We start from the raw sequence: 71868 nt of genomic DNA on the forward strand, positions 1-71868 counted from the left end.
TGCCAAACAGGCACAATAAAACCACACAGCATTTAGGCAATTAGCAGTTTTATTTTGAGTAAAATTAAAGAAGAAAAAGAATGTACTGGTAATTAATGTTGGCATGTTTGGAACCGTAAACATACACACAAATATAAGAGGAATTTATAAAAACTATATGAAAAGAACAAGGCAATCATCATTAAATAAATGAGCAACGTGGTGTCTTTGAAGGAATCATCACACACCAATGGTCTGACAGAAGACAAAGGCATCATCACACACCAATGGTCTGACAGAAGACAAAGGCATGGTCACACACCAATGGTCTGACAGAAGACAAAGGCATCATCACACACCAATGGTCTGACAGAAGACAAAGGCATGGTCACACACCAATGGTCTGACAGTGGAATCATTGGTCAAACCAATGGTCTGACAGAAGACAAAGGCATGGTCACAAGGGTGGAATACAAATAAAAAAGGAAAACAACTGAGAATACTAAAGATGATACCGACGACCCAGATAACATGCATATGGAGTCTGTTTGGCCATATGGTTTAGGATGTTCGTTTGGTCATTAGGGTTGTGTTGCTATGCCAGACTGAGGATTGTAAAGGATGGGTGTTCGGTGCCAAACCAGTCTGAACAGGAGAGATAGGAATACTAGGGTGGAAATGGCAACTCACAAAGTTTCACTGAAAAATCACTGAAAATAAGTACTTATCAATGAAATACAGTATGGTCAGATTACAAGCAGAGTAAATATAACTGATATCGAGACATAAAAGAACACTAAGCTGAATAATGGAAACAGTGGTAGTCATTGGAGTATTATGAGAAAGGAAGAGGAACAATATACTGTGTTAAGCACAAAAAACATGATTAAAACTTGAAGTGAATTCCACAAAAACAAAGGCAGTGAATTTAAAGTGTGATGCGTTTGAGTGACGTGTTACCATCACCTTGAACTGTATTGGTTTGATCTACATGCTACTGCTACAGTCAATGACTTACTACACTCTACTGGAAAACAGACTGGCCATTTGATCTGTCGCATGTTTATAATACTTAAAACCCTGATTCAGAATCAGATTTATTATGTTATTCAGAGAGCTGCAAATGCCCACAATACTAAGCATTTGTAAATGCAGATGTATAGTGCAAAAATCCATGAGTTAACCTTTAGGTGAATTGAATTAATGAGAGGTAATATCTCTATGTTACTCATTAGATATCTTAACTCGCCTGCACACTACATAAAAAGGCGTTCAAGAGCGCTTCATTGAGGATGATAAGATTATACTGTACTGTAGGTCCTGGAAGTAGCCCCTAACTACTGATGCAGGATCCGATGTTTTCCCTCCATCCCCTTTAAATTAAGATGAGGGATGATGTAGGATAATCTGATCCTAGAGGTTAAGAGCAACTTCTGCCTGTAGCGTATGTTCTGTTCTAAGCCATGTGGTCCTCTTTAAACTACAGCACTCTATTTAACATGAGGAGATCATAGGAATGGAATCTGTGCTTGGCTAACTGTTGACCTTTGTTCTAGGTAGTGTCTCTAATCATGATCTTAAATCTTCTATTCTTTTGACAAAGAAATAAATGGTAATTTTGATCGTATTGTACCCTCAATCTGTGTTTGATAAAATGGTGAGAGTAACTGACAGTGATCTGTAGCTATGCATGCCCATAAAGCAACAAACGAACAACAACAAAAACAAACAAGAGCGACATTCACATATTTGTTCGTTTTTTTGCACTGTTTTTAGCCCAAGAGGAACTACATTTCCCACAGCACACTGCTCTGCTACATCATGTCTGATGGGATATGTAGTTCTGTAGAAAGCACTCTCTAAAGGCAGTTAAGCAACTTGTATGTTTGCAGGCACTACAACTCCCAAAGTACTTCCGGTGCCACCAGCCCACCAGAGCTCAGCCCTATGGGAGGTGCAGGGGAACATGAATTAGTCCACCTTAAACTTTTGTTCAACTCCTCGTGCACTGGGGTCAGGGGGTTACACTAAACTACTGTTACTATGTCTCAAATACACTGAAATACTTCCACTCTTTTCCTTCTGTACCACTGAAAAGTGAAAGACAAATCAAAGTTGTATGGCTGAAACCTTCTCAACATGTTTTCCAATCAGTGGAGAGAGAAGAGGAGAGGAAGCCACCTTTGACTGTTGGGACACAGCCCATGACTAAGCTATACTTGTGCAAGACATGCTGGGAATTTTAGCGTAAACAAAAAATGGCCTTGATAAGACTGGCATTAATACAAAGGGAGAAGGCGGGGAGAGGAGGAGGAAGTCTATCTCAGTGCAGTACATTACCTCTGGACTGAGAGGGAATAAGCAGAAAGAGGAGAGAGACATAACGACAACTGCATGCAAACATACTCCCTTTCACTCATGAACTCTCACACACACACACACAGAGCGCACAAGTAAAGCCCTGTTGCAAAGACAGAACGGTGGAAGCTGAATGGATCCTGTGCCTTGGATTTGGTTCAAAGTTCGACTTGAATAACAGATGTGTCCACCAATCACTGCATAGCCTTGGCACGTTGGGTGTGGCACTTCATGCACAGGATCCTGCCATCCAATGGGTAGCAGCCGTCTGCGTCTGCCTCTATGGAGAGGGGGCGGGAACAATCCTGCAACCAGGAAGAGAGACTTCAGGATGTGCAGAAGGTCCCTGGAAAACATTTACATCCAAAACACTCGGGGGGACACCATTCAAACTGTTTCGACATTTAACCAGCTCTTTATAATACATCTTCAGGAGTTTATCTTTACATCTGGCACAAGATGTAGCAGGTCTGTTGTCTTTACCTCACAGCGGTAGTACTTTAGATGTAGCAGGTCTGTTGTCCTTATCTCACAGCGGTAGTACTTTAGATGTAGCAGGTCTGTTGTCCTTACCTCACAGCGGTAGTACTTTAGATGTAGCAGGTCTGTTGTCCTTACCTCACAGCGGTAGTACTTTAGATGTAGCAGGTCTGTTGTCTTTACCTCACAGCGGTAGTACTTTAGATGTAGCAGGTCTGTTGTCTTTACCTCACAGCGATAGTACTTTAGATGTAGCAGGTCTGTTGTCCTTATCTCACAGCGGTAGTACTTTAGATGTAGCAGGTCTGTTGTCCTTACCTCACAGCGGTAGTAATTTAGATGTAGCATGTCTGTTGTCTTTACCTCACAGCAGTATTACTTTAGATGCAGCAGGTCTGATGTCCTTACCTCACAGCGGTAGTAATTTAGATGTAGCATGTCTGTTGTCTTTACCTCACAGCAGTATTACTTTAGATGCAGCAGGTCTGATGTCCTTACCTCACAGCGGTAGTACTTTAGATGTAGCAGGTCTGATGTCCTTACCTCACAGCGGTAGTACTTTAGATGTAGCAGGTCTGATGTCCTTACCTCACAGCGGTAGTACTTTAGATGTAGCAGGTCTGTTGTCCTTACCTCACAGCGGTACTACTTTAGATGTAGCAGGTCTGATGTCCTTACCTCACAGCGGTACTACTTTAGATGTAGCAGGTCTGTTGTCCTTACCTCACAGCGGTAGTACTTTAGATGTAGCAGGTCTGTTGTCCTTACCTCACAGCGGTAGTACTTTAGATGTAGCAGGTCTGATGTCCTTACCTCACAGCGGTAGCACTTGAGGTGGAAGTTCTTCTCGAGGGCCACGACTCTGACGGTCTCTTGACTGCCGGCGTCAGGAACTATGGGCTCATTACAGCTCACACACAGGGGAGAGAAACGCCTATAGGCAGGGGGACAGAGAGGACATTAGACTGTACCACACACACACACACACACACACACACACACACACACACACACACACACACACACACACACACACACACACACACACACACACACACACACACACACACACACACACACACACAGGGGAGAGAAACGCCTACAGGCAGGGGGACAGAGAGGACATTAGACTGTACCACACACACACACACACACACACACACACACACACACACACACACACACACACACACAGGGGAGAGAAACGCCTACAGGCAGGGGGACAGAGAGGACATTAGACTGTACCACACACACACAGGGGAGAGAAACGCCTACAGGCAAGGGGACAGAGAGGACATTAGACTGTACCACACACACACAGGGGAGAGAAACGCCTACAGGCAAGGGGACAGAGAGGACATTAGACTGTACCAGACACACACAGGGGAGAGAAATGCCTACAGGCAGGGGGACAGAGGACAATACCTGAGAGAGATAGAGAGAAAGACAAGGAGATGAGAGGCCGTACCTGTGGTAGTCTGGGACACAGTATGGGTTGTTGTTGTCGTCGGTGATGAAGGGCGCCCCCTCCAGGCTGCAGGCGCAGGTGCAGCAGCGGAAACAATGGGCATGGAAACACTGGCCCACCGCCTTCAACACACGGTCTGTAATACGCTCCCCACACCGAGAACACACCGCCAGAGAACTCTGTAGAGACACACAGACAGGTGGGTGGTAGAGAGAGCAAACACGTTACATGTCTGTGTGTGTGAGAGAGTGAATTAATTACTGTAAGCTGTTTGTGCATGTAATTGCTGTGTGTGTGTGTACATGTGTGTACTCACAGTGTAACAGTCATCACACTGTGGCGTCCCGTCCTTGTCGTAGAACTGCATGCCCTGCAGGGGGCGATGGCAGCTCATACAGCAGAAACAGTCAGAGTGGAAGAGTTTGTTCATGGCTCTCACTGCAGGCTGGGAACGAGACAGAGCCTCACCACACTTACCACATACCTCTGAAAGAGAGAGATGAGGAGAGAGAGAGAGAGAGAGAGAGAGAGAGAGAGAGAGAGGGGAAAGAGAGAGAGAGAGCGGGGAGAGAGAGAGAGAGCGACGGAGAGAGAGCGAGAGCGACGGAGAGAGAGCGAGAGCGACGGAGAGAGAGCGAGAGCGACGGAGAGAGAGAGAGAGCGACGGAGAGAGAGAGAGCGACGGAGAGAGAGAGAGAGCGACGGAGAGAGAGAGAGAGCGAAAGAGAGAGAGAAAGAGAGAAAGAGAGAGAGAAAGAGAGAGCGACGGAGAGAGAGAGAGAGCGACGGAGAGAGAGAGAGAGCGACGGAGAGAGAGAGAGCGACGGAGAGAGAGAGAGAGCGACGGAGAGAGAGAGAGAGAGAGGAGAGAGAGAGAGAGAGAGAGAGAGAGAGAGAGAGAGAGAGCGACGGAGAGAGAGAGAGACAGAGAGCGACGGAGAGAGAGAGAGAGAGCGACGGAGAGAGAGAGAGAGAGCGACGGAGAGAGAGAGAGAGAGAGCGAGAGAGCGACGGAGAGAGAGAGCGAGAGCGACGGAGAGAGAGAGAGAGAGAGAGAGAGCGACGGAGAGAGAGCGACGGAGAGAGAGCGAGAGAGAGCGACGGAGAGAGAGAGAGAGCGAGAGAGAGCGACGGAGAGAGAGAGCGAGCGACGGAGAGAGAGAGAGCGACGGAGAGAGAGAGAGCGAGCGACGGAGAGAGAGAGAGAGAGCGAGCGACGGAGAGAGAGAGAGAGAGCGAGCGACGGAGAGAGAGAGAGAGAGCGACGGAGAGAGAGAGAGAGCGAGCGACGGAGAGAGAGAGAGAGAGCGAGCGACGGAGAGAGAGAGAGAGAGCGAGCGACGGAGAGAGAGAGAGCGACGGAGAGAGAGAGAGCGACGGAGAGAGAGCGAGCGACGGAGAGAGAGAGAGCGACGGAGAGAGAGAGAGAGCGACGGAGAGAGAGCGACGGAGAGAGAGAGAGCGACGGAGAGAGAGAGCGACGGAGAGAGCGATGGAGAGAGAGCGACGGAGAGAGCGATGGAGAGAGAGAGAGAGAGAGAGAGCGAGCGACGGAGAGAGAGAGAGCGAGCGAGCGACGGAGAGAGAGAGCGAGCGACGGAGAGAGAGAGAGCGAGCGACGGAGAGAGAGAGAGAGAGAGAGAGAGAGCGACGGGAGAGAGAGAGCGAGAGAGAGCGACGGAGAGAGAGCGACGGAGAGAGAGAGAGCGAGCGAGAGAGAGAGAGAGAGAGCGAGCGGCGGAGAGAGAGAGAGAGAGCGAGCGACGGAGAGAGAGAGAGAGAGATTGGGAGAGAGAGAGAGAGAGCGAGCGACGGAGAGAGAGAGAGAGAGCGAGCGACGGAGAGAGAGAGAGAGAGCGAGCGACGGAGAGAGAGAGAGAGAGCGAGCGACGGAGAGAGAGAGAGCGACGGAGAGAGAGAGAGCGACGGAGAGAGAGCGAGCGACGGAGAGAGAGAGAGAGCGACGGAGAGAGAGAGAGAGCGACGGAGAGAGAGAGACGGAGAGAGAGAGAGCGACGGAGAGAGAGAGAGCGACGGAGAGAGCGATGGAGAGAGAGCGACGGAGAGAGCGACGGAGAGAGAGAGAGAGAGCGAGCGACGGAGAGAGAGAGAGAGAGAGAGCGAGCGACGGAGAGAGAGAGAGCGAGCGAGCGACGGAGAGAGAGAGCGAGCGACGGAGAGAGAGAGAGAGCGAGCGACGGGAGAGAGAGAGAGAGAGAGAGCGAGCGACGGAGAGAGAGAGAGAGAGAGCGAGCGACGGAGAGAGAGAGAGAGAGAGAGAGCGAGCGACGAGAGAGAGAGAGCGAGCAGCGACGGAGAGAGAGAGAGCGAGCGAGCGAGCGGAGAGAGAGAGAGAGAGCGACGGAGAGAGAGAGCGACGGAGAGAGAGCGAGCGACGGAGAGAGAGAGAGCGAGCGACGGAGAGAGAGAGAGCGAGCGACGGAGAGAGAGAGAGCGAGCGACGGAGAGAGAGAGAGAGAGCGACGGAGAGAGAGAGAGAGCGAGCGACGGAGAGAGAGAGAGCGAGCGAGCGACGGAGAGAGAGAGAGCGAGCGAGCGACGGAGAGAGAGAGAGCGAGCGAGCGACGGAGAGAGAGAGCGAGCGACGGAGAGAGAGAGAGAGAGCGAGCGACGGAGAGAGAGAGAGAGCGAGCGACGGAGAGAGAGAGAGAGCGAGCGACGGAGAGAGAGAGCGAGCGACGAGAGAGAGAGCGAGCGACGGAGAGAGAGAGAGAGAGCGAGCGACGGAGAGAGAGAGAGAGAGCGAGCGACGGAGAGAGAGAGAGAGAGCGAGCGACGGAGAGAGAGAGAGAGAGCGAGCGACGGAGAGAGAGAGAGAGAGCGAGCGACGGAGAGAGAGAGAGAGCGAGCGACGGAGAGAGAGAGAGAGCGAGCGACGAGAGAGAGAGAGAGCGAGCGACGGAGAGAGAGAGAGAGCGAGCGACGGAGAGAGAGAGAGCGAGCGACGGAGAGAGAGAGAGAGAGCGAGCGACGGAGAGAGAGAGCGAGCGACGGAGAGAGAGAGAGAGCGAGCGACGGAGAGAGAGAGAGAGAGCGAGCGACGGAGAGAGAGAGAGAGCGAGCGAGCGACGGAGAGAGAGAGAGCGAGCGAGCGAGAGAAGAGAGAGAGAGAGCGAGCGACGAGAGAGAGAGAGAGCAGCACGGAGAGAGAGAGAGCGAGCGACGGAGAGAGAGAGAGCGAGCGACGGAGAGAGAGAGAGCGAGCGACGGAGAGAGAGAGAGCGAGCGACGGAGAGAGAGAGAGCGAGCGACGGAGAGAGAGAGAGCGAGCGACGGAGAGAGAGAGAGCGAGCGACGGAGAGAGAGAGAGCGAGCGACGGAGAGAGAGAGAGCGAGCGACGGAGAGAGAGAGAGAGCGACGGAGAGAGAGAGAGAGAGCGAGAGAGAGAGAGAGAGAGAGAGAGAGAGAGAGAGAGAGAGAGAGAGAGAGAGAGAGAGAGAGAGAGAGAGAGAGCGACGGAGAGAGAGAGCGACGGAGAGAGAGAGCGATGGAGGTAGAAAGGGAGGTAGAAAGGGAGAGGACAAAGAGAGAGGGGATAAGAGTTGGTTGATGCTGACAGAGGCAGAGCCCAGCCAGTCCTATTCCACACAGTCATAGGTGCTGAGGTGCTGAACGAAGGTCATTACCACAGACACACTGGTCTAGCACCAATGAGAGAGAGTAGGGAGGAGGCTCCTTACTACCTAATTACACTGATCAATCATTTTGATGAAAGGTCAAGCAGCACCCCAGCCATATGCACCCCAGCCCAGCCCATCAGCACCCCAGCCCATCAGCACCCCAGCCCATCAGCACCCCAGCCCAACAGCACCCCAGCCCAACAGCACCCCAGCCCAACAGCACCTCAGCCCAACAGCACCCCAGCCCAACAGCACCCCAGCCCAACAGCACCCCAGCCCATCAGCACGCCAGCCCAGCCCATCAGCACCCCAGCCCAGACCATCAGAACCAATAGCATAATGAGAAAGAGTGTTGTCAGGCAGGAACTGGACAAGATAATGACACTCTGATAATAGTGTTCATTCTGATACATTGGGTATGGTAGTATGAAACAATGAACTAGTGTAGGTGATGAGCGGAGAGTGTGTGTGTACCTGTAGGTGCTGAACGGAGGGTGTGTGTGTACCTGTAGGTGCTGAGGTGATGAGCGGAGGGTGTGTGTGTACCTGTAGGTGCTGAGGTGATGTGCGGAGGGTGTGTGTGTGTACCTGTAGGTGCTGAGGTGATGAGCGCAGGGTGTGTGTGTACCTGTAGGTGCTGAGGTGATGAGCGCAGGGTGTGTGTGTACCTGTAGGTGCTGAGGTGATGAACGGAGGGTGTGTGTGTACCTGTAGGTGCTGAGGTGATGAGCGCAGGGTGTGTGTGTACCTGTAGGTGCTGAGGTGATGAACGGAGGGTGTGTGTGTACCTGTAGGTGCTGAGGTGATGAGCGCAGGGTGTGTGTGTGTACCTGTAGGTGCTGAGGTGATGAGCGGAGGGTGTGTGTGTGTACCTGTAGGTGCTGAGGTGATGAGCGGAGGGTGTGTGTGTGTACCTGTAGGTGCTGAGGTGATGAGCGCAGGGTGTGTGTGTACCTGTAGGTGCTGAGGTGATGAGCGGAGGGTGTGTGTGTGTACCTGTAGGTGCTGAGGTGATGAGCGCAGGGTGTGTGTGTGTACCTGTAGGTGCTGAACGGAGGGTGTGTGTGTACCTGTAGGTGCTGAGGTGATGAGCGCAGGGTGTGTGTGTGTACCTGTAGGTGCTGAGGTGATGAGCGCAGGGTGTGTGTGTGTACCTGTTGGTGCTGAGGTGATGAGCGGAGGGTGTGTGTGTACCTGTAGGTGCTGAGGTGATGACGGGAGCGTGTGTGTCCATGTCTTTGATGAATGCATTGGTCATTCTCTCCAGCTCCTCCACCTCCCTCATGGAGAGAGGAACACCTCCACCTGGGACAGAGACAGGCCCAGGAGGCGAGGGCTGGGGGACAGAAAACACACATCTAACAGGGGGAGTACTAAACACACACACACACACCCCAAAGGGTCTCCTAACATACCTTTGATGAAGGGGGAGATTTCATTGGCTGGCTATAAGAAGAGGGTGGTGATGTCATCGATTTGGGCTGAGGAGGGGGCACGGGAGCAGGAGGGGGCGGGCTCACAGTCATCTGAGAGTCAATGGAAGAGGGCTTTGAGTGATTGAAGGCTGGGGGAGTCACTTTGTTGGCTGGTGGGGCAGGAGGAGCGGCAGGAGGAGCGGCAGGAGGAGCGGCAGGAGGAGCGGCAGGAGGAGGAGGAAAGGAGCTGGCTACAGGGGAAGGTTTAGGAGCAACACCAAATGGAGCCGGGGCGTGGTTCTGGTTCTTCAGCCCCACAGGAGGCACGGACGTCCCCGTTTTCATGCCCCCAAGAGCCTTAGAAGCCCCGACTGGTGCCTTAGCAAATGGCTGTGGGGCAGGAGCAGGAGCTGGGGCAGATGTAGCGTTATTGGCTTGTCGGTGTGTCGTCCGGAGTTTGAGCTCCTCGGCCCAGGGAGCGGGAGGGGGCTTGTCTCCCATCTCTGGAGGGGGGAGGAAGGAGAGGTTGGGCTTGGGAGCAGTGGGGGGAGGACCTGCAGGCTTGGGGGCAGGAGGAGGAGGAGCTGAGTACTGACTGGGCAACTGGGGAGACAAGATCAGACAAGAAAACATTACAGGCTATATGTACTGAAGAGTTGAAGAGAACTATGAGACAACACACAACAAAAAGCTGTTGTATGGAACTCAAATCTACTTTTAGACTAAAAGCATTAGGAACTGAGTGCCCCTTCAGCTATTTTGGAAGTTTCCAGGTGAAAATAAAATCTTCTATACAGTACTATTTCAAACATTCTAAACAATCCACCCTCCTTAACAAGCCGGTTGTGTTTTTAGGAACAGTGAAAATGGCTATTAGCATCATTCAAGTACAGAATTAAAAAACACAAAAAGTTTGCAGTTAGCGATTTTCAATCGTATCAAATGTTCAACTTCCACAAAGCACAGGCTCTGAGTCATACAGGGGAACTTGAGCTCATCAAGTGTCTCTGACATTTTTATCAAGAACTTGTGCCAACATTTCCCTGTTCTGATCCAGTTCCTCCCAGGAGGATAAAAACACTCTCCATTTATGGCTGTTTCCCCAGACCGCTGGCTTGGCCCCACACACACAGGCCTGATCACAATGGAGTATGCATTGTGTACCACGTCTCTCTCTCTCTCTCTCTCTCTCTTGCTTGGTCCCGCTTTCTATTTGCATCGCCATCTTTCTTTATAAACATCATTCAGTGTGAGTTTCTCTGCATCACTCACTTCCTGTTTTTGTACATCACTCTCTCATTGTCTGTCTGTGTACAGTAACGAACAGCTTACTCATCCTAGAGCCATCAGCCTGAACAGACACAAAACAGCCTGGCATCTGGCCAAACGGTTTCTCCTGACCTGCTCTCTCCCCCTCTTTCTCTCTACTTTGGAGACCCCTTTATTCAAACTTCTGAGTCAATCTTTTTTCCTCTGATCTTTTATTCCCCTCCCCACTCCTACATTCACTCCCCTCCCCACTCCTACATTCACTCCCCTCCCCACGCCTACATTCACTCCCCTCCCCACGCCTACATTTCCCTCCCCTCCCCACTCCTCCCCACATTCACTCCCCTCCCCACGCCTACATTCACATTCCCCTCCCCACGCCTACATTCACTCCCCTCCCCACGCCTACATTCACTCCCCTCCCCACGCCTACATTCACTCCCCTCCCCACTCCTACATTCACTCCCCCCACGCCTACATTCACTCCCCTCCCCACGCCTACATTCACTCCCCTCCCCACGCCTACATTCACTCCCCTCCCCACGCCTACATTCACTCCCCTCCCCATTCACTCCCCTCCCCACGCCTACATTCACTCCCCTCCCCACGCCTACATTCCCCACGCCCCCTCCCCACTCCTACATTCACTCCCCTCCCCACTCCTACATTCACTCCCCTCCCCACTCCTACATTCACTCCCCTCCCCACTCCTACATTCACTCCCCTCCCCACTCCTACATTCATTCCCCTCCCCACTCCTACATTCATTCCCCTCCCCACTCCTACATTCATTCCCCTCCCCACTCCTACATTTATTCCCCTCCCCCCTACATTTATTCCCCTACTCCATTTATTCCCTACATTTATTCCCCACTCCTACATTTATTCCCCTTCCCATTTATTCCCCTCCCCACTCCTACATTTATTTCCCCTCCCCTCCCCACTCCTACATTTATTCCCCTCCCCACTCCTACATTTATTCCCCTCCCCACTCCTACATTTATTCCCCTCCCCACTCCTACATTTATTCCCCTCCCCACTCCTACATTTATTCCCCTCCCCACTCCTACATTTATTCCCCTCCCCACTCCTACATTTATTCCCCTCCCCACTCCTACATTTACTTCCCTCCCCATCTTATCTTTATTTCCCTCCATCTTCTTAGTCCCAAGTATTTCCTACTCTCTCTGTGTAATGCTGTGTCTACTGCAGTCTTCTGTTACAGTCAGTTTCCCCTGTTGGTTTACTGACGTTGTGTGCTTCTACGACGCTCTACAGTATACGACGCTCTACAGTATACGACGCTCTACAGTATACGACGCTCTACAGTATACTTGTCCTTCTCTGTACCTTGGGGTTGAAGGGTCCTCTGGTCTCCATCTCAGACAGCAGGTCAGTCAGAGAGCCCAGCTGTTTGTCAAAACTAGTCTGCTTTTCCAGACGCTGTGGGAGTAAGAAGGGGGGGAGGGGAAATTGACAGACACACAGAGTGAGGGATTGTGAAAGAGTGAGAAATAATGGGAGAGAGAGAGGATGATTGTTTATCAACAGGCTGAATCTTGACTTGAAATATGTAGCAAACTCCAACTGCCACCTAAATCATACACTTGTGTCAATGGGGAATGTGCACAGAAGTGTACTGAGAACAGAATGTAACTGATTTGCATGGATCAGAACTTAAGCACTCACATCACATTAGGCAATAGACTTTCACATCTGTTTACTGGGGACATCCACCATGGTAGTAGATGTGTGGATGAGAGTTCTGGCCGTCATCCAACACAACTACACCAATACAATGACAAGTGCTTTGGGACCTTATGGAAAGTTCTATATTTAAGCAATAAGGCACGAAGGGGTGTGGTATATGGCCAATATACCACGGTCAAGGGATGTTCTTGGTCACGACACAACGCGGAGTGTCCGGACACAGCCCTTAGTCGTGGTACATTGGCCATATATCACAAACCCCCGAGGTGCCTTATTGCTATTATAAACTGGTTACCAATGTAATTAGAGCAGTAAAAATAAATGTTCTGTCATACCCGTGGTATATGGTCTGATATACCACAGCTGTCAGCCAATCAGCATTCAGGGCTCAAACCACCCAATTTATAATACAAAATGTATTCCATTCTTATGATTAGTGACCCAGACTCACCTGAGAGTTCTCCCCAGCACTGGGGACACTGCTGGGACCAGAGACTGGGAGAGGGGGAGGGGGTGGTGGAGGAGGGGAGACGGGGAACGGGGGAGACAGGCATTCTCCTCAGGCGGGGCGGGGGGAGGGGCAGGTCATCCACTGCGGGAGGGGGAGGGAAGGCAGGGGGAGGGGCATCAGAGGCTGGAGGTGTGGTTGCACAATTGGGGGGAGGGGCTGGCAGCTCATCATCCATTGGAGGAGGAGGGGGCGGGAAGTCTAATAGAAATGGGGAGGGGTGATTGATTAAAACAAAGGCATGGCAATCAAATGGTTTCTAAACATTCTATAATTCATTCAAAACCTGTCATCTATTCACTGCACCCACCCAGACATTCATTCAAGGGAACTCCATGACAATACAGTTTCTACACATAGAGACAGTGAAATGTTACGGTCAAGAAAATAGGTGGTTAAGTAGAAAACAATGGCTTAATTGCCAGAATCTCGCAGTATCCCTTTAAATGCAGTGATTAGAGTTTGTGAGAAACAGGAAGGGTGAGTTTCATTGATGGGATAAGGCCCATGTTGCAGTCTACCAATCTGTTGGGTTGCCAACACCAGGCTCAAACTCTGTTTCTGATAAAACAAGGATGTTGGATCCCAAAGATAAATACTTGTAACTAAATAATAACATGCTTGATGCTTCTGTTGCGAGATAAGTCTGGTCCTAAAACATCCCCTAGTCACTTCCCCTGACCTCTAATACCATATTTTTCGTACACCTATCCAGTTACTTCACATCTGCACTGTGAAGGGAAAGAGTTCAAGTGAAGGAGTTAGGGGTCACAACCAGACAATGCATGGGATAAATGTTTACAAAATGACAAACAAAAACGGCCAATCACCTTCGCATAGCGATGGTGGGGGTGGAGGCATCACTCCAACTCGACCAATGACAGCTGTGCCGACACCGCGTGTTGAGGAGACCAAACTGGGGGGAGGAGAGGGACCTGCGGGAGGAGTTGAGCCCGGGGGAGGCGACGGGTCGGACTGGCTTTTGGGGCGTGGCGGGTTGACCGAGGCAAACTTCTTTGGCTGGTTGTAGAAGGAGGGGGTGGTGACTTTGAGGTTGATGGAGGAAGTCACCATGAAGGGTTTACTGCCGCTGGAGTCAGCCATGTTGTCTTTTTACTGTCTGAGGAGAGAAGAAGAGGACAGCTGTTGTTTATGACAATATTGGTTTATTACGACGGTTTAGAAGAGGACAAACACAATCCATCCAAATCAACACAAACTCAAATGAGCGGTAGGGAGGCTGCCAACTGTTAAAGAGATGGCTGTGTTACAGAGGAGGTCTAGCAAACCTGGAGGCCAGCTGTAGAAACAATAACAGAGAAGATAAAATAAACCTTTGATATAGAAATGAACCATCGAGCATTAGCTTATCTGAGGAGAGCACACAGAGCTTTTGAAACAGTAGGGGAATATTTCTCCTTGGTGAATTAGTGGGGACACATCAACAAAGGATCTAACAACCCTGTAGCTTAACTACAGGAGGGAACATCCAAAGCATTCATGCACACGCACACACACGCACCTCTGAAAGATCTTGGCTGCTTTACACAGTACCTCGCCCTAGATTGTAAATACACACTAGCCACTCCTTAGGCTCAGTAAGGAGGCATACCGTAACCATAGCAGCACTTACAGCTGCTTCAAGGTCCACTCTCAGTATGAAACCGTTCATTGTAATAAAAGCAGTTGAGAACTACAGCATGGTTTACTATAGGGCTGACCGGGTCGGACCAGAGTCGGGTAAAACCACCATAACATGTTCATGTGAGCTACGTCAAGGAGAGGGTCATTCAACGTTAGCTCAAATATTTACCTCACGTGTTTCTGGTTACAAATGTTGATGTTACCACAGCGGCTCCATCTCAGATTCCCCAAACACCTGTGGCCCTGTTGGTGACCCCTGGTTAAAGAGACGTGGCCCTCTTTCTCTCTCAGTACCTCTTGGTTTCTTCCTCTTTCTCAGTACCTGTCTAACGTTACTATCAGCTAGACGCTAGGCTGTTATATATATCTATAGTGCCCTACAGAGTATACATTGCTTTAGGACTCATTCCCCTTTTACACATTTTGTTATGTTACAATACCCCATAATTACAAAGGAAAACAGTTCATTTTTACATTTTTGCAAATGTTTAAAACAAACAAACAAACATACCTTTTGTAAATGTAAATGTAATGTAAATAAGTATTCAGACCCTTTGCTTTGAGACTAGAAATTGAGCTCAGGTGCATCCTGTTTCCATTGATCATCCTTGAGATGTTTCTACAACTTTACCGGCGTCCACCTGTGGTAAATTCAAATCGATTGGACATGATTTGGAAAGGTACACACCTGTCTACATAAGGACTCACAGTTGACAGTGCATGTCAGAGCAAAAACCAAGCCATGAGGTCGAAGGAATTGTCCAAAGAGCTCCGAGACAGGATTGCGTCGAGGTACAGATCAGGGGAACAGTACCAAAACATTCCTGTAGCATTGAAGGTCTCCAAGAACACAGTGGCATCCATCATTCTTAAAATGGAAGAAGTTTGGAACAACCAAGACTCTTCCTAGAGCTGGCCGCCCGGCCAAACTGAGCAATCAGGGGAGAAGGGCCTTGGTCAGGGAGGTGACCAAGAACCCGATGGTCACTCTGACAGAGCTCCAGAGTTCCTCTGGGGAGACGGGAGAACCATCAGAAGGACAACTTTACGGTAGAGAGGCCAGACGGAAGCCACTCCTCAGTAAAACGGACGTGACAGCCCGTTTGGAGTTTGCCAAAAAGCACCTAAAGGACTCTCAGACCATGAGAAACAAGATTCTCTCGTCTGATAAAACCAAGACTGAAATCTTTGGCATGAATGCCAAGTGTCACATCTGGAGGAAACCTGGCACCATCCCTTTGGTTAAGCATGGGTGGTGGCAGCATCCTGCTGTGAAGATGTATTTCAGTGGCAGAGACTGGGAGACTAGTCAGGATTGAGGGAAAGATGAACAAAGTACTGAGAGATCCTTGATGAAAACCTGCTCAAGAGCGCTCAGGACCTCAGACTGGGGTGAAAGGTCAACTTCCAACAGGACAACGACCCTAAGCACCCAGCCAAGACAATTTTCTAAATGTCTTTGAGTGGCCCAGCCAGAGTCCGGACTTGAACCCAATCGAACATCTCTGGAGAGACCTGAAAATAGCTGTGCAGCAACGCTCCCCATCCAACCTGACATAGCTTGAGTGGATCTGCAGAGAAGAATGGGGGAAACTCCCCAAATACAGGTGTGCCAAGCTTGTTGCATCACCCAAGAAGATTCAAGGCTGTCATCGCTGCCAAAGGTGTTTCAACAAAGTACTGAGTAAAGGGTCTGATTACTTATGTAAATGTGATATTTCAGATTTTTATTTTGAATAAATTAGCAAACATTTCTAAAAACCTCCTTTACCTTTGTCATTATGGGTTATTGTGTGTAGATTGATGGGTAAAAAAATATTTAATACATTTTAGAACAAGGCTGTAACATAACAAAATGTGGAAAAAGTCATGGTGTCTGAATACTTTCCGAATGCACTGTACTCGGGCTTGAGAGTGGCGCAGCGGTCTAAGGTACTGCATCTCAGTGCTAGATGAGTCACTACAGACACCCTGGTTCAAATCCAGGCTGATTGGGAGTCCCATAGGGCGGCACACATTGGGCCAGCGTTGTCCAGGTTTGGCCTGAGTAGGCCGTCATGATAAATAAGAATTTGTTCTTAAAAGACATGCCTAGTTAAATCAAAGGTTCAATCAAATAAAAATATATAATGGCAATGATGGGTCGGAGTCAGTGCCTCATCGCTGGATCATAAATAAGGGGTTGTCTAGAAAAATTATTTTGTCCATAATGGGAAATGCTTTTAGATCACAGAGCAACAACATATTTAGGAACCATTACCATGGTGATAATATACATGGGTTTCTTCACGCCTTGTTTGTTTTGGAAGGAAAAGCAATGCCCAAGAACTAGCCTAGTAAATGCGATGTGGGTTTGTGATGCGGGTGACTGATTTCTTTCCTCCATGATCAGAATCAGCCTGTAGACGGGGAATGATTTACCACCCAGGCATCACTATAATGTTACGCCATGTCAGTTTCATGAGAAACTTAACCTAACTTCCTTCCCAGTGTTACCAGATTTCTATGAAATATTACCTATAATTAATTATAATATGAGTGAAATTGTTATTTAATTTGTATTAAGTAGGTTAAAAAGCAGCTTTTCTGTGTTGGAATGGTGTGGGTGTACCCCAACCACGGAATGGTGTGGGTGTACCCCAACCACGGAATGGTGTGGGTGTACCCCAACCACAGAATGGTGTGGGTGTACCCCAACCACGGAATGGTGTGGGTGTACCCCAACCACAGAATGGTGTGGGTGTACCCCAACCACGGAATGGTGTGGGTGTACCCCAACCAGAATGGTGTGGGTGTACCCCAACCACAGAATGGTGTGGGTGTACCCCAACCACGGAATGGTGTGGGTGTACCCCAACCACGGAATGGTGTGGGTGTACCCCAACCACAGAATGGTGTGGGTGTACCCCAACCACAGAATGGTGTGGGTGTACCCCAACCACGGAATGGTGTGGGTGTACCCCAACCACAGAATGGTGTGGGTGTCAACCACAGAATGGTGTGGGTGTACCCCAACCACAGAATGGTGTGGGTGTACCCCAACCACAGAATGGTGTGGGTGTACCCCAACCACAGAATGGTGTGGGTGTACCCCAACCACAGAATGGTGTGGGTGTACCCCAACCACAGAATGGTGTGGGTGTACCCCAACCACAGAATGGTGTGGGTGTACCCCAACCACAGAATGGTGTGGATGGTGTCATTCAAAATATTAACGCAAGTCGACTGCCGACTCTCAAGCTCAGCCAATCAGCCAACATGACATCATTTTCTAGAGTAAATAGCAGGCACCTTTATAAAGGGTCTGTGAGATACATGTTGGATTTGGGATTTTGAAAGAGTTCTCTCTCCAATTTATGCTTTGGTCACAATTCCGAGTATAGGACGAGGTAACAGAATATAAACGTTAAAAAGCGAGATTTTCACTGAACAGTTACAAATAGTTTTTCAGTTTGAAATTGAGGTTTCCACATTGCATGTAGCTGTGACTTGGGGGCTTGGACAAGTTCTGACAAGATAAAGACATCAACCGTGGGTGAAAGTGTTCCTGAAATGCTGACTCAGGCCTCAACACAGTATGAAGAAAAAAACAGCGTAAGTAAGCTAACTTTGTTTGTTAAGATCCTCTGGAAAACACCGCGTTTTCTACATGTCACTCATAACTTCTTACTTTAACAGTTAAAATACTGACAAGAATCCAAAGAGAGAAGTTATCATATTTGCACTCAAGCCCCTTCAAATTGAGCAACAAAAAGCCACAAACTGCAAAATCTTCACTTTTCTATTTGCAAAATGGACTTACTGTTAAATAATGCAGAGAAGAGCAGGATGAAATATTAAAGGCAAATGACCAAAGGGGACATCAACCACTCTGGTTGCCCGCCCTAGCACAGCTAGGCTGGATATCGGTCTTATTTAGAAAACACCAGTGGGACCAGAACAGATGGAAAGGGGGGGAAACAGACACACAAAGTGGTCTTGGAAACTGTCTGTAAAAGTCCAACCTAGTAAGAGTCCAACGCTCCACTGACAAAGCGTTGGCTCCTCTCTGTGATGAAAAAGCCTGCATCAAGCAGAGCAGACCTCCCCTGTAATATCCTCAGTCAGACAGAAACCTGCTCTCCTTGGCTAATAGAACCCTGTTGAAACCTCTGCTAATGAGGGCCAGTGCATTGGATACCAGCAGACTGTTCAATTGTGAGGGAAATATTACGAAGCTTTGATCTAAAGGCTTTATATATTCTAGAGAGCCAGCGCTCTACACTAAGTGGAGGCAGAGAGCTAGGCTTATTGGTTCTAGTGCTCATTTAAAAAAGTGTCTCATTATATTAGCCTACTGTAGAAAAGCTCTGGGGATAATGCACGAGACGGTCACGGAACTGAGACATGCTAGGGGCAAACGTTCCTCATGGTGCCCCTGGAAATAGACCAACCTATTTGAGGAATTAAAAAACCAAATACCACTATAAACGTCATCCTTTATTATGTATTATTTAATTCACTACTCAACCAACTGGAAAGGCATTGACAATAAACATTCCCCACAGATTCCATGTGGCTGTAGACCTGGCTAATGGTTTTATATGGTGAGGTCAGCTGCAGGCTCCTCCCAGACAGTCCCCTAAGCCTAACTAAAGTAAACCATTGTGAAATTGGATCCAGAGATGATGAGACCCATGGTGAGAACGCTTGGCACTTCAGTTGAATGACATCATCAACACCATGGTCTGCTTTTTCCTTTCCCTTAGTCTCCAATCTGCCCCCCCCCCAAAAAAAAGCTCCCTCCTCTCATTTCAGTTGGATGACATCACCACGGTCTGTATTTTATCATCTTAACTAGTTTTACAGCTTGGCTATGAGGCGACATCATGTGTGCAGAGAGCGCTAAACTCATGCAAACCGTCTACTGTAAATAATAGCTCATAGCTTATCGAGTACGTTATGATTTCCACATGGTCGGTTGGTCGTCGGTCTACAAAGGAGGGTTAGAAGACAATTCATTTGGTAGAGATGATATTTGAGATGGCTTGCAAGGCCCAGACATCGATCGAAGCATCGTTCTGTGTTGGATGGGACTATAACACACTGTTGTTTTACCACTGGCTGCTGGTCTGTAAGTGTTTACCTGAGAGAAACAACACCAACAATAGATACTGTGCCAGACCAATAAGAACACTAGTGACAAGCCAACACACTGCTTGAGGGTGATCGCTTTGGAATCCAGATGGGGAGTAGAAAACAGGCAGAAGCACTTGATTCTGAAAGCCACTCTTGAACTAGGCCTGAGAATTGCCAGGGACGTCACGATACGATATTATCCCGATACTTAGGTGATGATACAATATGTTTTGCAATTCTCACGATTCTATATGCATCAGAGATGGGATACTGTGATTTTATTGCGACTCAATGTTCCAAACATACTGCTCACCATATGTCTGCTGCAGAAGGACAAGAGAGAGTCATGAGAAAACAAGTTTTGATCAATAATGGAAATAAAAGTGTTGAAAACAAATTGTCTCCCTATTTAAAAAAAAGACGGAGAACAAGCTATGATGGAAATACTTCCTTACTTGCTCAACAGCTCTGACGCCAGTGTTGTCCTCTCTACCATGGCTAGTGACTACCCTACAGTTGCTAAAGCTCCATCGTTGTCCCCGAGTTTCATGCACAGACACGCCCAGCTCTTGCTGGGAAGCCTGTCTGTCTGTGACTGTGTCTGGGGGAGTTACTCATGCACTGACAATGCTCCTAATTGAGTCTGATCTTACAGGTCACTAGCCTTTCAAAGGGGACTGGGATCTCCATCACAGCATGGCAGTAGTACTAGGTTAGGCTATACTGACAGTGAATGGATGACATATGACATGAATTGTATCACAGTAGAGGTCGACCGATTATGATTTTTCAACGGCAATACAGATTATTGAAGGACCAAAAAAACCACTACCGATTAAATCGGACAATTTTTATTTATTCATTTGTAAAATAAATAATGAAACAATATGTGCGACGTAAAAAAAGCCAACATTTATGTTCCTTGCTCAGAACATGAGAACATATGAAAGTTGGTGGTTACTTTTAACATGAGTCTTCAATATTCCAAGGTAAGAGGTTTTAGGTTGTAGTTAATATAGTATTTATAGGACTATTTCTCTCTATACCATTAGTATTTCATATACCTTTGACTATTGGATGTTCTTATAGGCACTATAGTATTGCCAGTTAACAGTATAGCTTCTGTCCCTCTCCTCGCCCCTACCTGGGCTCAAACCAGGAACACATTGACAACCGCCACACTCGAAGCAGCGTTACCCATCGCTCCACAAAAGCCACGGCCCTTGCAGAGCAAAGGGAACAACTACTCCAAGTATCAGAGCGAGTGACGTTTGAAACGCTATTAGCGTGCACCCCGCTAACTAGCTAGCCATTTCACATCGGTTACACCAGCCATTAGGCTGATAGGCTTGAAGTCATAAACAGCGCTGCGCTTGTGAAGAGCTGCTGGCAAAACGCACGAAAGTTCTGTTTGAATGAATGCTTACGAGCCTGCTGCTGCCTACCATCGCTCAGTCAGACTGCTCTATCAAATCATAGACTTAGTTATAACATAATAACACACAGAAATATGAGCCTTTGGTCATTAATATGGTCTAATCCGGAAACTATCATTTCGAAAACAAAACATTTTTTATTTCAGTGAAATACGGAACCGTTCGGTATTTTATCTAACGGGTGACATCCATAAGTATAAATATTCTTGTTACATTGCACAACCTTCAATGTTATGTCATAATTATGTCAAATTCTGGCAAATTAGTTCGCAATGAGCCAGGCTGCCCAAACTGTTGCATATACCCTGACTCTACGTGCAATGAACGCAAGAAAAGTGACACAATTTCACCTGGTTAATATTGCCTGCTAACCTGGATTTAAAAATATATACTTCTGTGTATTGATTTTAAGAAAGGCATTGGTGTTTATGGTTAGGTAGAGTCGTCCAATGATTGTGCTTTTTTCGCAAATGTGCTTTCGTTAAATCATCCCCCAGCGTTGCATCGATTATATGCAACGCAAGACACGCTAGATAAACTAGTAATATCATCAACCATGTGTAGTTATAACTAGTCATTATGATTGATTGATTTTTATAAGATAAGTTTAATGCTAGCTAGCAACTTACCTTGGGTTACTGCATTCGCGTAACAGGCAGTCTTCTCGTGGAGTGCAATGAGAGGCAGGTGGTTATAGCGTTGGACTAGTTAACTGTAAGGTTGCAAGGTATGATCCCCCGAGCTGACAAGGTGAAAATCTGTCGTTCTGCCCCTGAACAAAGCAGTTATCCCACTGTTCCTAGGCCGTCATTGAAAATAAGAATGTGTTCTTAACTGACTTGCCTAGTTAAAAAGGTATAAAAAAATCATAAATAAATACAAATTGGTGCCCAAAAATACCAATTTGCGATTGTTATGAAAACTTGAAATCTGTTTCATGACAAATTACAAGGGGAGAGAGATTTGGGGACATGCTATGCATGAAGTATTATGAGGATAGCCTGGGTACCAGTCGGTTTCTGCCATCATGCCACTCAGGGCTCTAAAGTGCGACTGATGAGACTGTGTGACTGAGAAAAAAATAATTGGAAAGCCCAAAAAAACGGTCAAAGACTCCAGCCTCCCAAGTCAGACTGTTCTCTCTACTACCACATGGCAAGCGGTACCGATGCACCAAATCTGCAACCAGCAGGACCCCGAACAGCTTCTACCCTCAAGCCAGAAGACTGTTAAATAGTTCACCAAATAGCTACCCAGACTATCTGCATCGACCCTTTCTTGACTCATCACATAGACTGCTGCTACTGTTTATTATCTATCCTGTTGCCTAGTCACTTTATTCCTAGTTATATGTACATATCTACGTCAATTACCTCGTACCCTGCACATGGAATCGGTACCACTTTGTAAATAGCCAAGTTACCATTACTCATTGTGTATTATTACTTTTCTATATTTTCTCTGTATTGTTGGGAAGGGCCGGTAAGCATTTCACTGGGGTGGGTATAACTTGTGGAACGTTCCAACAGGAATCTGTCCCAAAAACGTTGTAAAATAACAAGGTTGCCAGCAAACAACGCATACAAAATTGTATAGCGGCAGAATAAGATACCGGGTAGGGAGTGAGCTATTTCATTACGTTTTCCACTCACCACATTTATTCCGAAAAATGTCTGTCCTCACTCTGGTAGCCTATGGACAAACATGAAGAATAAACTACGGGGTGAGCTGATGCCTATTCGGCAGCTAGTTAGTTTAGTGAATTGATCATGCTACTTTGTATGCATTCTGTTGGCAACCTTCAACTTCACGAAGTTTTTGTAACAGATTCCAGTTGTAACGTTCCACAAATTATACCCACCCCTTCTTGAAAGTCCAATATCTTGAAAACTTGACTGCTGACATGCAAAACATTTGGATTAATGACAATACCAAAAGAGTTTGAGCTGATTTTCCCTTTAATTGCATTTGTGTCTATGGGACTGGAAAACTATCACAGCACTCAACGTTTTAAATCTATATTCTCTCTTTACATTTTAGTCAGTGGGTTTGCGTGAGAACAACCATCTTGTGAAACAATGGAATCCCATTTTGGATGAAATAACAGCTGGTAGGAACTTGATGGATAACCAAGATCCACTGGATTACATTAGCGCCCCACCCACCTTTTAACATGCCTATGATTAGCTATGGTAGGTCTGCTAAGCTCAAGACAGCTAAGAACACATAATATACAAAATATCCGACGATCATCAATGAATCATCCATGTAGTCATAGCTAGGTAAAGTCTATCTAACCCTGATTCAAGAGAATTTCAGTGTGTGTCAATCCGTATTGATAGCCCTGGTCTAGCATTCACCTGCATACAACCCAGAGTTGAAATAACTTCAAAACCAAAACGGTAAATGTATAGAAAAGCGCAATCAATCTAGAAATACTGTCTAGTTAGTTTGTACACTCACCTATTTTTTTTTGCTGGCTAGCAGCCTCCCTACAGTTGGTAGCTAGCCAGAGGTTGTAGAGGGCTAACGTTACTTCCTCGCTTCTCTCTACGTCGATGACACGGTTTATCGTCCTCAACCGGCCCCTTCCTATTTATTATTTAACGGTAGGTCTATCTGTACCCTAAATGGATGTTGCCATCACCCTTTCCCTGTCTATTTTCCAAGGAATGTGAGATGTCTGTCTGGCTAACCAGCCAGCTAACTTTTCCTCCAAAACTGTACTTCCGGTTACAGCTTCCGCATTTTTCTTTGTTGTGAGCGAGTGCGTATCTATCAAAAGCTGTAAACTTGTAAATGCGTCCTTTGCACAAGGACTGCTCAGTGGCTAAAAAGCGGAACAACCGCCCCGGTAGATGAGTAATAATCGTATCAGGCACTTTGCTACGGTTCTTTCATACATTTTCTTAAATGTTGAAACTCTGCAATGCACCAAAACTATATATCACACAATCTGATTATTGCTTAGATCGATCATAGAGATAACTTGTCAGATGTCAAACAGTTGTGCTGCCACTATTAAATGGAAAAAACTGTAACTTGTTACCTATCAATAACTCATATAATCAGTATAAAATCTGTTCTTACCTATGTGTGCAGTTGGGAGAGCAAATTATTACCCTCCCTTACAGTATCTATCTCTTCCTTCTCCTTTTCCCTAGTTGTAGATCCAAACCGAGACAAAAAGTGTGCTTGTTAACTTTCCTCTACCCCTCTCTTTCAGTTCCCCTACAGCTGTTAGACCCCCCCCTCTCCCTTCCCCCTTTCTCTCTCTCTCTCCTCCCCCTTTCCATGGAAAATAAATGACACCATCCTTCCTAACAAGTTCTTTCTCGTTGGACTTTCTCTCATGATGTGTATATTACTATGTCAACACCACATCTCTCTCTCTCTCATCCTGTATGTTCATAAACTGCTGTGAGGCAGTAGCCCCTGTCTTTCCTCTCTGTTTCTCCCTCTCTCTCTCTCTCTCTCTCTCTCTCTCTCTCTCTCTCTCTCTCTCTCTCTCTCTCTCTCTCTCTCTCTCTCATCCTGTATGTTCATAAACTGCTGTGAGGCAGTAGCCCCTGTCTTTCCTCTCTGTTTCTCCCTGTCTCACTCTCTCTCTGGATTCCTGCAACATTCTTCATTCTATGACATCAACGCTGCCTGCCTTTCCTTGTAAGGTCAGAGAGAGAGGGGGAGGGAGGGAGGGGAGAGGGAACGAGGGAGGGAGGGAGGGGAGAGATACTGGAGTTGGAGGCTTGATTAGGTACAGACACTCAAATGGTTGGGGGACACAAGGGAAAGAGAAAGGCCACATCACATAGTGCTGTTGCACTCACTGTAAGCCCTGTTTCTGTCCAGGTGTGAAAGGCATTTCCATGCAGTTTGGTTCAGATATCTTATACATGCATAACCATTATTTCCTTGGCACTGAACATACAGGAGTGTAATGAAATATAAAGTAATACATTGCTGTGGCTCTGTTACTCAGTTTGATTGAGTGAAAAAAAAGGACATGGTACCTCATAGACCCTAACTGTTCCTACTGACATGAGGATGTGAGCCTAACCCACAGTAATATCACAACCACGGAGAATGACCCCTCCCATCCTGCACATCTGCTTCCTCTTACACAGCTTCCCTATCACTCACACACACGTTATGTGTTCTATCCCCGTGGGGACCTAAAATGAATTTGTATTCAAAATCCTATTTTCCCTAACCATAAACCTTAACCCAAAACCCAAAACCCTAAACCTAACATCTAACTCCTTACCCAAACCCTAAACTTCACATCTAACCCCTTACCCAAACCCTAAACCTAACCTCTAACCTCTTACCCAAACCCTAAACCTAATTCCTAAACTTAACCACCAACCCCTTACCCAAACCCTAAACCTAACTCCTAAACTTAACTACTAACCCCTTACCCAAACCCTAAACCTAACCGCTAACCTCTTACCCAAAGCCTAAACCTAACTCCTTAACTTAAAATAGCCTTTGTCCTCATGGGGACATGGGAAATGTCCCCATAAGGGAGACTTGTCCTTGTTTTACTCTCCAGCATGGCTAGATAGAGATATCCTGGTCTCATGTGTAGGGTGTTTCTTTCTTACCATGTGACCTGACCAGGAACAATTCCTATTGCCTATAACTAGGCCCCAGTTTCTCTAAGTCAGACATATCGCTGGGCTTACAAGGAGGTTGTAGTTGGAGTCAGGCAGTGGTAGGGCAGCTGTGGGGTCCTGCGGCCTGCATGGAGGTGAGGCTAAAACCACAGAAGAGTGTCAGAATCATAGCCAGACAGGCTGGAATGTCGCCAAACCCCGGAATGAACAGTCTGCCCCTCCCCCTTATTTTTCTCCCTCTCTTTTTCTCCCTCCTCTCTCTCCCCCTCCTTCTCCCTCTCTTATTCTCCCTCCTCTCTCTCCCCCTCCTTCTCCCTCTCTTATTCTCCCTCCTCTCTCCCCTCCTTTTTCTCCCTCTCTTATTCTCCCTCCTCTCTCTCCCTCTCTTATTCTCCCTCCTCTCTCCCCCTCCTTTTTCTCCCTCTCTTATTCTCCCTCCTCTCTCTCCCCCTCCTTTTTCTCCCTCTCTTATTCTCCCTCCTCTCTCTCCCCCTCCTTCTCCCTCTCTTATTCTCCCTCCTCTCTCCCCTCCTTTTTCTCCCTCTCTTATTCTCCCTCCTCTCTCTCCCCCTCCTTTTTCTCCCTCTCTTATTCTCCCTCCTCTCTCCCCCTCCTTTTCTCCCTCTCTTATTCTCCCTCCTCTCTCTCCCCCTCCCTTTTCTCCCTCTCTTATTCTCCCTCCTCTCTCTCCCCCTCCTTCTCCCTCTCTTATTCTCCCTCCTCTCTCTCCCCCTCCTTCTCCCTCTCTTATTCTCCCTCCTCTCTCTCCCCCTCCTTCCCCCTCTCTTATTCTCCCTCCTCTCTCTCCCCCTCTTTTTCTCCCTCTCTTTTCTCCCTCCTTTCTCTCCCCCTCCTTCTCCCTCTCTTATTCTCCCTCCTTTCTCTCCCCCTCCTTCTTCTCCCTCTCTTATTCTCCCTCCTCTCTCTCCCCCTCCTTTTTCTCCCTCTCTTTTTCTCCCTCTCTTATTCTCCCTCTTCTTCTCCCTCTCTTATTCTCCCTCCTCTCTCTCCCCCTCCTTCTCCCTCTCTTATTCTCCCTCCTCTCTCTCCCCCTCCTTCTCCCTCTCTTATTCTCCCTCCTCTCTCTCCCCTCCTTCCCCCTCTCTTATTCTCCCTCCTCTCTCTCCCCCTCTTTTTCTCCCTCTCTTATTCTCCCTCCTCTCTCCCCCTCCTTTTTCTCCCTCTCTTATTCTCCCTCCTCTCTCTCCTCCTCTCCTTTTTCTCCCTCTCTTATTCTCCCTCCTCTCTCTCCCCCTCCTTCTTCTCCCTCTCTTTTTCTCCCTCCTTTCTCTCCCCCTCTTTCTCCCTCTCTTATTCTCCCTCCTCTCTCTCCCTCCTTCTCCCTCTCTTATTCTCCCTCCTCTCTCTCCCCTCCTTCCCCCTCTCTTATTCTCCCTCCTCTCTCTCCCCCTCTTTTTCTCCCTCTCTTTTTCTCCCTCCTTTCTCTCCCCCTCCTTCTCCCTCTCTTATTCTCCCTCCTTTCTCTCCCCCTCCTTCTCCCTCTCCCTCCTCCTCTCTCCCCCTCCTTTTTCTCCCTCTCTTTTTCTCCCTCTCTTATTCTCCCTCTTCTTCTCCCTCTCTTATTCTCCCTCCCTCTCTCCCCCTCCTTCTCCCTCTCTTATTCTCCCTCCTCTCTCTCCCCCTCCTTCTCCCTCTCTTATTCTCCCTCCTCTCTCTCCCCCTCCTTCCCCCTCTCTTATTCTCCCTCCTCTCTCTCCCCCTTTTTTCTCCCTCTCTTATTCTCCCTCCTCTCTCCCCCTCCTTTTTCTCCCTCTCTTATTCTCCCTCCTCTCTCTCCTCCTCCTTTTTCTCCCTCTCTTATTCTCCCTCCTCTCTCTCCCCCTCCTTCTTCTCCCTCTCTTTTTCTCCCTCCTTTCTCTCCCCCTCTTTCTCCCTCTCTTATTCTCCCTCCTCTCTCTCCCTCCTTCTCCCTCTCTTATTCTCCCTCCTCTCTCTTCCCCTCCTTCTCCCTCTCTTATTCTCCCTCCTCTCTCTCCCCCTCCTTCTTCTCCCTCTCTTATTCTCCCTCCTCTCTCTCCCCTTCTTTGTCTCACACTTGCTCTTTCTTTCCTTCTGCCTCCTTCTACTTCAATCACTCCTTCTCTCTTCCCCAACTTCTCCCACCCTCTACCTCTCTCTCTGCTCCTCCCTCTGTTGCAGTGAGTCATTACCTGTTTCCTTCTAGGTGCAGGGTTATTATCCTGATCCTGCTCTGCATCCAGGACTGATTCATGAGGTGACGAAAGAGGCACACGCACACACACACGCACGCACGCACACACACACACACACACACACACACACACACACACACACACACACACACACACACACACACACACACACACACACACACACACACACACACACACACACACACACACACACACACACACACACACACACACACACACACACAATGAACTGAGTGAGGGAGCCAACATTCTATATTACTAACACTGTATTTCTACCTCCCTGGCACCAACACAGACCATCTCAAATTCAGCATGTTTATAGAGCCATTTCGACACAATGTTCACTCTCACTCTCTGAACTCTCTGTGATTTAAAAACATCTGTAGTATGTACACTACCTTTCAAAAGTTTGGGGCCACTTAGAAATGTCCTTGTTTTTGAAAGGAAATTAAAGAAAATCGTCCATTAAAATAACATCAAATTGATCAGAAATACAGTGTAGACATTGTTAATGTTGTAAATGACTATTGCAGCTGGAAACGGCTGATTTTTAATGGAATATCTACATAGGTGTACAGAGGCCCATTATCAGCAACCATCACTCCTGTGTTCCAATGGCACGTTTTGTTAGCTAATACAAGTTTATAATTTTAAAAGGCAAATTGATCATTAGAAAACCCTTTTGCAAATATGTTAGCACAGCTGAAAACTGTTGTTCTGATTAAAGAAGCAATAAAACTGGCCTTCTTTAGACTAGTTGAGTCTCTGGAGCATCAGCATTTGTGGGTTTGATTACAGGCTCAAAATGGCCAGAAACAAATAACTTTCTTTTGAAACTCATCAGTCTATTCTTGTTCTGAGAAATGAAGGTTATTCCATACGAGAAATTGCCAAGAAACTGAAGATCTCGTACAAGGCTGTGTACTACTTCCTTCACAGAACAGTGCAAACTGGCTCTAACCAGAATAGAAAGAGGAGTGAGAGGCCCTGGTGCACAACTGAGCAAGAGGACAAGTACATTAGATTGTCTAGTTTGAGAAACAGACGCCTCACAAATCCTCAACTGGCAGCTTCATTAAATAGTACCTGCAAAACACCAGTCTCAACGTCAACAGTGGAGAGGCGAAGGGAGTAGTACCAACTTGTCATTGGAACACAGGAGTGATGGTTACTGATAATGGGCCTCTGTACGCCTATGTAGATATTCCATTAAAAATCAGCCGTTTTCAGCTACAATAATAATTTACAATATTAACAATGTCTACACTGTATTTCTGATCAATTTGATGTTATTTTAATGTACAAACAATGTATTTTCTTTCAAAACAAGGACATTAATAAGTGACCCCAAACATATGAACAGTAGTGTATAATAGTTTCCCAGCACATTAGTGACAGGATAAACACCTGCACATTCTGACAATACACTTTCTCCCAGTCCTCACTGCTCAGAGGAAAAACCCTCCTATTGCCAACTGGCCCCCTGTCGACAGCACTGTCACTGATATGGCTAATTCAGACTAGTTCCCTCTTCTCCCAGCAGGTGTCACTGTGGCACACCTTCATCTACACCAGACTCCCAGACAGACACACTTAGAGACTGACAGACAGACAGACAGACAGACAGACAGACAGACAGACAGACAGACAGACAGACAGACAGACAGACAGACAGACAGACAGACAGACAGACAGACAGACAGACAGACAGACAGACAGACAGACAGACAGACAGACAGACAGACAGACAGAGCCCAGGGGAAGATGACACTAGACTGACTGTCTGAGAGCTCACAGTAAGAGAGAAGGATGGAGATAGGAGGACATGAAGAGAGGGATGTGTTTGGAGGTAAAGCCAGGTACTTATACCAGACAGAGATGAGAGATAGATATGGACTGGACAGATGGAGAGGCTGTGGCGGATGAGTGTAGACTAATACAGGGGAGGGCTGAAGATGAATGATAAACAGTGTGGTGGTCTAGATACCGAGGGGAGTAGAGAGAGAGAATGAAAGGTAAGAGTAGGTAGGGAGGGAGGGAGGGAATGTCAAGTAAGAGTAGAGAGGGAGGGAGAGAGAGAGAATGAGTGGTGTAAGAGTAGAGAGAGAGAATGAGAGTAGGAGTAGAGAGGGAGAGAGAGAATGAGGGGGAGAGAGAGAGATAATAATACTGAATTATAGAAGAGAACTGGGATCTCCTAACACACACACACACACACACACAGAGACCTTGAGACATGACTTATGTGTGCTCTCCACCCACTGCCATGTGTGCTGTCTATTAGAGCTGGCTGGTGTGGGCCAGCCTGTTTAATATATCTCCTCGAAGACCTTTACACACATCACACATACTGCATGCCCTCATTGACATTTACATGAATCACACTCAAACATTGCACATTTACAAGGTGAAAACTAACCCCAAATATTACACATACCAGTACATGATGTAAATTCTAGAAACATTACATAGATTACATTGCACCCAGGCAATCACATATCCATTAGCATGGCCAGGCAAAACAGACAGCTTATCAGACACAAATGGCCTCTTTCCCCAATAACATCTCTCTCTCTCTCTCTCTCTCTCTCTCTCTCTCTCTCTCTCTCTCTCTCTCTCTCTCTCTCTCTCTCTCTCTCTCTCTCTCTCTCTCTCTCTCTCTCTCTCTCTCTCTCTCTGTGCATGCTGGGTGTTTTTGGAGTTTGAGTGTTTGGTGTGGAAAGCTCTATCCTAACTAACTTTCTTGATTCTATTATTTTCTTTACATGTTATTTTCTATGGTGGAGGGTTAATGCAATATTTGTTTTTAGCGTTATCCAAAGTTTTTTTTTTCAAAGTTAGGGTGGAAGAGGACAGAGTAACGTTCCTGGGGGTTGCAAGTTCTAGTGTGCGCAATGGCTTCTCAGCCTAGCGCGCAGGAGACGCTGTCTATACAGCATGGGTTCAGGTGTGTTCCTGAGAACGGAGTTAAGGTGGAGGAGGTTCTGCTCGCGGTCGGTGAACAGATAGGAGCTGAGTTTATACATTCTGCTTCTAGAATGAACAAAGCTGTGGTTGTGTTCATGAAAAGGGCTAATTTGTTCGGTAGGCTAATTGCTAGCGGAATATTTGTAAGGGATGTGTTGGTGTCAATTTCACCTCTCTCTACCCCTTCAACAAGAGTTGTAGTGGCAAATTTGCCTCCGTTTATTACGGATGATCAAATTAGGAAAGAGCTGAGTCGTTTTGGTAAGTTTGCTAGCGGTTTCCGTGTACTGTCAGCAGGTTTTCAGGCAGATGCCGTTAAGCACGTTGTTTCGTTCAGGAGGCAAGTGTTTATGTTTCTGAACAATAATGAGCATTTTAAAGTGAGGCATGGGGAGGGGCTCTATGCAGGTTTTGCCAGCACAGATACTCTATGGTGTTTTGAATGTGGGGATTTGGGGCACAAGAGCTTTGCGTGCCCACATAAAGGCCATAGACAAGGGGAGGGTACGAGCGCAAGGGGGGGAAATCGAGGTCAAAATGCAGGGGGTAAGGAGATGCAGACAGCAGAGGCTGGGCCTAGTCAGTCTAGAGATGGTGGAGAAGCAGAGGCTGGGTCTAGTCAGGCTAGAGATGGTGGAGAAGCAGAGGCTGGGTCTAGTCAGGCTAGAGATGGTGGGGTAGATGATGCTGGGCCGAGTCATGCTATGGAAGGTGGTATAGCTGAGGCTGGCCCTAGTCATGCTATGGAGGGTGGTGTAGCTGAGGCTGGCCCTAGTCATGCTATGGAGGGTGGTATAGCTGAGGCTGGCCCTAGTCATGCTATGGAGGGTGGTGTAGCTGAGGCTGGCCCTAGTCATGCTATGGAAGGTGGTGCAGATGATACTGCGTCTAGTCAGGTTATTCTAGTGGATGAGGAGAGTATAGTGGGGAAGTGTAAGAGATTAGGGGGGAGGAGGAGGGTGTCAAGAGGAAAAAGAAAAAGGGTGTGGACAAAGGCACCATGGAAATGTTGCCTGTTGCTGTGGGTGAGGCCCTAACCAGAGAGAATGGGCAGGTGGTCAGGGTGGGAGATAGAGAAGAGGAGGAAAGTGAGTCTGAGGAAGAGGATGAGGAGTTATTTTTTTCAGACTCCTCTTCAATTGGCCCGGAGTTAACAGCCAGTCAACCAGAGGGGTCTAAGTACACGTTGAGAGAACTGACAAGGTTCCTGAATGAGACTAAGGGGGAAAAAGTTAATCTTGAGGCTTTTTTTCCTGATCCTAGAAAGTTTGTAAGATCAGTACAACATGCTATGAGAAATGAGGGGCATGGTGTCCTCTCACCCAGGAAACGGTTTAGGTTGAGGAAGTGGGTCACAACAGTGCGTAAAGGTTTACCTTCAGACACTGTTTAAATGTTTAATTTCTTACTGACACTGGGGCTTTTTGAGCTTTGCTATTGGTCTATTTCTCTGCTGGCTTTTCTCCCACTTCTTATGGAGACTCTTCGGGTGGGCTCGCTCAATATAAATGGCGCCAGAGATGCGGGAAAGAGGAGTGTGTTGAGTGAATATGTAAAACAAAAAAAAGTACAGGTGTTGTTTCTGCAGGAGACGCATAGTGATGTGGTGAATGAAGTTGATTGGGGGCTCTGGTGGAAAGGGGCAAGTGTGTTGAGCCATGGGACAAATCTTAGTGCAGGGGTGGCAGTCCTTTTTGCACCGGGTCTGGCTGTAAAAATTTGCTCCTCAAAGGAGGTGTGTAGGGGTAGGTTGCTTGTTGTTAAAGCAGAAATTAACAACATGTGTTTTGTCTTTATAAATGTGTATGCGCCTAACACAGGGAGAGAGAGAGGGGTTCTATTTGGGAGTCTTAGACAGGAACTCTCACAAGTAGCGCCTGAGGAGACGCTGGTGATCGGAGGTGACTGGAACTGTACAATGGATTTTACAAAAGACAGAAATGGGGAAGAGCCTCATTCAGTGTCAGTGGGAGTGTTAAGGGACATCTTTAATCAGTTTGACCTAGTGGATGTTTGGAGAACTAAACATCCAAACACAAGACAGTATACGTGGGTGAAGGTTTTTGGGGCTCGGGTGAGTGCAGCTCGACTTGATCGTTTTTACATGTCCAGGAATCAGAGCAATAGGCTGCTGGGTGCTACCATTCTCCCAGTGGGGTTTTCGGATCACCACATAACCATGGCTCGGCTGTCTATTTCACCAGGGCCCCGGCAGGCATCTTATTGGAAGTTCAATGTAAAGCTCTTACAAGATGCCACTTTTTGCTCAGGTTTCCAGACTTTTTGGGAAAGATGGGGGCAGCGAAGAGAGGAGTATGAGTCTCTGAGTCAGTGGTGGGATGTGGGGAAAGTGCAAATTCGGCTTTTCTGTCAACAGTACACAGCTCTCTCATCCTCAGAGGCTAGGAGAGTATTGGGGGAACTAGAGCGGTGTATTAGTGAGATGGAGGTAGAGATGGTGGGGCAAGGCAATGTAGGCCTCCAGGCTAACTTAGCCGAATTACGTAGGGACCTGGGCAGTTTTTTCCAGGTTAAAGCAAAGGGAGCACTTGTAAGAGCTGAATTGTATAGGGCAGAAATGTGTGATCCTATGTGTCCTCAGGTCTTGTTCGCAGGACTCACTAAGCTCTCTCGGGCACAGAGGGATGAAATGGACATTCCTCTGTTGTCACATGAACTGGCAGAGGCAGTAACCCAGATGTCCCCCGGTCGTGCACCCGGGGTCGATGGACTTCCAGTGGAATTTTACAAAAAATTCTGGGGAACAATTGGACAGGATTTCTTTTGCGTGTTGCGAGAATGCGTCGGGGTAGGAGAGTTGCTGATGAGCTGCCGTCGGGCGGCTCTGACTCTCCTGCCCAAAAAAGGGGACTTGTGTGAACTTAAGAACTGGAGGCCTGTGGCATTACTCTGTGCGGACTACAAGATTTTTGCCAAGGTCCTCTCTAACAGACTGAAGTCCCATCTGGACTCTATAATACACAAGGACCAGACATATTGTGTACCGGGACGCTCAATCACGGACAACTTGTTCTTGATTCGGGACATGTTGGACTTGTCGAGAGGTTCTAATGTGAACTTTGGACTGGTCTCCTTAGATCAAGAGAAGGCTTTTGATAGAGTGGATCATGAGTATCTGTTTAATGTGATGTCTGTGTTTGGGTTTGGGAAGAGTTTTGTGACCTGTGTGAAGCTGTTGTATGCTGGGGCGTCATGTATGGTTAAGGTGGGAGGGGGGCTCAGTAGGCCAGTCTGGGTGAGACGGGGCATTAGACAAGGATGCCCTCTATCTGGGCAGCTGTACACACTAGCCATTGAGCCTTTTTTAGGACTGCTACGCAGGAGACTGCGGGGAGTGTGCTGGACAGGCATGGATGTGGTGACAGGAATAGCAGTCTCAGCATATGCAGATGATGTTTCTGTGATGGGCAAGATATGCAGGAACTAGAGACCAGTCCGAAGGTGTACGAGGGAGCTTCATCAGCTAAGGTAAACTGGGGAAAGAGCAAAGCTCTGTTATGTGGGGCATGGGGGGATAGGGCTCCTCCTCTGCTTCCAGGGGGTTTGCAGTGGGGTTGTGAAGGGCTTAAAGTGTTGGGGGTGTACCTGGGCTCGGAGAGGTGGGTCAGCAAGAACTGGGAGGGGCTGACACAGGCAGTGGTGTCAAGACTGGCCAGGTGGAGGTGGCTCCTGTCCCAAGTGTCATATAGAGGGAGGGTGCTGATAATCAACAACCTGGTGGCATCTTCCTTGTGGCATAAACTGGCTGTCCTCAACCCCCCCGCTGGTCTGCTTGCAGACCTGCAACGCAAGCTGGTGGATTTTTTTTGGTCGGGACATCACTGGCTGAAGGCAGCAGTTTTGTACATGACCGTCCACGAAGGAGGACAGGGCCTGGTGGAACTGGAGAGCAGGATGGCTGCTTTCCGACTAAAGGCGGTGAAGAGACTGCTGTACCACACTGATGTTGGCTGGAGGGAACCAGCATGCGCGCTGCTGAGGAGAGATGGCGGATTAGGGTTGGACCGGCAGCTGTTCCTCATGAAGCTGGAGAGGCTGAGTACAGCAGGTCTCTCAGAGTTTTACTCTGCGGTGCTGAGGGCCTGGCAGCTGCTAAGGCCCACACGAGAAGGGGGTGTGGAGCCTGGGCAGTGGGTGTGGGAGGAGCCCATCTTCCACAACCCAGCCATCCCTTTGAGATCGGTTCAGTCGGCCACCCTGCAGAGGCAACTGATGGCAGGGGGTTTACAAAGGCTGGGTGACCTGATACTGCTGGGAGAGGAGGGGTGGAAAACCCCGGAGGTCTTGGCGCAACAAACAGGAATAACGTCTCTTAGGCTGCTGGAGAGATTCCTGGAGGAGGTCCAGGAGGCACTGTCTGAGCCGGTAAGGGGGGTGTTTGAGAGGCCAAAGGGAGAGGGGCCACCAATGTTCCCGCCACTGCAGGTGACGGCGGAGACTGGAGACTGGCAAGGGGGTCTGGAGGACTTGTTAGATTTTAACACTCCGAGCCTGGGGGAGTTTGAGGGGGTGGGAGGTAAAGCCCTCTACAACCTCTGCGTTAAGGTTAGGAGCATTAGAAGCCTAACAGGAGTGAAGGTACATCAGTGGCAGGGGGTATGTGGGGCGGAGAGTATGGTGGGTTTTAGATGGAGGGGGCTCTACAAACCCCCAGTACCAAAGAGGTCAGGGGACCTCCAGTGGAGGGTTCTTCATGGAGCCCTGGCCACTAACAGCTGGTTGGCACGGGTTGATCCGGGAATTGGGCAGGGGTGTCCTTTCTGTCAAATGAAAGAAACTGTAATTCATGTGTTTTCTGTGTGCACCAGGTTAATGCCATTAATGTCTCTGTTGGAATGTCTGTGTGACAGGTTGGGGTGGTTTTTCCTGTTGGGATGTTTATAATGGGATACAGGTATTCGAGTAAGGAGAAAGAAAAATGTGTTTTGTTGAATTTTCTGTTTGCTCAGGCAGTTAGCAAAGTTAAGGGATGCTATTTGGCTAACAAGGAGGAACAGGGTCAAAGGTGGGGGGATAACAGACCCTTTACTACTGTTTAATGGGATGGTCTCTGCGTGCCTTAGGTTGAGTTTGAGTTCTATAAAATGATCAAATGTGTGGAGATGTTTGAGGAGATATGGTGTGTTGGGGGGGGCTGTTTGTATTGCTGGGGAAGATGTTTCGGATATACGGTTGTAGGAGAGGGTTTTTGTGTATGGTGATTTGTATCATGTGGTAGATGGAAAGGTGAGCATGGTACATGTATGCAGTATAGGATATACAATTTTAAACATATATATATATATATGTTTAAAATTGTATTTTTATTTTTTAAATATTTTATATTAGGAGTGGGGGGGTGAGTTTTAAATGAATTAAGAATGTTTCAATAAAGAAAGACCAAAAGTCCTCTCTCTCTCTCTCTCTCTCTCTCTCTCTCTCTCTCTCTGAGAGAGAGAGGGATGGTGATAGAGGAGGAGAGAGAGAGAGGGATGGTCATAGAGAGGAGAGAGTGTAAGGGATGGTCATAGAGAGGATAGAGAGGAGAGAGTGTAAGGGATGGTCATAGAGAGGAGAGAGTGTAAGGGATGGTCATAGAGAGGAGAGAGAGTAAGGGATGGTCATAGAGAGGAGAGAGAGTAAGGGAGGGTGATAGAGAGGAGAGAGAGTGATGGAGAGAGAGTAAGGGATGGTGATAGAGGAGAGAGAGAAAGTAAGGGATGGTGATAGAGAGGAGAGAGAGAAAGTAAGGGATGGTGATAGAGAAGGAGAGAATAAGGGATGGTGATAGAGAAAAGGAGAGAGTGTAAGGGATGGTGATAGAGAGGAGAGACGGTAAGGGATGGTCATAGAGAGGAGAGAGAGTAAGGGAGGGTGATAGAGAGGAGAGAGAGTGATGGAGAGAGAGTAAGGGATAGTGATAGAGAGGAGAGAGAGAAAGTAAGGGATGGTGATAGAGAGGAGAGAGAGAAAGTAAGGGATGGTGATAGAGAGGAGAGAGAGAAAGTAAGGGATGGTGATAGAGAGGAGAGAGAGAGAAAGTAAGGGATGGTGATAGAGAGGAGAGAGAGAGAAAGTAAGGGATGGTGATAGAGAGGAGAGAGAGAGAAAGTAAGGGATGGTGATAGAGAGGAGAGAGAGAGAAAGTAAGGGATGGTGATAGAGAGGAGAGAGAGAGAAAGTAAGGGATGGTGATAGAGAGGAGAGAGAGTAAGGGATGGTGATAGAGAGGAGAGAGAGTAAGGGATGGTGATAGAGAGGAGAGAGAGTAAGGGATGGTGATAGAGAGGAGAGAGAGTAAGGGATGGTGATAGAGAGGAGAGAGAGTAAGGGATGGTGATAGAGAAGGAGAGAATAAGGGATGGTGATAGAGAGAAGGAGAGAGTGTAAGGGATGGTGATAGAGAGGAGAGAGAGTAAGGGATGGTGATAGAGAGGAGAGAGAGTAAGGGATGTGATAGAGAGGAGAGAGAGTAAGGGATGGTGATAGAGAGGAGAGAGAGTAAGGGATGGTGATAGAGAGGAGAGAGAGTAAGGGATGGTGATAGAGAGGAGAGAGAGTAAGGGATGGTGATAGAGAGGAGAGAGAGTAAGGGATGGTGATAGAGAGGAGAGAGAGTAAGGGATGGTGATAGAGAGGAGAGAGAGTAAGGGATGGTGATAGAGAAGGAGAGAATAAGGGATGGTGATAGAGAGAAGGAGAGAGTGTAAGGGATGGTGATAGAGAGGAGAGAGAGTAAGGGATGGTGATAGAGAGGAGAGAGAGTAAGGGATGGTGATAGAGAAGGAGAGAATAAGGGATGGTGATAGAGAGAAGGAGAGAGAGTAAGGGATGGTGATAGAGAGGAGAGAGAGTAAGGGATGGTGATAGAGAGAGAGAGAGTAAGGGATGGTGATAGAGAGGAGAGAGAGTACGGGATGGTGATAGAGAGGAGAGAGAGTAAGGGATGGTGATAGAGAGGAGAGAGAGTAAGGGATGGTGATAGAGAAGGAGAGAATAAGGGATGGTGATAGAGAGAAGGAGAGAGTGTAAGGGATGGTGATAGAGAGGAGAGAGAGTAAGGGATGGTGATAGAGAGGAGAGAGAGTAAGGGATGGTGATAGAGAAGGAGAGAATAAGGGATGGTGATAGAGAGAAGGAGAGAGTGTAAGGGATGGTGATAGAGAGGAGAGAGAGTAAGGGATGGTGATAGAGAGGAGAGAGAGTAAGGGATGGTGATAGAGAGGAGAGAGAGTAAGGGATGGTGATAGAGAGGAGAGAGAGTAAGGGATGGTGATAGAGAGGAGAGAGAGTAAGGGATGGTGATAGAGAAGGAGAGAATAAGGGATGGTGATAGAGAGAAGGAGAGAGTGTAAGGGATGGTGATAGAGAGGAGAGAGAGTAAGGGATGGTGATAGAGAAGGAGAGAGTGTAAGGGATGGTGATAGAGAAGAGAGAGTAAGGGATGGTGATAGAGAGGAGAGAGAGTAAGGGATGGTCATAGAGAGAGAGAGAGTAAGGGAGGGTGATAGAGAGGAGAGAGAGTGATAGAGAGGAGAGAGAGAAAGTAAGGGATGGTGATAGAGAGAGAGAGAAAGTAAGGGATGGTGATAGAGAAGGAGAGGATAAGGGATGGTGATAGAGAGAAGGAGAGAGTGTAAGGGATGGTGATAGAGAGGAGAGAGTAAGGGATGGTCATAGAGAGGAGAGAGAGTAAGGGAGGGTGATAGAGAGGAGAGAGAGTGATAGAGTAAGGGATAGTGATAGAGAGGAGAGAGAGAAAGTAAGGGATGGTGATAGAGAGGAGAGAGAGTAAGGGATGGTGATAGAGAGGAGAGAGAGTAAGGGATGGTGATAGAGAGGAGAGAGAGTAAGGGATGGTGATAGAGAGGAGAGAGAGTAAGGGATGGTGATAGAGAGGAGAGAGAGTAAGGGATGGTGATAGAGAGGAGAGAGAGTAAGGGATGGTGATAGAGAAGGAGAGAATAAGGGATGGTGATAGAGAGAAGGAGAGAGTGTAAGGGATGGTGATAGAGAAGGAGAGAGTGTAAGGGATGGTGATAGAGAGAAGGAGAGAGTGTAAGGGATGGTGATAGAGAGAGAGAGAGAGTAAGGGATGGTGATAGAGAAGGAGAGAGTGTAAGGGATGGTGATAGAGAGGAGAGATAGTAAGGGATGGTGATAGAGAGGAGAGAGAGTAAGGGATGGTGATAGAGAGGAGAGAGAGTAAGGGATGGTGATAGAGAGAGAGAGAGTAAGGGATGGTCATAGAGAGGAGAGAGAGTAAGGGAGGGTGATAGAGAGGAGAGAGAGTGATAGAGAGGAGAGAGAGAAAGTAAGGGATGGTGATAGAGAGAGAGAGAAAGTAAGGGATGGTGATAGAGAGAGAGAGAGAAAGTAAGGGATGGTGATAGAGGAGGAGAGAGAGAGAGGGATGGTCATAGAGAGGAGAGAGTGTAAGGGATGGTCATAGAGAGGAGAGAGAGTAAGGGATGGTCATAGAGAGGAGAGAGAGTAAGGGAGGGTGATAGAGAGAGAGAGAGTGATAGAGAGGAGAGAGAGAAAGTAAGGGATGGTGATAGAGGAGTGAGAGAAAGTAAGGGATGGTGATAGAGAGGAGAGAGAGAGAAAGTAAGGGATGGTGATAGAGAGAGGAGAGAGAGAGAAAGTAAGGGATGGTGATAGAGAGGAGAGAGAGAGAAAGTAAGGGATGGTGATAGATAGGAGAGATAGTAAGGGATGGTGATAGAGAGGAGAGAGAGTAAGGGATGGTGATAGAGAGGAGAGAGAGTAAGGGATGGTGATAGAGAGGAGAGAGAGTAAGGGATGGTGATAGAGAGGAGAGAGAGTAAGGGATGGTGATAGAGAGGAGAGAGAGTAAGGGATGGTGATAGAGAAGGAGAGAGAGTAAGGGATGGTGATAGAGAAGGAGAGAGTGTAAGGGATGGTGATAGAGAGGAGAGATAGTAAGGGATGGTGATAGAGAGGAGAGAGAGTAAGGGATGGTGATAGAGAGGAGAGAGAGTAAGGGATGATGATAGAGAGGAGAGAGAGTAAGGTATGGTGATAGAGAGGAGAGAGAGTAAGGGATGGTGATAGAGAGGAGAGAGAGTAAGGGATGTTGATAGAGAGGAGAGAGAGTAGGGTATGGTGATAGAGAGGAGAGAGAGTAAGGGATGGTGATAGAGAGGAGAGAGTGTAAGGGATGGTGATAGAGAAGGAGAGAATAAGGGATGGTGATAGAGAGAAGGAGAGAAAGTAAGGGATGGTGATAGAGAGAAGAGAGAGAGTAAGTGATGGTGTTGAAAGTAAGGGATGGTGATAGAGAGTAAGGGATGGTGATAGAGAGGAGGGAGAGTAAGGGATGCTGATAGAGAGAAGGAGAGAGAGTAAGGGATGGTGATAGAGAGGAGAGAGAGTAAGGGATGGTGATAGAGAGGAGAGAGAGTAAGGGATGGTGTTAGAGAGAAGGAGAGAAAGTAAGGGATGGTGATAGAGAGTAAGGGATGGTGATAGAGAGGAGGGAGTAAGGGATGCTGATAGAGAGAAGGAGAGAGAGTAAGGGATGGTGATAGAGAGAGAGAGAGAGTAAGGGATGGTGATAGAGAGGAGAGAGAGTAAGGGATGGTGATAGAGAGGAGAGAGAGTAAGGGATGGTGATAGAGAGGAGAGAGAGTAAGGGATGGTGATAGAGAGAAGAGAGAGTAAGGGATGGTGATAGAGAGGAGAGAGAGTAAGGGATGGTGATAGAGAGAGAGAGAGTAAGGGATGGTGATAGAGAGGAGAGAGAGTAAGGGATGGTGATAGAGAGGAGAGAGTGTAAGGGATGGTGATAGAGAAGGACAGAATAAGGGATGGTGATAGAGAGAAGGAGAGAGAGTAAGGGATGGTGATAGAGAGAAGGAGAGAAAGGGATGGTGATAGAGAGGAGAGAGAGTAAGGGATGGTGATAGAGAGGAGAGAGAGTAAGGGATGTTGATAGAGAGGAGAGAGAGTAAGGTATGGTGATAGAGAGGAGAGAGTAAGGTATGGTGATAGAGAGGAGAGAGAGTAAGGGATGGTGATAGGAGAGAGTGTAAGGGACGGTGATAGAGAAGGAGAGAATAAGGGATGGTGATAGAGAGGAGAGAGAGAGTAAGGGATGGTGATAGAGAAGAGAGAGAGTAAGGGATGGTGATAGAGAAGAGAGAGAGTAAGGGATGGTGATAGAGAGGAGAGAGAGTAAGGGATGGTGATAGAGAGGAGAGAGAGTAAGGGATGGTGATAGAGAGGAGAGAGAGTAAGGGATGGTGATAGAGAAGAGAGAGAGTGTAAGGGATGGTGATAGAGAAGAGAGAGAGTAAGGGATGGTGATAGAGAAGATGGTGATAGAGAGTAAGGGATGGTGATAGAGAGGAGAGAGAGTAAGGGATGGTGATAGAGAGGAGAGAGAGTAAGGGATGGTGATAGAGAGGAGAGAGAGTAAGGGATGGTGATAGAGAGGAGAGAGAGTAAGGGATGGTGATAGAGAGGAGAGAGAGTAAGGGATGGTGATAGAGAGAAGGAGAGAGAGTAAGGGATGGTGAAAGAGAGGAGAGAGAGTAAGGGATGGTGATAGAGAGGAGAGAGTGTAAGGGATGGTGATAGAGAGGAGAGAGAGTAAGGGATGGTGATAGAGAGAAGAGAGAGTAAGGGATGGTGATAGAGAGGAGAGAGAGTAAGGGATGGTGATAGAGAGGAGAGAGAGTAAGGGATGGTGATAGAGAGGAGAGAGAGTAGGGATGGTGATAGAAGGAGAGAATAAGGGATGGTGATAGAGAGGAGAGAGAGTAAGGGATGGTGATAGAGAGGAGAGAGAGTAAGGGATGGTGATAGAGAGGAGAGAGAGTAAGGGATGGTGATAGAGAGGAGAGAGAGTAAGGGATGGTGATAGAGAGGAGAGAGAGTAAGGGAGGGTGATAGAGAGGAGAGAGAGTGATAGAGAGGAGAGAGAGAAAGTAAGGGATGGTGATAGAGGAGGAGAGAGAGAGAGGGATGGTCATAGAGAGGAGAGAGTGTAAGGGATGGTCATAGAGAGGAGAGAGAGTAAGGGATGGTCATAGAGAGGAGAGAGAGTAAGGGAGGGTGATAGAGAGGAGAGAGAGTGATAGAGAGGAGAGAGAGAAAGTAAGGGATGGTGATAGAGGAGAGAGAGAAAGTAAGGGATGGTGATAGAGAAGGAGAGAATAAGGGATGGTGATAGAGAGAAGGAGAGAGTGTAAGGGATGGTGATAGAGAGGAGAGACGGTAAGGGATGGTCATAGAGAGGAGAGAGAGTAAGGGAGGGTGATAGAGAGAGAGAGAGAGTGATGGAGAGAGAGTAAGGGATGGTGATAGAGAGGAGAGAGAGTAAGGGATGGTGATAGAGAGGAGAGAGAGTAAGGGATGGTGATAGAGAGGAGAGAGAGTAAGGGATGGTGATAGAGAAGGAGAGAATAAGGGATGGTGATAGAGAGAAGGAGAGAGTGTAAGGGATGGTGATAGAGAAGGAGAGAGTGTAAGGGATGGTGATAGAGAGAAGGAGAGAGTGTAAGGGATGGTGATAGAGAGGAGAGAGAGTAAGGGATGGTGATAGAGAAGGAGAGAGTGTAAGGGATGGTGATAGAGAGGAGAGATAGTAAGGGATGGTGATAGAGAGGAGAGAGAGTAAGGGATGGTGATAGAGAGGAGAGAGAGTAAGGGATGGTGATAGAGAGGAGAGAGAGTAAGGGATGGTCATAGAGAGGAGAGAGAGTAAGGGAGGGTGATAGAGAGGAGAGAGAGTGATAGAGAGGAGAGAGAGAAAGTAAGGGATGGTGATAGAGGAGAGAGAGAAAGTAAGGAATGGTGATAGAGAGGAGAGAGAGAAAGTAAGGGATGGTGATAGAGGAGGAGAGAGAGAGAGGGATGGTCATAGAGAGGAGAGAGTGTAAGGGATGGTCATAGAGAGGAGAGAGAGTAAGGGATGGTCATAGAGAGGAGAGAGAGTAAGGGAGGGTGATAGAGAGGAGAGAGAGTGATAAAGAGGAGAGAGAGAAAGTAAGGGATGGTGATAGAGGAGTGGGAGAAAGTAAGGGATGGTGATAGAGAGGAGAGAGAGAGAAAGTAAGGGATGGTGATAGAGAGGAGAGAGAGAGAAAGTAAGGGATGGTGATAGAGAGAGAGAGAGAGAAAGTAAGGGATGGTGATAGATAGGAGAGATAGTAAGGGATGGTGATAGAGAGGAGAGAGAGTAAGGGATGGTGATAGAGAGGAGAGAGAGTAAGGGATGGTGATAGAGAGGAGAGAGAGTAAGGGATGGTGATAGAGAGGAGAGAGAGTAAGGGATGGTGATAGAGAAGGAGAGAATAAGGGATGGTGATAGAGAGAAGGAGAGAGTGTAAGGGATGGTGATAGAGAGGAGAGAGAGTAAGGGATGGTGATAGAGAGGAGAGAGAGTAAGGGATGGTGATAGAGAGAGAGAGAGTAAGGGATGGTGATAGAGAGGAGAGAGAGTAAGGGATGGTGATAGAGAGGAGAGAGAGTAAGGGATGGTGATAGAGAGGAGAGAGAGTAAGGGATGGTGATAGAGAGGAGAGAGAGTAAGGGATGGTGATAGAGAGGAGAGAGAGTAAGGGATGGTGATAGAGAGGAGAGAGAGTAAGGGATGGTGATAGAGAAGGAGAGAATAAGGGATGGTGATAGAGAGAAGGAGAGAGTGTAAGGGATGGTGATAGAGAGGAGAGAGAGTAAGGGATGGTGATAGAGAAGGAGAGAGTGTAAGGGATGGTGATAGAGAGGAGAGATAGTAAGGGATGGTGATAGAGAGGAGAGAGAGTAAGGGATGGTGATAGAGAGGAGAGAGAGTAAGGGATGGTGATAGAGAGGAGAGAGAGTAAGGGATGGTCATAGAGAGGAGAGAGAGTAAGGGAGGGTGATAGAGAGGAGAGAGAGTGATAGAGAGGAGAGAGAGAAAGTAAGGGATGGTGATAGAGGAGAGAGAGAAAGTAAGGAATGGTGATAGAGAGGAGAGAGAGAAAGTAAGGGATGGTGATAGAGGAGGAGAGAGAGAGAGGGATGGTCATAGAGAGGAGAGAGTGTAAGGGATGGTCATAGAGAGGAGAGAGAGTAAGGGATGGTCATAGAGAGGAGAGAGAGTAAGGGAGGGTGATAGAGAGGAGAGAGAGTGATAAAGAGGAGAGAGAGAAAGTAAGGGATGGTGATAGAGGAGTGGGAGAAAGTAAGGGATGGTGATAGAGAGGAGAGAGAGAGAAAGTAAGGGATGGTGATAGAGAGGAGAGAGAGAGAAAGTAAGGGATGGTGATAGAGAGGAGAGAGAGAGAAAGTAAGGGATGGTGATAGATAGGAGAGATAGTAAGGGATGGTGATAGAGAGGAGAGAGAGTAAGGGATGGTGATAGAGAGGAGAGAGAGTAAGGGATGGTGATAGAGAGGAGAGAGAGTAAGGGATGGTGATAGAGAGGAGAGAGAGTAAGGGATGGTGATAGAGAGGAGAGAGAGTAAGGGATGGTGATAGAGAAGGAGAGAGAGTAAGGGATGGTGATAGAGAAGGAGAGAGTGTAAGGGATGGTGATAGAGAGGAGAGATAGTAAGGGATGGTGATAGAGAGGAGAGAGAGTAAGGGATGGTGATAGAGAGGAGAGAGAGTAAGGGATGATGATAGAGAGGAGAGAGAGTAAGGTATGGTGATAGAGAGGAGAGAGAGTAAGGGATGGTGATAGAGAGGAGAGAGAGTAAGGGATGTTGATAGAGAGGAGAGAGAGTAGGGTATGGTGATAGAGAGGAGAGAGAGTAAGGGATGGTGATAGAGAGGAGAGAGTGTAAGGGATGGTGATAGAGAAGGAGAGAATAAGGGATGGTGATAGAGAGAAGGAGAGAAAGTAAGGGATGGTGATAGAGAAGAGAGAGAGTAAGGGATGGTGTTAGAGAGAAGGAGAGAAAGTAAGGGATGGTGATAGAGAAGAGAGAGAGTAAGGGAGGTGATAGAGAGGAGAGAGAGTAAGGGATGGTGATAGAGAGTAAGGGATGGTGATAGAGAGGAGGGAGAGTAAGGGATGCTGATAGAGAGAAGGAGAGAGAGTAAGGGATGGTGATAGAGAGGAGAGAGAGTAAGGGATGGTGATAGAGAGGAGAGAGAGTAAGGGATGGTGATAGAGAGGAGAGAGAGTAAGGGATGGTGATAGAGAGGAGAGAGAGTAAGGGATGGTGATAGAGAGAAGAGAGAGTAAGGGATGGTGATAGAGAGGAGAGAGAGTAAGGGATGGTGATAGAGAGAGAGAGAGTAAGGGATGGTGATAGAGAGGAGAGAGAGTAAGGGATGGTGATAGAGAGGAGAGAGTGTAAGGGATGGTGATAGAGAAGGAGAGAATAAGGGATGGTGATAGAGAGAAGGAGAGAGAGTAAGGGATGGTGATAGAGAGAAGGAGAGAAAGGGATGGTGATAGAGAGGAGAGAGAGTAAGGGATGGTGATAGAGAGGAGAGAGAGTAAGGGATGTTGATAGAGAGGAGAGAGAGTAAGGTATGGTGATAGAGAGGAGAGAGTAAGGTATGGTGATAGAGAGGAGAGAGAGTAAGGGATGGTGATAGAGGAGAGAGTGTAAGGGACGGTGATAGAGAAGGAGAGAATAAGGGATGGTGATAGAGAGGAGAGAGAGTGTAAGGGATGGTGATAGAGAAGAGAGAGAGTAAGGGATGGTGATAGAGAAGAGAGAGAGTAAGGGATGGTGATAGAGAGGAGAGAGAGTAAGGGATGGTGATAGAGAGGAGAGAGAGTAAGGGATGGTGATAGAGAGGAGAGAGAGTAAGGGATGGTGATAGAGAAGAGAGAGAGTGTAAGGGATGGTGATAGAGAAGAGAGAGAGTAAGGGATGGTGATAGAGAAGAGAGAGAGTAAGGGATGGTGATAGAGAGGAGAGAGAGTAAGGGATGGTGATAGAGAGGAGAGAGAGTAAGGGATGGTGATAGAGAGGAGAGAGAGTAAGGGATGGTGATAGAGAGGAGAGAGAGTAAGGGATGGTGATAGAGAGGAGAGAGAGTAAGGGATGGTGATAGAGAGAGAGAGAGAGTAAGGGATGGTGATAGAGAGGAGAGAGAGTAAGGGATGGTGAAAGAGAGGAGAGAGAGTAAGGGATGGTGATAGAGAGGAGAGAGTGTAAGGGATGGTGATAGAGAGGAGAGAGAGTAAGGGATGGTGATAGAGAGAAGAGAGAGTAAGGGATGGTGATAGAGAGGAGAGAGAGTAAGGGATGGTGATAGAGAGGAGAGAGAGTAAGGGATGGTGATAGAGAGGAGAGAGAGTAAGGGATGGTGATAGAAGGAGAGAATAAGGGATGGTGATAGAGAGGAGAGAGAGTAAGGGATGGTGATAGAGAGGAGAGAGAGTAAGGGATGGTGATAGAGAGGAGAGAGAGTAAGGGATGGTGATAGAGAGGAGAGAGAGTAAGGGATGGTGATAGAGAGGAGAGAGAGTAAGGGATGGTGATAGAGAGGAGAGAGAGTAAGGGATGTTGATAGAGAGGAGAGAGAGTAAGGGATGGTGATAGAGAGGAGAGAGAGTAAGGGATGTTGATAGAGAGGAGAGAGAGTAAGGGATGGTGATAGAGAGGAGAGAGAGTAAGGGATGGTGATAGAGAGGAGAGAGAGTAAGGGATGTTGATAGAGAGGAGAGAGAGTAAGGGATGGTGATAGAGAGGAGAGAGAGTAAGGGATGGTGATAGAGTGGAGAGAGAGTAAGGGATGGTGATAGAGAGGAGAGAGAGTAAGGGATGGTGATAGAGAGGAGAGAGAGTAAGGGATGTTGATAGAGAGGAGAGAGAGTAAGGGATGGTGATAGAGAGGAGAGAGAGTAAGGGATGTTGATAGAGAGGAGAGAGAGTAAGGGATGGTGATAGAGAGGAGAGAGAGTAAGGGATGGTGATAGAGAGGAGAGAGAGTAAGGGATGTTGATAGAGAGGAGAGAGAGTAAGGGATGGTGATAGAGAGGAGAGAGAGTAAGGGATGTTGATAGAGAGGAGAGAGAGTAAGGGATGGTGATAGAGAGGAGAGAGAGTAAGGGATGGTGATAGAGAGGAGAGAGAGTAAGGGATGGTGATAGAGAGGAGAGAGAGTAAGGTATGGTGATAGAGAGAAGGAGAGAGAGTAAGGGATGGTGATAGAGAGGAGAGAGAGTAAGGGATGGTGATAGAGAGGAGAGAGAGTAAGGGATGTTGATAGAGAGGAGAGAGAGTAAGGGATGGTGATAGAGAGGAGAGAGAGTAAGGGATGTTGATAGAGAGTAAGGGATGGTGTTAGAGAGAAGGAGAGAGAGTAAGGGTTGGTGATAGAGAGAAGGAGAGAAAGTAAGGGATGGTGATAGAGAAGAGAGAAAGTAAGGGATGGTGATAGAGAGAAGGAGAGAGAGTAAGGGATGGTGTTAGAGGGAAGGAGAGAAAGTAAGGGATGGTGATAGAGAGGAGAGAGAGTAAGGGATGGTGATAGAGAGGAGAGAGAGTAAGGGATGGTGATAGAGAGGAGAGAGTGTAAGGGATGGTGATAGAGAAGGAGAGAGTAAGGGATGGTGATAGAGAAGGAGAGAATAAGGGATGGTGATAGAGAAGGAGAGAATAAGGGATGGTGATAGAGAGAAGGAGAGAGTAAGGGATGGTGATAGAGAGAAGGAGAGAGTGTAAGGGATGGTGATAGAGAAGAGAGAGAGTAAGGGATGGTGATAGAGAAGAGAGAGAGTAAGGGATGGTGATAGAGAGAAGGAGAGAGTGTAAGGGATGGTGATAGAGAAGAGAGAGAGTAAGGGATGGTGATAGAGAAGAGAGAGAGTAAGGGATGGTGATAGAGAGGAGAGAGTGTAAGGGATGGTGATAGAGAAGAGAGAGAGTAAGGGATGGTGATAGAGAGAAGGAGAGAGTGTAAGGGATGGTGATAGAGAAGAGAGAGAGTAAGGGATGGTGATAGAGAAGAGAGAAAGTAAGGGATGGTGATAGATAGGAGAGATAGTAAGGGATGGTGATAGAGAGGAGAGAGAGTAAGGGATGGTGATAGAGAGGAGAGAGAGTAAGGGATGGTGATAGAGAGGAGAGAGAGTAAGGGATGGTGATAGAGAGGAGAGAGAGTAAGGGATGGTGATAGAGAGGAGAGAGAGTAAGGGATGGTGATAGAGAAGGAGAGAGAGTAAGGGATGGTGATAGAGAAGGAGAGAGTGTAAGGGATGGTGATAGAGAGGAGAGATAGTAAGGGATGGTGATAGAGAGGAGAGAGAGTAAGGGATGGTGATAGAGAGGAGAGAGAGTAAGGGATGATGATAGAGAGGAGAGAGAGTAAGGTATGGTGATAGAGAGGAGAGAGAGTAAGGGATGGTGATAGACAGGAGAGAGAGTAAGGGATGTTGATAGAGAGGAGAGAGAGTAGGGTATGGTGATAGAGAGAGAGAGAGTAAGGGATGGTGATAGAGAGGAGAGAGTGTAAGGGATGGTGATAGAGAAGGAGAGAATAAGGGATGGTGATAGAGAGAAGGAGAGAAAGTAAGGGATGGTGATAGAGAAGAGAGAGAGTAAGGGATGGTGTTAGAGAGAAGGAGAGAAAGTAAGGGATGGTGATAGAGAAGAGAGAGAGTAAGGGAGGTGATAGAGAGGAGAGAGAGTAAGGGATGGTGATAGAGAGTAAGGGATGGTGATAGAGAGGAGGGAGAGTAAGGGATGCTGATAGAGAGAAGGAGAGAGAGTAAGGGATGGTGATAGAGAGGAGAGAGAGTAAGGGATGGTGATAGAGAGGAGAGAGAGTAAGGGATGGTGATAGAGAGGAGAGAGAGTAAGGGATGTTGATAGAGAGGAGAGAGAGTAAGGGATGGTGATAGAGAGGAGAGAGAGTAAGGGATGTTGATAGAGAGTAAGGGATGGTGTTAGAGAGAAGGAGAGAGAGTAAGGGTTGGTGATAGAGAGAAGGAGAGAAAGTAAGGGATGGTGATAGAGAAGAGAGAAAGTAAGGGATGGTGATAGAGAGAAGGAGAGAGAGTAAGGGATGGTGTTAGAGGGAAGGAGAGAAAGTAAGGGATGGTGATAGAGAGGAGAGAGAGTAAGGGATGGTGATAGAGAGGAGAGAGAGTAAGGGATGGTGATAGAGAGGAGAGAGTGTAAGGGATGGTGATAGAGAAGGAGAGAGTAAGGGATGGTGATAGAGAAGGAGAGAATAAGGGATGGTGATAGAGAAGGAGAGAATAAGGGATGGTGATAGAGAGAAGGAGAGAGTAAGGGATGGTGATAGAGAGAAGGAGAGAGTGTAAGGGATGGTGATAGAGAAGAGAGAGAGTAAGGGATGGTGATAGAGAAGAGAGAGAGTAAGGGATGGTGATAGAGAGAAGGAGAGAGTGTAAGGGATGGTGATAGAGAAGAGAGAGAGTAAGGGATGGTGATAGAGAAGAGAGAGAGTAAGGGATGGTGATAGAGAGAAGGAGAGAGTGTAAGGGATGGTGATAGAGAAGAGAGAGAGTAAGGGATGGTGATAGAGAGAAGGAGAGAGTGTAAGGGATGGTGATAGAGAAGAGAGAGAGTAAGGGATGGTGATAGAGAAGAGAGAAAGTAAGGGATGGTGATAGATAGGAGAGATAGTAAGGGATGGTGATAGAGAGGAGAGAGAGTAAGGGATGGTGATAGAGAGGAGAGAGAGTAAGGGATGGTGATAGAGAGGAGAGAGAGTAAGGGATGGTGATAGAGAGGAGAGAGAGTAAGGGATGGTGATAGAGAGGAGAGAGAGTAAGGGATGGTGATAGAGAAGGAGAGAGAGTAAGGGATGGTGATAGAGAAGGAGAGAGTGTAAGGGATGGTGATAGAGAGGAGAGATAGTAAGGGATGGTGATAGAGAGGAGAGAGAGTAAGGGATGGTGATAGAGAGGAGAGAGAGTAAGGGATGATGATAGAGAGGAGAGAGAGTAAGGTATGGTGATAGAGAGGAGAGAGAGTAAGGGATGGTGATAGAGAGGAGAGAGAGTAAGGGATGTTGATAGAGAGGAGAGAGAGTAGGGTATGGTGATAGAGAGGAGAGAGAGTAAGGGATGGTGATAGAGAGGAGAGAGTGTAAGGGATGGTGATAGAGAAGGAGAGAATAAGGGATGGTGATAGAGAGAAGGAGAGAAAGTAAGGGATGGTGATAGAGAAGAGAGAGAGTAAGGGATGGTGTTAGAGAGAAGGAGAGAAAGTAAGGGATGGTGATAGAGAAGAGAGAGAGTAAGGGAGGTGATAGAGAGGAGAGAGAGTAAGGGATGGTGATAGAGAGTAAGGGATGGTGATAGAGAGGAGGGAGAGTAAGGGATGCTGATAGAGAGAAGGAGAGAGAGTAAGGGATGGTGATAGAGAGGAGAGAGAGTAAGGGATGGTGATAGAGAGGAGAGAGAGTAAGGGATGGTGATAGAGAGGAGAGAGAGTAAGGGATGGTGATAGAGAGGAGAGAGAGTAAGGGATGGTGATAGAGAGAAGAGAGAGTAAGGGATGGTGATAGAGAGGAGAGAGAGTAAGGGATGGTGATAGAGAGGAGAGAGAGTAAGGGATGGTGATAGAGAGGAGAGAGAGTAAGGGATGGTGATAGAGAGGAGAGAGTGTAAGGGATGGTGATAGAGAAGGAGAGAATAAGGGATGGTGATAGAGAGAAGGAGAGAGAGTAAGGGATGGTGATAGAGAGAAGGAGAGAAAGGGATGGTGATAGAGAGGAGAGAGAGTAAGGGATGGTGATAGAGAGGAGAGAGAGTAAGGGATGTTGATAGAGAGGAGAGAGAGTAAGGTATGGTGATAGAGAGGAGAGAGTAAGGTATGGTGATAGAGAGGAGAGAGAGTAAGGGATGGTGATAGAGGAGAGAGTGTAAGGGACGGTGATAGAGAAGGAGAGAATAAGGGATGGTGATAGAGAGGAGAGAGAGTGTAAGGGATGGTGATAGAGAAGAGAGAGAGTAAGGGATGGTGATAGAGAAGAGAGAGAGTAAGGGATGGTGATAGAGAGGAGAGAGAGTAAGGGATGGTGATAGAGAGGAGAGAGAGTAAGGGATGGTGATAGAGAGGAGAGAGAGTAAGGGATGGTGATAGAGAAGAGAGAGAGTGTAAGGGATGGTGATAGAGAAGAGAGAGAGTAAGGGATGGTGATAGAGAAGAGAGAGAGTAAGGGATGGTGATAGAGAGGAGAGAGAGTAAGGGATGGTGATAGAGAGGAGAGAGAGTAAGGGATGGTGATAGAGAGGAGAGAGAGTAAGGGATGGTGATAGAGAGGAGAGAGAGTAAGGGATGGTGATAGAGAGGAGAGAGAGTAAGGGATGGTGATAGAGAGGAGAGAGAGTAAGGGATGGTGATAGAGAGGAGAGAGAGTAAGGGATGGTGAAAGAGAGGAGAGAGAGTAAGGGATGGTGATAGAGAGGAGAGAGTGTAAGGGATGGTGATAGAGAGGAGAGAGAGTAAGGGATGGTGATAGAGAGAAGAGAGAGTAAGGGATGGTGATAGAGAGGAGAGAGAGTAAGGGATGGTGATAGAGAGGAGAGAGAGTAAGGGATGGTGATAGAGAGGAGAGAGAGTAAGGGATGGTGATAGAAGGAGAGAATAAGGGATGGTGATAGAGAGGAGAGAGAGTAAGGGATGGTGATAGAGAGGAGAGAGAGTAAGGGATGGTGATAGAGAGGAGAGAGAGTAAGGGATGGTGATAGAGAGGAGAGAGAGTAAGGGATGGTGATAGAGAGGAGAGAGAGTAAGGGATGGTGATAGAGAGGAGAGAGAGTAAGGGATGTTGATAGAGAGGAGAGAGAGTAAGGGATGGTGATAGAGAGGAGAGAGAGTAAGGGATGTTGATAGAGAGGAGAGAGAGTAAGGGATGGTGATAGAGAGGAGAGAGAGTAAGGGATGGTGATAGAGAGGAGAGAGAGTAAGGGATGTTGATAGAGAAGAGAGAGAGTAAGGGATGGTGATAGAGAGAGGAGAGAGAGTAAGGGATGGTGATAGAGTGGAGAGAGAGTAAGGGATGGTGATAGAGAGGAGAGAGAGTAAGGGATGGTGATAGAGAGGAGAGAGAGTAAGGGATGTTGATAGAGAGGAGAGAGAGTAAGGGATGGTGATAGAGAGGAGAGAGAGTAAGGGATGTTGATAGAGAGGAGAGAGAGTAAGGGATGGTGATAGAGAGGAGAGAGAGTAAGGGATGGTGATAGAGAGGAGAGAGAGTAAGGGATGTTGATAGAGAGGAGAGAGAGTAAGGGATGGTGATAGAGAGGAGAGAGAGTAAGGGATGTTGATAGAGAGGAGAGAGAGTAAGGGATGGTGATAGAGAGGAGAGAGAGTAAGGGATGGTGATAGAGAGAGAGAGAGAGTAAGGGATGGTGATAGAGAGGAGAGAGAGTAAGGTATGGTGATAGAGAGAAGAGAGAGAGTAAGGGATGGTGATAGAGAGGAGAGAGAGTAAGGGATGGTGATAGAGAGGAGAGAGAGTAAGGGATGGTGATAGAGAGGAGAGAGAGTAAGGGATGGTGATAGAGAGGAGAGAGAGTAAGGGATGTTGATAGAGAGTAAGGGATGGTGTTAGAGAGAAGGAGAGAGAGTAAGGGTTGGTGATAGAGAGAAGGAGAGAAAGTAAGGGATGGTGATAGAGAAGAGAGAAAGTAAGGGATGGTGATAGAGAGAAGGAGAGAGAGTAAGGGATGGTGTTAGAGGGAAGAGAGAGAAAGTAAGGGATGGTGATAGAGAGGAGAGAGAGTAAGGGATGGTGATAGAGAGGAGAGAGAGTAAGGGATGGTGATAGAGAGGAGAGAGTGTAAGGGATGGTGATAGAGAAGAGAGAGAGTAAGGGATGGTGATAGAGAAGGAGAGAATAAGGGATGGTGATAGAGAAGGAGAGAATAAGGGATGGTGATAGAGAGAAGGAGAGAGTAAGGGATGGTGATAGAGAGAAGGAGAGAGTGTAAGGGATGGTGATAGAGAAGAGAGAGAGTAAGGGATGGTGATAGAGAAGAGAGAGAGTAAGGGATGGTGATAGAGAGAAGGAGAGAGTGTAAGGGATGGTGATAGAGAAGAGAGAGAGTAAGGGATGGTGATAGAGAAGAGAGAGAGTAAGGGATGGTGATAGAGAGGAGAGAGTGTAAGGGATGGTGATAGAGAAGAGAGAGAGTAAGGGATGGTGATAGAGAGAAGGAGAGAGTGTAATGGATGGTGATAGAGAAGAGAGAGAGTAAGGGATGGTGATAGAGAAGAGAGAGAGTAAGGGATAGTGATAGAGAGGAGAGAGAGTAAGGGATGGTGATAGAGAGGAGAGAGAGTAAGGGATGGTGATAGAGAGGAGAGAGAGTAAGGGATGGTGAAAGAGAGGAGAGAGAGTAAGGTATGGTGATAGAGAGGAGAGAGAGTAAGGGATGTTGATAGAGAGGAGAGGGAGTAAGGGATGGTGATAGAGAGGAGAGAGAGTAAGGGATGTTGATAGAGAGTAAGGGATGGTGTTAGAGAGAAGGAGAGAGAGTAAGGGTTGGTGATAGAGAGAAGGAGAGAAAGTAAGGGATGGTGATAGAGAAGAGAGAAAGTAAGGGATGGTGATAGAGAGAAGGAGAGTGAGTAAGGGATGGTGATAGAGAAGAGAGAGAGTAAGGGATGGTGATAGAGAAGAGAGAGAGTAAGGGATGGTGATAGAGAGAGAGAGAGTAAGGGATGGTGATAGAGAGGAGAGAGAGTAAGGGATGGTGATAGAGAGGAGAGAGAGTAAGGGATGGTGAAAGAGAGGAGAGAGAGTAAGGTATGGTGATAGAGAGGAGAGAGAGTAAGGGATGTTGATAGAGAGGAGAGGGAGTAAGGGATGGTGATAGAGAGGAGAGAGAGTAAGGGATGTTGATAGAGAGTAAGGGATGGTGTTAGAGAGAAGGAGAGAGAGTAAGGGTTGGTGATAGAGAGAAGGAGAGAAAGTAAGGGATGGTGATAGAGAAGAGAGAAAGTAAGGGATGGTGATAGAGAGGAGAGAGAGTAAGGTATGGTGATAGAGAGAAGGAGAGAGAGTAAGGGATGGTGATAGAGAGGAGAGAGAGTAAGGTATGGTGATAGAGAGAAGGAGAGAAAGTAAGGGATGGTGATAGAGAGAAGGAGAGATAGTAAGGGATGTTGATAGAGAGGAGAGAGAGTAAGGTATGGTGATAGAGAGAAGGAGAGAGAGTAAGGGATGGTGATAGAGAGGAGAGAGAGTAAGGTATGGTGATAGAGAGGAGAGAGAGTAAGGTATGGTGATAGAGAGAAGGAGAGAGAGTAAGGGATGGTGATAGAGAGAAGGAGAGAGAGTAAGGGTTGGTGATAGAGAGAAGGAGAGATAGTAAGGGATGGTGATAGAGAGAAGGAGAGAGAGTAAGGGATGGTGATAGAGAGAAGGAGAGAGAGTAAGGGATGGTGATAGAGAGGAGAGAGAGTAAGGTATGGTGATAGAGAGAAGGAGAGAGAGTAAGGGATGGTGATAGAGAGAAGGAGAGAAAGTAAGGGATGGTGATAGAGAGAAGGAGAGATAGTAAGGGATGGTGATAGAGAGAAGGAGAGAGAGTAAGGGATGGTGATAGAGAGGAGAGAGAGTAGGGATGGTGATAGAGAGGAGAGAGAGTAAGGGATGGTGATAGAGAGAAGGAGAGAGAGTAAGGGATGGTGATAGAGAGAAGGAGAGAGAGTAAGGGATGGTGATAGAGAGAAGGAGAGAGAGTAAGGGATGGTGATAGAGAGAAGGAGAGAGAGTAAGGTATGGTGATAGTAAGGTATGGTGATAGAAGGAGAGAGAGTAAGGTATGGTGATAGAGAGAAGGAGAGAGAGTAAGGGATGGTGATAGAGAGAAGGAGAGAGAGTAAGGGATGGTGATAGAGAGAAGGAGAGAGAGTAAGGGATGGTGATAGAGAGAAGGAGAGAGAGTAAGGGATGGTGATAGAGAGAAGGAGAGAGAGTAAGGGATGGTGATAGAGAGAAGGAGAGAGAGTAAGGGATGGTGATAGAGAGGAGAGAGAGTAAGGGATGGTGATAGAGAGAAGGAGAGAGAGTAAGGTATGGTGATAGAGAGAAGGAGAGAGAGTAAGGGTTGGTGATAGAGAGAAGGAGAGAGAGTAAGGGATGGTGATAGAGAGAAGGAGAGAGAGTAAGGGATGGTGATAGAGAGGAGAGAGAGTAAGGGATGGTGATAGAGAGGAGAGAGAGTAAGGGATGGTGATAGAGAGGAGAGAGAGTAAGGGATGGTGATAGAGAGGAGAGAGAGTAAGGTATGGTGATAGAGAGAAGGAGAGCGAGTAAGGGATGGTGATAGAGAGGAGAGAGAGTAAGGGATGGTGATAGAGAGAAGGAGAGAGAGTAAGGGATGGTGATAGAGAGGAGAGAGAGTAAGGTATGGTGATAGAGAGAAGGAGAGAGAGTAAGGGATGGTGATAGAGAGAAGGAGAGAGAGTAAGGGATGGTGATAGAGAGAAGGAGAGAGAGTAAGGGATGGTGATAGAGAGGAGAGAGAGTAAGGTATGGTGATAGAGAGAAGCAGAGAAAGTGAAGTTAGAGTCGAGGAGAGAAGGAGCTAATTTACTATGCAGTCAGAAGACAAGACAGATTTTCTTGTTGTCAAGTCATTTTGATGCCTTGTATTCCCATTGTACTGTTAATCTTTGATTTCAACAAGTCATATCTAAATTGAATGAACACATTGTCTTAAAACATGAAAGCAGTCAAGAACATCCCCTTCCGTCAGTTGATGGAGAGAGACAGCGAGATACGTGAGTGATTCGGTTTGGATGAAGCAAATACCCTTGCTGTGTTAACCATGCAGATGGAATGTCGTGTGTGTGTGTGTGTGTGTGTGTGTGTGTGTGTGTGTGTGTGTGTGTGTGTGTGTGTGTGTGTGTGTGTGTGTGTGTGTGTGTGTGTGTGTGTGTGTGTGTGTGTGTGTGTGTGTGTGTGTGTGTGTGTGTGTGTGTGTGTGTGTGTGCGTGCGTGCGTGCGTGCGTGAGTCTGCTTGTGTGCGTGATGGCCATTTTTGCATGGGCACAGGCATCACAGGTGAGATGAGTATCAAGTCTTTGTTCCCTTTGTGGCTGACCTTGTCTCACAGTGACAGCAGCCATGTTGTACTGTAGATCACAGCACTGTCACCGTAATGTTTGTGTGCATGTTCCGCCACCAGCAGGATTAAACACATGATACATCCTACATTCAGAGAGAACAAGATGATAAAACACTTCTCCCATCTTATTGGCTCTAACAAACAACAGCACAAAGAGTTATCTATCCATAATGGAGAGTCTGATAAAACACTTCTCCCATCTTATTGGCTCTATAAAAACAACAGCACAAAGAGTTATCTATCCATAATGGAGATGGTGAAGGAGGAGGAAAAGAGGCACACGCCTTCTGGAGGAAAAGGAAAGAGACACGTCAGAAACACTATCTCATCGACAAGGAGAGACAGACTGATGGAGAGATATCGGGAGATTAAGAGAGGAGAAAGAGAGGATGAAGGTCTCAGAGGTGTGTCCTGGAGGGAAAAGGAAAGAGACTGACAGAGAGGAAGAGTCAGAAACACTATCTATACAAACAGAGACAGAGTGATGGACAGACAGAGAGAGAGAGAGAGAGACAAGATGGTGAAACACTAAAATAATACAGAAATAAACCAAGAAAACCAAGGAACAGCAGTTCAGAAAACATCTCATTGAAAAATCCATAGGATCAAATCACTTCTGGAAAAATTGGAACAAACTAAACAAACAACAACACAAAGAGTTATCTATCCATAATGGAGATGTCTGGATAAAACACTTCTCCCATCTTATTGGCTCTATAACAAACAACAACACAAAGAGTTATCTATCCATAATGGAGATGTCTGGATAAAACACTTCTCCCATCTTATTGGCTCTATAACAAACAACAACACAAAGAGCCATCTATCCATAATGGAGATGTCTGGATGAAAACACTTCTCCCATCTTTTCAGTTGTTTAACAAAGAAAAAACATATACATGACCATTTACTAAACTTAGAATCAGCTATGAACCAGAACCCACTAGACTCCAACATTTCCTCAGTGATAACAATGAGCAAATGTCTAATTGGCTTCTACTGTCTGCTGTTTGCAGATGATCTGGTGCTTCTGTCCCCAACCAAGGAGGGCCGACAGCAGCACCTAGATCTTCTACACAGATTCTGTCAGACTTGGGCCCTGACAGTGAATCTCAGTAAGACTAAAATAATGGTGTTTCAAAAAAGGTCCAGTAGCCATGACAACAAATGCAAAGTCTGTCAAGACACCTAGAGCACACAAATAATTACACCTACCTCAACCTAAACATTAACACCACAGGTATCTTCCACAACGATCAAAGAGACAGGCAAGAAGGCCTTTTGTGCCATCAAAAGGAACATAAAGCATCCCAATACTTCAATCAGTTATCGAACCCATTGCCCTCTATGGTTGTGAGGTCTGGGTGGGGTCCACTCACCAACCAGTAATTCACTAATTGGGACAAACCCAATTGAGTTTTTGCATGCAGAATTCAGGAAAAATATACTGTGTGTAGAACGTAAAACCCAAAATAATGTATGCAGAGCAGAATTAGGACGGCACCCACTAGTTATCAAAGTGCAGAAAAGAGCTGTTAAATTCTACAAACACCTAAAAGGAAGCGATGCCCACACATTCCACCACAAAGCCATCACCTACAGAGAGATGAACCTAGAGAAGAGTCCCCTCAGCCAGAACAGAGTCTCTGTTCACAAACACAAACTGACCTCACAGAGGCCGAGGACAGAAACGTATTTAGACCAAAACAAATGATGAAAAAGCAAAAAGAATGTACCAAAAAACAGAGAAAATTGGAATGGTATCTGGCCCTAAACAGAGAGAATTGGAATGGTATCTGGCCCTAAACAGAGAATTGGAATGGTATCTGGCCCTAAACAGAGAGAATTTGAATGGTATCTGGCCCTAAACAGAGAGAATTGGAATGGTATCTGGCCCTAAACAGAGAATTGGAATGGTATCTGGCCCTAAACAGAGAGAATTGAAATGGTATCTGGCCCTAAACAGAGAGAATTGGAATGGTATCTGGCCTTAAACAGAGAGAATTGGAATGGTATCTGGCCCTAAACAGAGAGAATTGGAATGGTATCTGGCCCTAAACAGAGAGAATTTGAATGGTTTCTGGCCCTAAACAGAGAGAATTGGAATGGTATCTGGCCCTAAACAGAGAGAATTTGAATGGTATCTGGCCCTAAACAGAGAGTACACAGTGGTAGAATACCTGGCCACGGTGACTGACCCCAAATTAAGAACATCTTTGACTATGTACAGACTCAGTGAGCATAGCCTTGTTGTTGAGAGAGGCCTCCATAGGCAGACATGACTCTCAAGAGAAGACAGGCTATGTGCCCAGGGCCCACAAAATGAAGTGGAAACTGAGCTACACTTCATAACCTCCTGCCAAATGTATGACTACATTAGAGACACATTTTTTTTCCCACAGATCACACAGACCCGCAAAGAATTAGAAAACAAGTCAAACATGAATAAACTCCCATATGTGTTAGGCGAAATACCACAGTGTGCAATCACAGCAGGAAGATTTGTGGCCTGTTTGCCTTGAGAAAACAATAACAAGAGGAGCACAAACAACATTGTAAATACAACCCATATGTATCTGTTTATTTATTTTCCCTTTCATACTTCAACTTCTTGCACATTGTTACAACACTGTACTTAGACAATAATATAACATTTGAAATGTCTATATTATTTAAAAACTTTTGGAACTTCTGTGAGTGTAATGTTTGCTGTAAATTATTATTTTATTTCACTTTTGTTTATTATCTATTTAACTTGCTTTGGCAATGTAAACATATGTGTCCCATGCTAATAAAGCCCCTTGAATTGAAGTGAATTTAAGTGAATTGAGAGCGAGAGAGACGTCACATCTAACCCCTACCTTATTCGCCCCCTAGTGGTCAGCTTGTGACATCACATCTAACCTCTACCTTATTCACCCCCTAGTGGTCACCTTGTGACATCACATCTAACCCCTACCTTATTCACCCTCTAGTGGTCCCCTTGTGACATCACATCTAATTCCTACCTTATTCACCACCTAGTGGTCCTCTTGTGACATCACATCTAAATCCTACCTTATTCACCCCCTAGTGGTCACCTTGTGACATCACATCTAACTCCTACCTTATTCACCCCCTAGTGGTCACCTTGTGACATCACATCTAACCTCTACCTTATTCACCCCCTAGTGGTCACCTTGTGACATCACATCTAACCCCTACCTTATTCACCCTCTAGTGGTCCCCTTGTGACATCACATCTAATTCCTACCTTATTCACCACCTAGTGGTCCCCTTGTGACATCACATCTAAATCCTACCTTATTCACCACCTAGTGGTCCCCTTGTGACATCACATCACATCTAACCCCAAACCTTCCTCCATCTTGCAGCTCACATTACTCTCTACTGTAAATTGTTTTTGTCTTCACTGTACACAAACACACACACTTAACCACACATTTAACTGCACAAAATAAATGTCCCCTTTCATGATTCACTGAGTGTACAAAACATTAGACAATGTCTTTCCATGACATGAACTGACCAGGTGAATCTTCCATATTTAACTATGATCCCTTATTGATGTCACCTGTTAAATCCACTTCAGTCAGTGTAGATGAAGGGGAGAAGACAGGATAAAGAATAGTTTTTAAGACTTGAAACAATTAAGACATGGACTGTGTAGTGTGCAAGACAAAATATTTAAGTACCTTTCAATGGGTATGGTAGTAGATGCCAGCGCACCAGTTTGAATGTGTCAAGAACTGCAACGCTAGTGGGTTTTTCACACTCAACAGTTTCCCATGTGTATCAACAATGGCCCATCACCCAAAGGACATCCAGCCAACTTGACACAACTGTGGAAAACATTGGAGTCAACATGGGCCAGCATTGCTGTCGAATGCTTTCAACACCTTGTATAGTCCATGCCTCAATGAATTGAGGCTGTTCTGAGGGCAAAAGGGGGTGCAACTCAATATTAGGAAGGTGTTCCTAATGTTGTGTAAACTCAGTGTATATGCACACTCACAGATATATATACACACACACACACACACACACACACACACACACACACACACACACACACACACACACACACACACACACACACACACACACACACACACACACACACACACACACACACACACACACACACACACACACACACACACACACACACATAAGGAGCTGAGAGGGAAGCCAATGGTCTATATATAGCAACAATACCAGGATTGGACAGATTATAACTGAACTGAAATGTCTGGCCAGTTATTGCATACAAATTTAACTATCCTTCCCCAACTCCTCCATCTCTCTCCACTCCTCTAAAACCTTCCCCCTTCCAATTCCCCATGCTCTCTTCCTCCATCTCTCTTTCTCTCTCCTTCCTTCCCTCTCTCCTTCCCTCCCTCTTTCCTTCCCTCCCTCCCGCTTTCCTTCCCTCCCTCCCGCTTTCCTTCCCTCCCGCTTTCCTTCCCTCTCCCTCCCTCCCTCCCTCCCTCCCTCCCTCCCTCCCTCCCTCCCTCCCTCCCTCCCTCCCTCCCTCCCTCCCTCCCTCCCTCCCTCCCTCCCTCCCTCCCTCCCTCCTTCCCTCCCTCCCTCCCGCTTTCCTTCCCTCCCTCTTTCCTTCCCTCTCCCTTCCCTCCCTTCCTTCTCCTTCCCTCCTCCCTCTTTCCTTCTCTCTCTCCTCCCTCCCTCTTTCCTTCCCTCCCTCTTTCTTTCCTTCCCTCTCTCCTTCCCTCCCTCTTTCCTTCCCTTTCTCCTCCCTCCCTCTTTCTTTCCTTCCCTCTCTCTCTCCCTCCCTCTTTCTTTCCCTCTTTCCCTCCCTCCCTCCTTCCTTCCCTCTCTCCTTCCCTCCCTCTTTCCTTCCCTCTCTCCTCCCTCCCTCTTTCCTTCCCTCTCTCCTTCCCTCCCTCTTTCCTTCCCTCTCTCCTTCCCTCCCTCTTTCCTTCCCTCTCTCCTCCCTCCCTCTTTCCTTCCCTCTCTCCTTCCCTCCCTCTTTCCTTACCTCTCTCCCTCCATCCCTCTTTCCTTCCCTCTCTCCTCCTTCCCTCTCTCCTTCCCTCTCTCCCTCCATCCCACTCTCCTTCCCTCTCTCCCTCCATCCCTCTCCCCTTCCCTCTCCTTCCATCACTCTCTCCTTCCCTCTCTCCTCCATCCCTCTTTCCTTCCCTCTCTCCTCCCTCTCTCCCTCCATCCCTCCTGGAATACTAATTTGAGTGTCTCGTCTTCACCTCTGCTCAGCCTTCCATGACTCAAAGCATCCCCCGCTCTTTTTCACTACCTCCACCCATCTGCCTCCCTCATGCTCTCTGTCTCCATCTGTCCCTCCCCCTCTTTCTCCTCCCTCTGTCTGCCTTCCTCAGTGTGTGTGAACTCAAGGAAACATGATTGACCATGCCTGCTGCTCGTGCCAGCGCTGCATCATTTGGCAGACAAACACTTATAGAAACAGAAACAGCCCATCATAAATATATAGTCCCTCTAGAGAGGGACAGGAGGTTAGCCTGGGTAGATAGAAATAAAGAGAGAGAGATGGAGAGAGAGGGACAGGAGGTTAGCCTGGGTAGATAGAAATAAAGAGAGAGAGAGATGGAGAGATGGAGAGAGAGGGACAGGAGGTTAGCCTGGGTAGATAGAAATAAAGAGAGAGAGATGGAGAGAGGGACAGGAGGTTAGCCTGGGTAGATAGAAATAAAGAGAGAGAGAAATAAATGGAGAGAGGGAGAGAGTAGGTACACCTATAGCTCATCTCTTGTCAGTGGTACTGTGGACTACTTTATTACTGACCTCAACCCAGAGTCTCTCAGAGCGTTCACAGTCAGCCCACTGACACCCCTATCAGATCACAGAAAAATCACAGTCTACTTGAACTGAGCAATACTCAAGGCATCAAAGCCAAATGAACTGAATAACATTAAGAAATCTTATAGATGGAAGGAATGTAGTGTGGAAACCTACCAAAAAACAATTAGGAAACAACTAATTAAATTCATTTCAGACAACTTCCTGGACAAAATGTTCCACTGTAATAGTGAAGGTATAAACTTGTCAGTAGGAAACCTAAACAGTATATATGACCTCTCAGCTTCCCTGTCAAATCTAAAAATGTCAAACATAAAACCCAAGAAAATTAACAATGACAAATGGTTTGATGAAGAATGCAAAAACCTAAAAAAGAAATTGAGAAACCTGTCCAACCAAAAACATAGAGGCCCAGAAAACCTGAGTCTACTCCTTCACTATGATGAATCACTAAAACAATACAGAAATACACTACAGAAAACCTGAGTCTACTCCTTCACTATGATGAATCACTAAAACAATACAGAAATACACTACAGAAATCCTGAGTCTACTCCTTCACTATGATGAATCACTAAAACAATACAGAAATACACTACAGAAAACCTGAGTCTACTCCTTCACTATGATGAATCACTAAAACAATACAGAAATACACTACAGAAATCCTGAGTCTACTCCTTCACTATGATGAATCACTAAAACAATACAGAAATACACTACAGAAAACCTGAGTCTACTCCTTCACTATGATGAATCACTAAAACAATACAGAAATACACTATAGAAAAAGAAGGAACAGTAAGTCAGAAATCAGCTCAATGTAATGGTAGAATCAATAGACATTAACCGCTTCTGGGAAAATTGGAGCACACTAAACAAACAACAACACAAAGAGTTATCTATCTAAAATGGAGATGTCTGGATAAAACACTTCTCCCATCTTATTGGCTCTATAACAAACAACAACACAAAGAGTTATCTATCCATAATGGAGATGTCTGGATAAAACACTTCTCCCATCTTATTGGCTCTATAACAAACAACAACACAAAGAGTTATCTATCCATAATGGAGATGTCTGGATAAAACACTTCTCCCATCTTATTGGCTCTATAACAAACAACAACACAAAGAGTTATCTATCCATAATGGAGATGTCTGGATAAAACACTTCTCCCATCTTATTGGCTCTATAACAAACAACAACACAAAGAGTTATCTATCTAAAATGGAGATGTCTGGATAAAACACTTCTCCCATCTTATTGGCTCTATAACAAACAACAACACAAAGAGTTATCTATCCATAATGGAGATGTCTGGATAAAACACTTCTCCCATCTTATTGGCTCTATAACAAACAACAACACAAAGAGTTATCTATCCATAATGGAGATGTCTGGATAAAACACTTCTCCCATCTTATTGGCTCTATAACAAACAACAACACAAAGAGTTATCTATCCATAATGGAGATGTCTGGATAAAACACTTCTCCCATCTTATTGGCTCTATAACAAACAACAACACAAAGAGTTATCTATCTAAAATGGAGATGTCTGGATAAAACACTTCTCCCATCTTATTGGCTCTATAACAAACAACAACACAAAGAGTTATCTATCCATAATGGAGATGTCTGGATAAAACACTTCTCCCATCTTATTGGCTCTATAACAAACAACAACACAAAGAGTTATCTATCCATAATGGAGATGTCTGGATAAAACACTTCTCCCATCTTATTGGCTCTATAACAAACAACAACACAAAGAGTTATCTATCCATAATGGAGATGTATGGAGAAACCACTTCTCCCATCTTATTGGCTCTATAACAAACAACAACACAAAGAGTTATATATCCATAATGGAGATGTCTGTAGAAACCACTTCTCCCATCTTATTCAAATCAAATCAAATCATCAAATCAAATTTTATTTGTCACATACACATGGTTAGCAGATGTTAATGCGAGTGTAGCGAAATGCTTGTGCTTCTAGTTCCGACAATGCAGTGATAACCAACAAGTAATCTAACTAACAATTCCAAAACTACTGTCTTATACACAGTGTAAGGGGATAAGGAACATGTACATAAGGATATATGAATGAGTGATGGTACAGAGCAGCATACAGTAGATGGTATCGAGTACAGTATATACATATGAGATGAGTGTGTAGACAAAGTAAACAAAGTGGCATAGTTAAAGTGGCTCTATAACAAACAACAACACAAAGAGCCATCTATCCATAATGGAGATGTCTGGAGAAACCACTTCTCCCATCTTATTGGCTCTATAACAAACAACAACACAAATAGTTATCTATCCATAATGGAGATGTATGTATAAAACACTTCTCCCATCTTATTGGCTCTATAACAAACAACAGCACAAAGAGCTATCTATCCATAATGGAGATGTCTGGATAAAACACTTCTCCCATCTTATTGGCTCTATAACAAACAACAACACAAAGAGTTATCTATCCATAATGGAGATGTCTGGATAAAACACTTCTCCCATCGTATTGGCTCTATAACAAACAACAACACAAAGAGCCATCTATCCATATTGGAGATATCTGGATAAAACACTTCTCCCATCTTATTGGCTCTATAACAAACAACAACACAAAGAGTTATCTATCCATAATGGAGATGTCTGGATAAAACACTTCTCCCATCTTATTGGCTCTATAACAAACAACAGCACAAAGAGTTATCTATCCATAATGGAGATGTCTGGATAAAACACTTCTCCCATCGTATTGGCTCTATAACAAACAACAACACAAAGAGCCATCTATCCATAATGGAGATGTCTGGATAAACCACTTCTCCCATCTTATTGGCTCTATAACAAACAACAACACAAAGAGTTATCTATCCATAATGGAGATGTCTGGATAAACCACTTCTCCCATCTTATTGGCTCTATAACAAACAACAGCACAAATAGTTATCTATCCATAATGGAGATGTCTGGATAAAACACTTCTCCCATCTTATTGGCTCTATAACAAACAACAGCACAAAGAGTTATCTATCCATAATGGAGATGTCTGGATAAAACACTTCTCCCATCTTATTGGCTCTATAACAAACAACAACACAAAGAGTTATCTATCCATAATGGAGATGTCTGGATAAAACACTTCTCCCATCTTATTAGCTCTATAACAAACAACAACACAAAGAGTTATCTATCCATAATGGAGATGTCTGGATAAAACACTTCTCCCATCTTATTGGCTCTATAACAAACAACAACACAAAGAGTTATCTATCTAAGATGGAGATGTCTGGAGAAACCAATTCTCCCATCTTATTGGCTCTATAACAAACAACAACACAAAGTGTTATCTATCTAAGATGGAGATGTCTGGAGAAACCACTTCTCCCATCTTATTGGCTCTATAACAAACAACAACACAAAGAGTTATCTATCCATAATGGAGTTGTCTGGATAAAACACTTCTCCCATCTTATTGGCTCTATAACAAACAACAGCACAAAGAGTTATCTATCCATAATGGAGATGTCTGGATAAAACACTTCTCCCATCTTATTGGCTCTATAACAAACAACAACACAAAGAGTTATCTATCCATAATGGAGATGTCTGGAGAAACCACTTCTCCCATCTTATTGGCTCTATAACAAACAACAACACAAAGAGTTATCTATCCATAATGGAGATGTCTGGATAAAACACTTCTCCCATCTTATTGGCTCTATAACAAACAACAACACAAAGAGTTATCTATCCATAATGGAGATGTCTGGATAAAACACTTCTCCCATCTTATTGGCTCTATAACAAACAACAACACAAAGAGTTATCTATCCATAATGGAGATGTCTGGATAAAACACTTCTCCCATCTTATTGGCTCTATAACAAACAACAACACAAAGAGTTATCTATCCATAATGGAGATGTCTGGATAAAACACTTCTCCCATCTTATTGGCTCTATAACAAACAACAACACAAAGAGTTATCTATCTAAAATGGAGATGTCTGGATAAAACACTTCTCCCATCTTATTGGCTCTATAACAAACAACAACACAAAGAGTTATCTATCCATAATGGAGATGTCTGGATAAAACACTTCTCCCATCTTATTGGCTCTATAACAAACAACAACACAAAGAGTTATCTATCCATAATGGAGATGTCTGGATAAAACACTTCTCCCATCTTATTGGCTCTATAACAAACAACAACACAAAGAGTTATCTATCCATAATGGAGATGTATGGAGAAACCACTTCTCCCATCTTATTGGCTCTATAACAAACAACAACACAAAGAGTTATATATCCATAATGGAGATGTCTGTAGAAACCACTTCTCCCATCTTATTCAAATCAAATCAAATCATCAAATCAAATTTTATTTGTCACATACACATGGTTAGCAGATGTTAATGCGAGTGTAGCGAAATGCTTGTGCTTCTAGTTCCGACAATGCAGTGATAACCAACAAGTAATCTAACTAACAATTCCAAAACTACTGTCTTATACACAGTGTAAGGGGATAAGGAACATGTACATAAGGATATATGAATGAGTGATGGTACAGAGCAGCATACAGTAGATGGTATCGAGTACAGTATATACATATGAGATGAGTGTGTAGACAAAGTAAACAAAGTGGCATAGTTAAAGTGGCTCTATAACAAACAACAACACAAAGAGCCATCTATCCATAATGGAGATGTCTGGAGAAACCACTTCTCCCATCTTATTGGCTCTATAACAAACAACAACACAAATAGTTATCTATCCATAATGGAGATGTATGTATAAAACACTTCTCCCATCTTATTGGCTCTATAACAAACAACAGCACAAAGAGCTATCTATCCATAATGGAGATGTCTGGATAAAACACTTCTCCCATCTTATTGGCTCTATAACAAACAACAACACAAAGAGTTATCTATCCATAATGGAGATGTCTGGATAAAACACTTCTCCCATCGTATTGGCTCTATAACAAACAACAACACAAAGAGCCATCTATCCATATTGGAGATATCTGGATAAAACACTTCTCCCATCTTATTGGCTCTATAACAAACAACAACACAAAGAGTTATCTATCCATAATGGAGATGTCTGGATAAAACACTTCTCCCATCTTATTGGCTCTATAACAAACAACAGCACAAAGAGTTATCTATCCATAATGGAGATGTCTGGATAAAACACTTCTCCCATCGTATTGGCTCTATAACAAACAACAACACAAAGAGCCATCTATCCATAATGGAGATGTCTGGATAAACCACTTCTCCCATCTTATTGGCTCTATAACAAACAACAACACAAAGAGTTATCTATCCATAATGGAGATGTCTGGATAAACCACTTCTCCCATCTTATTGGCTCTATAACAAACAACAGCACAAATAGTTATCTATCCATAATGGAGATGTCTGGATAAAACACTTCTCCCATCTTATTGGCTCTATAACAAACAACAGCACAAAGAGTTATCTATCCATAATGGAGATGTCTGGATAAAACACTTCTCCCATCTTATTGGCTCTATAACAAACAACAACACAAAGAGTTATCTATCCATAATGGAGATGTCTGGATAAAACACTTCTCCCATCTTATTGGCTCTATAACAAACAACAACACAAAGAGTTATCTATCTAAGATGGAGATGTCTGGAGAAACCAATTCTCCCATCTTATTGGCTCTATAACAAACAACAACACAAAGTGTTATCTATCTAAGATGGAGATGTCTGGAGAAACCACTTCTCCCATCTTATTGGCTCTATAACAAACAACAACACAAAGAGTTATCTATCCATAATGGAGTTGTCTGGATAAAACACTTCTCCCATCTTATTGGCTCTATAACAAACAACAGCACAAAGAGTTATCTATCCATAATGGAGATGTCTGGATAAAACACTTCTCCCATCTTATTGGCTCTATAACAAACAACAACACAAAGAGTTATCTATCCATAATGGAGATGTCTGGAGAAACCACTTCTCCCATCTTATTGGCTCTATAACAAACAACAACACAAAGAGTTATCTATCCATAATGGAGATGTCTGGATAAAACACTTCTCCCATCTTATTGGCTCTATAACAAACAACAACACAAAGAGTTATCTATCCATAATGGAGATGTCTGGATAAAACACTTCTCCCATCTTATTGGCTCTATAACAAACAACAACACAAAGAGTTATCTATCCATAATGGAGATGTCTGGATAAAACACTTCTCCCATCTTATTGGCTCTATAACAAACAACAACACAAAGAGTTATCTATCCATAATGGAGATGTCTGGATAAAACACTTCTCCCATCTTATTGGCTCTATAACAAACAACAACACAAAGAGTTATCTATCTAAAATGGAGATGTCTGGATAAAACACTTCTCCCATCTTATTGGCTCTATAACAAACAACAACACAAAGAGTTATCTATCCATAATGGAGATGTCTGGATAAAACACTTCTCCCATCTTATTGGCTCTATAACAAACAACAACACAAAGAGTTATCTATCCATAATGGAGATGTCTGGATAAAACACTTCTCCCATCTTATTGGCTCTATAACAAACAACAACACAAAGAGTTATCTATCCATAATGGAGATGTATGGAGAAACCACTTCTCCCATCTTATTGGCTCTATAACAAACAACAACACAAAGAGTTATATATCCATAATGGAGATGTCTGTAGAAACCACTTCTCCCATCTTATTCAAATCAAATCAAATCATCAAATCAAATTTTATTTGTCACATACACATGGTTAGCAGATGTTAATGCGAGTGTAGCGAAATGCTTGTGCTTCTAGTTCCGACAATGCAGTGATAACCAACAAGTAATCTAACTAACAATTCCAAAACTACTGTCTTATACACAGTGTAAGGGGATAAGGAACATGTACATAAGGATATATGAATGAGTGATGGTACAGAGCAGCATACAGTAGATGGTATCGAGTACAGTATATACATATGAGATGAGTGTGTAGACAAAGTAAACAAAGTGGCATAGTTAAAGTGGCTCTATAACAAACAACAACACAAAGAGCCATCTATCCATAATGGAGATGTCTGGAGAAACCACTTCTCCCATCTTATTGGCTCTATAACAAACAACAACACAAATAGTTATCTATCCATAATGGAGATGTATGTATAAAACACTTCTCCCATCTTATTGGCTCTATAACAAACAACAGCACAAAGAGCTATCTATCCATAATGGAGATGTCTGGATAAAACACTTCTCCCATCTTATTGGCTCTATAACAAACAACAACACAAAGAGTTATCTATCCATAATGGAGATGTCTGGATAAAACACTTCTCCCATCGTATTGGCTCTATAACAAACAACAACACAAAGAGCCATCTATCCATATTGGAGATATCTGGATAAAACACTTCTCCCATCTTATTGGCTCTATAACAAACAACAACACAAAGAGTTATCTATCCATAATGGAGATGTCTGGATAAAACACTTCTCCCATCTTATTGGCTCTATAACAAACAACAGCACAAAGAGTTATCTATCCATAATGGAGATGTCTGGATAAAACACTTCTCCCATCGTATTGGCTCTATAACAAACAACAACACAAAGAGCCATCTATCCATAATGGAGATGTCTGGATAAACCACTTCTCCCATCTTATTGGCTCTATAACAAACAACAACACAAAGAGTTATCTATCCATAATGGAGATGTCTGGATAAACCACTTCTCCCATCTTATTGGCTCTATAACAAACAACAGCACAAATAGTTATCTATCCATAATGGAGATGTCTGGATAAAACACTTCTCCCATCTTATTGGCTCTATAACAAACAACAGCACAAAGAGTTATCTATCCATAATGGAGATGTCTGGATAAAACACTTCTCCCATCTTATTGGCTCTATAACAAACAACAACACAAAGAGTTATCTATCCATAATGGAGATGTCTGGATAAAACACTTCTCCCATCTTATTAGCTCTATAACAAACAACAACACAAAGAGTTATCTATCCATAATGGAGATGTCTGGATAAAACACTTCTCCCATCTTATTGGCTCTATAACAAACAACAACACAAAGAGTTATCTATCTAAGATGGAGATGTCTGGAGAAACCAATTCTCCCATCTTATTGGCTCTATAACAAACAACAACACAAAGTGTTATCTATCTAAGATGGAGATGTCTGGAGAAACCACTTCTCCCATCTTATTGGCTCTATAACAAACAACAACACAAAGAGTTATCTATCCATAATGGAGTTGTCTGGATAAAACACTTCTCCCATCTTATTGGCTCTATAACAAACAACAGCACAAAGAGTTATCTATCCATAATGGAGATGTCTGGATAAAACACTTCTCCCATCTTATTGGCTCTATAACAAACAACAACACAAAGAGTTATCTATCCATAATGGAGATGTCTGGAGAAACCACTTCTCCCATCTTATTGGCTCTATAACAAACAACAACACAAAGAGTTATCTATCCATAATGGAGATGTCTGGATAAAACACTTCTCCCATCTTATTGGCTCTATAACAAACAACAGCACAAAGAGTTATCTATCCATAATGGAGATGTCTGGATAAAACACTTCTCCCATCGTATTGGCTCTATAACAAACAACAACACAAAGAGCCATCTATCCATAATGGAGATGTCTGGATAAACCACTTCTCCCATCTTATTGGCTCTATAACAAACAACAACACAAAGAGTTATCTATCCATAATGGAGATGTCTGGATAAACCACTTCTCCCATCTTATTGGCTCTATAACAAACAACAGCACAAATAGTTATCTATCCATAATGGAGATGTCTGGATAAAACACTTCTCCCATCTTATTGGCTCTATAACAAACAACAGCACAAAGAGTTATCTATCCATAATGGAGATGTCTGGATAAAACACTTCTCCCATCTTATTGGCTCTATAACAAACAACAACACAAAGAGTTATCTATCCATAATGGAGATGTCTGGATAAAACACTTCTCCCATCTTATTGGCTCTATAACAAACAACAACACAAAGAGTTATCTATCCATAATGAAGATGTCTGGATAAAACAATTCTCCCATCTTATTGGCTCTATAACAAACAACAACACAAAGAGTTATCTATCCATAATGGAGATGTCTGGATAAAACACTTCTCCCATCGTATTGGCTCTATAACAAACAACAACACAAAGAGCCATCTATCCATATTGGAGATATCTGGATAAAACACTTCTCCCATCTTATTGGCTCTATAACAAACAACAACACAAAGAGTTATCTATCCATAATGGAGATGTCTGGATAAAACACTTCTCCCATCTTATTGGCTCTATAACAAACAACAGCACAAAGAGTTATCTATCCATAATGGAGATGTCTGGATAAAACACTTCTCCCATCGTATTGGCTCTATAACAAACAACAACACAAAGAGCCATCTATCCATAATGGAGATGTCTGGATAAACCACTTCTCCCATCTTATTGGCTCTATAACAAACAACAACACAAAGAGTTATCTATCCATAATGGAGATGTCTGGATAAACCACTTCTCCCATCTTATTGGCTCTATAACAAACAACAGCACAAATAGTTATCTATCCATAATGGAGATGTCTGGATAAAACACTTCTCCCATCTTATTGGCTCTATAACAAACAACAGCACAAAGAGTTATCTATCCATAATGGAGATGTCTGGATAAAACACTTCTCCCATCTTATTGGCTCTATAACAAACAACAACACAAAGAGTTATCTATCCATAATGGAGATGTCTGGATAAAACACTTCTCCCATCTTATTAGCTCTATAACAAACAACAACACAAAGAGTTATCTATCCATAATGGAGATGTCTGGATAAAACACTTCTCCCATCTTATTGGCTCTATAACAAACAACAACACAAAGAGTTATCTATCTAAGATGGAGATGTCTGGAGAAACCAATTCTCCCATCTTATTGGCTCTATAACAAACAACAACACAAAGTGTTATCTATCTAAGATGGAGATGTCTGGAGAAACCACTTCTCCCATCTTATTGGCTCTATAACAAACAACAACACAAAGAGTTATCTATCCATAATGGAGTTGTCTGGATAAAACACTTCTCCCATCTTATTGGCTCTATAACAAACAACAGCACAAAGAGTTATCTATCCATAATGGA

The 71868-nt window shown here is 45.5% G+C and overlaps 1 protein-coding gene across 4 annotated transcripts; it reads right to left on the bottom strand.

The window, feature by feature from the left end:
• Positions 1 to 846: 846 nt before the first annotated feature.
• On the bottom strand, positions 847 to 24272 carry LOC123998114 (zyxin-like). 4 transcript variants are annotated; one of them, XM_046303038.1, is made up of 11 exons: positions 24118 to 24261; positions 21657 to 21687; positions 13660 to 13949; positions 12773 to 13030; positions 11962 to 12054; positions 9343 to 9945; positions 9122 to 9263; positions 4602 to 4771; positions 4286 to 4464; positions 3631 to 3751; positions 847 to 2642 (listed from the first exon to the last, which is right to left on the bottom strand). In XM_046303038.1, the coding sequence occupies exons 5-11, from the start codon at positions 11989 to 11991 to the stop codon at positions 2532 to 2534; spliced, it is 1356 nt and encodes a 451-aa protein (XP_046158994.1). In that variant the 5' UTR covers positions 11992 to 12054; positions 12773 to 13030; positions 13660 to 13949; positions 21657 to 21687; positions 24118 to 24261; the 3' UTR covers positions 847 to 2531. The 4 variants fall into 4 exon arrangements, with proteins under 4 accessions (XP_046158994.1, XP_046158995.1, XP_046158992.1 ...); XM_046303039.1 differs by lacking the exon at positions 24118 to 24261 and adding an exon at positions 23491 to 24081; XM_046303036.1 differs by lacking the exon at positions 21657 to 21687 and having other exon boundaries at positions 24118 to 24272.
• Between the last annotated feature and the right edge of the window lie 47596 nt (positions 24273 to 71868).

Source organism: Oncorhynchus gorbuscha, linkage group LG15 (genome assembly GCF_021184085.1).
Source record: "Oncorhynchus gorbuscha isolate QuinsamMale2020 ecotype Even-year linkage group LG15, OgorEven_v1.0, whole genome shotgun sequence".
Classification (NCBI taxonomy): Eukaryota; Metazoa; Chordata; class Actinopteri; order Salmoniformes; family Salmonidae; genus Oncorhynchus; species Oncorhynchus gorbuscha.

Excerpts from the sequence above, each read along its gene's own strand:
- LOC123998114 (XM_046303036.1), bottom strand. The coding sequence starts at position 11,991 with ATGGAGACCAGAGGACCCTTCAACCCCAAG. Across the intron at positions 4,772-9,121 it reads CATCACCTCAGCACCTACAG|AGGTATGTGGTAAGTGTGGT; the intron begins GTACACACACAC and ends TCTCTCTTTCAG. Across the intron at positions 3,752-4,285 it reads TGTGTCCCAGACTACCACAG|GCGTTTCTCTCCCCTGTGTG; the intron begins GTACGGCCTCTC and ends CCCTGCCTATAG.